The sequence below is a fragment of the Equus quagga genome, chromosome 2 (assembly GCF_021613505.1).
Source record: "Equus quagga isolate Etosha38 chromosome 2, UCLA_HA_Equagga_1.0, whole genome shotgun sequence".
Lineage (NCBI taxonomy): Eukaryota > Metazoa > Chordata > Mammalia > Perissodactyla > Equidae > Equus > Equus quagga.
The window spans coordinates 171,701,052-171,772,387 of record NC_060268.1 but is presented as its reverse complement, the minus strand read 5'-3'; the positions used below and the strand labels follow the sequence as shown (position 1 = coordinate 171,772,387).

Below are 71,336 nucleotides of genomic sequence, written 5' to 3'. Positions count from 1 at the left end.
GTTGACCAGGGACGCTCATTAGAGACCCAGTACTTGTTAGAGACTCAGGTTTTTATTGAGAGCCAGTCACCTGGCACCTTCTGCCTAGCATGTACCAAAATTCCAGACTCTCAGAAGGAAACAGGTGTTCAGCATGAACCCCATTGTTTGTACAAATAGTTTAGGCACAGTCAGCCACTCTGTCAATTCTGGGAATGGTGGGAGCACTCTTAAAATCCAAGTTCCCCATCAGCAGCCTGGGGCCTACCTCACCAGCAGGCCTTTCCAAGGATAGCAGGCTCAGGCCTGCTGTGTCTTGTTTGCACGGCCGGCTTGCTCCTTGCTTCCCAGGAGAAGAGTAAGAAGTTGTTGGCACTGATGCAGATTTGGAAAACGCCCATACTGTCTGAGTGGGTGGATGAGGGACCCCAACATCTTCCACAGATGTTCCAGTTCCAAGGTCCCTGTGAGCCAAATGTGGCTCTTCTTTTTATCTGTTTCAATAGTTGGATTTAATCAGAGATTAGGTATGTGTCAGCCAAGAGAGCCATTGGGGTGGCAGCTCTTTTAAGGGGATGCCAGGCCTGCTTGGGAACTGGGGAAGTCACCACTGCAAGGAGCTTCAGTCAACTGCCTGGACACTCTGTCCTGATGGTTAACTGGCTTCCAGCCTATGTGAGGCTTCCAGAACATTCCCAAGAGGAAGTCATCCTTCTTGCGTTCTCCAAAGTTTCAGGGTGCTGATACTGGAACCTGAGTAGATCCTAGGCTCCAAGAAGCCCAGCTTTGAAGCTGTGTTGCATTAAAAGAAACAGTTCAGCAAGAAAAATGCAATTAAAATGAATTCTGATCTTTATTTGCATTTTTCAAAGAACATTAAAGATGGAATTCATTGCCTACAGTGATATGTCTTAAAATCCCTTTCTCCTCATATTTTTTATTTATTTTTTTTTGGTGAGGAAGACTGGCCCTGAAGTAACATCTGTAGCTAATCTTCTTTCTGCTTGAGGAAGAGTGGGCCTGAGCTCACATCTGTGCTAATCCTCCTCTATTTTGTACGTGGGATGCCGCCATAGCATGGCTTGATGAGCAGTGTGTAGGTCTGTGCCAGGGATCTGGACCAGTGAACCCTGGGCTGCCGAAGTGGAATGTGTGAAATCAACCACTGTACCACCTAGCTGGCCCTCCCCTCATTGTTTTTAAATGTTTTCTTTTATTATGTTTTATTTAAAAAGTTTTTTTGGTACTGAAACCTTGGATAAACGTTTTATTTTAGAATAGTTTTAGATTTACAGAAAAGTTGCAAAGATAGTGCTGAGAGTTACCATATCCTCTTCACCCAGGTTCTTCTATTATCATTTTACATCAGCATGGTATATTTGTCACAACTAATGAACCAATATTGTTACATTAGTAACTAAAGTCCATATTTTATCCAGATTTCCTCAGTTTTCACCTAATGTCTTTTTCCTGTTCCAGGATCCTATTTAGGATAACATACTATATTTAGTCAGTATGTTTCCTTTGGATCCTCTTGACTGTGACAGTTTCTCAGACTTCCCTTGTTTTTGATGACCTTGACAGTTTTGAGGAGGACTGGCCAGAAGTTTTGTAGACTGCCCTTCAGTTAGGATTTGTCTGATGTTTTCCTTGTGATTGGTTTGGGTTATGTGCTTTGGGAGGAAGAACAAGGATGTAAAGAGCTGTTCTCATCACATCGTATCCAGGTCACCTCAAGGTGTTCACCTCAATCACCCAGCTGAGGTAGTGTTTGTCGAGTTTCTCTCCTGTAAAGTGGCTCTTTTTTCCCCCCTTTCTATACTGTCCTCTTTGGATAGAAGTCACTGTGCACGGCCCACGTTAAGGAGTGGAGGGCTATGTTCCACCTCCTTAAGCGCAAAGCATCCACATGAATTATTTGCAATTCTTCTTCACGGGAAATTTGTCCACACTCTCCCATTAATTCAATCATTTGTTTCTACTGATGTGGACTCCCTCCATATTTTTGTAAACTTTCTCTCATTCATCCATCACAGGTTCTGAAATCGCCCTCCGCTCTCCTTACAAATAACTCTTCCTGTTGCCATCTTCGTCTCTCCTCTCTCCTTTTCTTCCCCAGTAGCCTTTTTTCCACCCCTCTATATGTCCTCTTTCTCGCATCTCAGCCCTTTCCTAATTGAATATCCTACCCAACTTCTCCAGCTGTCCTCCCAACTGTGACCCCATGTTCCTAATAAAACATAAATAGAAAAAAGGCAGAGGGAAAGGGGAATGACCATTAGTCAATATTAGAATATTTTAGCTGAGTTAATATTTTAATTAACTAACTAGATATATTTAGTTGAGGAGGCAGAAAGAGGCTCTGAATATTTCATGCATTGATTATTTTGTCCCTCTTATATGCATATATGTGAAAATGACTTCTAGAGAGCTGTGTCAGGAACTGCCAAGAAGGCTACATGTAATATCTCATTTAAACCTCACAGTGACCTCATCATGCCTGTTTCCCAGATAATAAAACTGAGGCTCAGAGAGATTACTTGCCCAAGGTTATAGTGCTGGTAAATGGCAAAGCTGGGGTTTGAAGCCATGTCTGACTCCAAATCTGGCATGCTTATGGCACGAACTGAGATGTATTTATAATCCTAGTTCCCTAGGAAATGAAACAGACCCCCTAGTTCTAAAAACACCAGTGTGGAGTACTACAACATGTTCATAGTCTTAGAGTCCTTCGACAGGGCTTTTGCTAGAACAGTCTGAATTTGCATAGTTAAATCTTACAGTCTTGCCCTTTTCTTCCATTGAGCTGTACCTTCGTTTTCATTTCATGCAAGGCAAAGTCACTTTAGAATTCTAGACTCCATTAGTGTTTCATTCTTCTTTCTCTATGAGTTAATATGGAGAAAACTGTTAAGGTCTCTGTATTACTTTTCTATTACTGAATGACAAGTTACTGCAAACTCAGTGGTATAAAACACCCATTCATTATCTCACACTTCTGTAGATCAGAAGTCCAGGCACGGTAGAATGGAACGAGGTTCCCTACTCGGGGTCTTGCCAGGCTGAAGTCCAGGTGTTGGTTAGGCTGCATTCCTTTCTGGAGGCTCTGGGGAAGAATTTGCCTCTACAATCATCCAAGTTGTTGACGGCATTCAGTTCCTTGCATTTGTAGGATCAAGACCTCCATTCACTGGCTGACTGTTGGCTAGGGGCTGCTCTCAGATCCTAGAGGAGTTCCTTGCCATGTGGCTCCCTCCATATGCCCACTCAAGCTTTGAATCTCTTACTCTGCCTATGACCTCTAGACCCAGATTTAAAGGGCTCATGCGATTGGTTAGGCTCAGTGAGATGATCTCCCTTTCCTAAAGTCAGCTGTGACATACAACATAACCTAGTCACAGGAGTGGTACCCGCTCATATTTACAGCCCCAGGTATTATACAGGGCATGTACACCAGGGAGTGGGAGTCTGGGGGGATATCTTAGGTTTTTGCCTATCACAGTATCCATTCCTTTATTTATTCACACATCACATATTTACGGAGTGCCTGCCCTGTGGCAGGCATAGCTCCAGGAGTTGGAGATACAGTGATGAACAAGACAAACTTGGCCCCTTAAAGCTTATCATCTAGTGTGGTGAGACAGACAGTAACCAAGGAAACAAAGAAAACTCATGATGAGTGCTCTGCCGAGAATTAAAATAGAGTGGTCGTTAGATTCAGATTGGGTGGTCAGGAAAGGGCTCTCTGAGGAGGTGCCATTTCAGCTGCTCCATGAGAAGATGACACAATGAAAAGGTCCATGTGAAGATTGTCTAATATCTACAAACCTGAGATGAAAGCCCATACCCTGTGCTTCCAGGGTTCCTTCTAATCATATTTAACACATTTAACAGAGAAGCCTCTTTTCAAACCACACCCCAACCCACTCTGCACAGTGTCTTACATTCTGCTCCTGGGCCCTAGTTGGTCTGTGTAGCTTTGGGCATAACCCGCTAAACCCCCAAGTGGAAGCGGGGCTTTGTGGCATGCCAGCAATGGCATGTGTGTGTATGTGTGCCAATGCCCACAAACGTACTCCCTTTCTTCCCCTCAGCCTTTTCCTGGAGGCCGGCAGAATATTAATGGGCAAAGACTCCTGACTGTAAGATGCGCTTCTCCCAATAAATAACAAATACTCCAGAACATGTTTTTGCTAAAAATATACTCAATTGCATTTGCATTCCAATTTCCTGCTTTAAATCTGCAGAACCCAAAGGGTCATTGAGAACGGCCTGGCCCAGGCACAGTGCGCCCCACATCTGCCCTTGGTATGCCACTGTTGAAAAGATTTCCAGCCCCAGCTGGACACTCTCACAGTTAAGAATGCAAGCCTCTGAGGTTTCGGACCTTGTTTGTTACCACGTAGTTGGAATCATCAAGGTGCTCTGAAACACACTGAACACACGCTTGCTGGGTGTTGACCACATGCCAGGCACTGTCTATACACAAGGATGACCTGTCCCAGTCACTACCTTTAAGGGACTTCCAGCGTCACAGAGGAGACCAACATGCAGTGAGCAATTATAATATAGGAGGCTTGCTTTAATCAATTAAGTCATTTTTCAACAAATATTTATTGAGTGTGTAGTCTGTCCCAGGCACTGTTACTGGGGCTGGGGATACGCAGTTGAACAAAAAGGACACAGATTCTTGCTCTCATGAAGCTTATATTCTACATGGGTAGACAATAAAGAAAGAAACTCACAAAATATATCAGGGACCAGATGGTGATACATAAATAAATGCTATGAAGGAAAATAAGAGAAAGGTGCTAGAAAGTATAGGAGGAAGGGGGATTATTATTACTTCAAAGAGGTGAGAGAAGACATCACCAAAAAGGTAACACTGGCATGGCATGGGAGGGTCGAGGGGCGGGGAAGGGGTTGTGTGGGGCCTTGAAGGCCATTATGAGGACTTAGACTTTTACAGAGTGACCTGGGGAGCCACAAGAGGGTCTTTTGATCGGGGACTGACAGGATCGCCTCACTTTTGTTTATAAAGGATTCCCCTGGGGCCGGCTCCGTGGCCGAGTGGTTAAGTTTGCGTGCTCCGCTGCGGCAGCCCAGGGTTCGGATCCTGGGCGCAGACATGGCACCGCTTGTCAGGCCATGTTGAGGCGGCGTCCCACATCCCACAACTAGAAGGACATGCAACTAAGATATACAACTGTGTTCAGGGGGGGTTTGGGGAGATAAAGCAGAAAAAAAAAAGATTGGCAACGGTTGTTAGCCCAGGTGCCAATCTTTGAAAAAAAAAAAAAGGATTCCCCTGCTTGCTACATGGAGAGCAAAGAGAAGGGAGCCAGGGGGAGGTAGAAAGGCAAGTTTGCAGGTTATTATATACTCCAGATGAGAAATGACAGTGACTTGGACCAGAGTGATAGCTGTGTTTGTGGTAGATATGGGATTTGTTAATGGATTAATTGGATGTGGGGATGTGACAGAAAAAGTAGAGTTAAGGATGTCTCCAACACTGTTGGCTTGAGCAACTAGAAGAATGAGGTTGCCATTTTTTACACGGGGAGGATGACAGGATGAGCAGGTTGGAGGCAGAAGAGACCAGGAGTCTGATTTGAGGAAGGCTGGGTGTATGTTGTGTTTTAAACATTTAATGGATGTGTCAGGTAGGCATCTGGGTGTGAGACTGGCTTTCAGGAGAGAGGCCAAGTGCTGGTGATACAATTTTGTAACATAAGCATAGAGATGATGTCTAAAGCCATGAGCTACCGAGAGATGAATGTAGTTGGAGGAGGGAAGAGGTCCAGGGGCTGAGCTGTAAGACTTTTCAACCTTAGAGGTCAGAGAGATGACGAGACATCAGCAAAGGAGCTGGAGGAGTAGTGAGAGAGGTAGGAAGAAAATCAGGAAAGGGTGATCCCGGAAGTGAGGCGAAGGAAGTGTCTCAGGGAGGTGGAATGGTCCACACCGAGTGTGAGACGAGATGGAATCCAATGCACTAGGATATAGTGGTTGGCTTTAGATGGCAGCATGGACTGAAGAGCAACAGGAGGAAGGCAGAAGTACAAGCACAGATGCAGGTGGGTGGGTAGAGGGCAGAGTGCCCAAGTTCTCTTCTAATTGCTCCGCTGTTTGCAGTGCTATAGAAAATGAAGACATCGGCTGAGAGGAGAAGATTGGACAGAGAAAAAGTATGAAAGAGTCATCTGGGAGAATGAGGACATGGCGTAGGGAAGGCAGTAGAATAGCTGAACAGCATTGCGGTGCTTGTTGAGGCGTACGGTCATGAATTTAAAGTGAGGCTTGTCGACATGGTTGTGCATTTTTCTCCAGTCATATTAGGCTGCAGGCAAGGAGCAGGTGGAGGGTTGGATTGGCCAGGGTTGGGGTTTTGCCAGGGTTTTGGGTAGAATAAAGGAAAGCCAAGCAAGAAAATAACTAAATGATGGCATCTAAGTTGGGTACGGAGGAAACAGAGGACATGGGGGATGAGGAGCAGTGAAAAGGAAGTAGGATTGGTAAGTGGACTGCAGGTCCTGGCCAGGCAGCAGTGCTACCGGTTTGGGGCACAATAGAATTAACCATAGGAGGTGGGGGGCCAGAAAGTGAGATGCTTGCAATCAAGATGCGAAAACTGAGAAAGTTGGTATGACAAGGTCTAGGGTAGGAATCAGCAAACCATGGCCTGCGGGCCAAATTCAGCCTGCTGCCTGTGTTTATACGGCCTTGAGCTAAGAATGGTCCTGACATTTTTAAACGGAATGTGCAAAATAGGGAAAGACTACTACCCTTTAAGCAAGAACAGCTGCTCCAAGAATTGAAGCCATTGCCTCCTGGCCCACAAAGCCCAAAATATTACTATATGGCCCTTTTCAGAAAAATTTTGCTGACTCTTGGTCTAGACTTCCAGGGTGTCACCATGTGTGAGTGACCGAGGTTAAGGTAGAGGACACAAGCGTGAAGGCCAGGTGGCCAGGATATTGGCAGGATCATCTACACGGGTATAGAAACCACTGATATTTATGATGGTAGTGTTGGAGAGCGACAGGGAACCAGAACTAAGAGTCAAGGAATGAGGGGGTGTGACCTGGGACCTGTAGATGCCTATAGGGGACTGTAACATGGAGGAATTGCTGGTGGTCTAGTCTGATGGTGTGAGCTGCAAAGGTTGGAGTTTAGGGGTAGAGAGAGAGAAAGAGAATGCTCTGGAAGCAGCTACTAGTGGGAAGAGCTAGTTGGTCACTGATCCACCTCCAGATGCTAGTGGTTTGAGGAAGGACTACAGCCACCCCTTGCAGGGCAGCAGAGTGCTCAGGGGTGGCCTGAGCAAAGAGCACAAGCAAACGAGCAGTTAAGTCAGCCTTAGCTGGCAGGAAAGGCTGTGCAGAGGAAGCCTTTGTGCTGAGGCTTGGAGTCTTAGCAGGAGTAAGTCAGGAAACAGTGGGTGGGATGGAGAGGAGAGGGGGGATCTATAGGTGTAGGAATGCATGATATCTTTGAACACTGACCTCAGAAAATCACAAATGAACTTTGGTACACCAGGAGGTTCAGAGCCAATGCAATTAGGAGCTTTGGGTGAAGAACGTTATTGTTTCTTCTTTAACATTTGCATGCTGGGGCTTAAGTATATTGAGAACCACGTGTAGATGGGGAGATGCTCTATGAATCAAAGACGACACACACTGGACTTTCAAGCTTGTTACTTCCCCACAGGTACAGTAGGAAACTGTTGCATATAAATGTTATATGGGGATTCATTCATTTCTCTCTCCAGCACTTTTTGAGAGCATCCTTTCTGCCCAATGCTCTGCCAGGCACTGGGGAAACAACGGTGAATAACACAAATATGGTCCTTCCTTCCACTGAACTTACAGTCTGCAAGTAATTACACTGAAGGATGATCAGTACTAAGACAGGACATTATTGGTGCTCACTGCCTCAGCATCTAAACTAATCTTGGGGCCAGGGAAGAATCCTGGAGGAAGTGACATTTAGCCTGAAGGAGAAATAGGTTGCTGTTGTCAGAGCAAAGAGTGGATGGCAGTGAAGAATGTTCCAAGTGAAGCGATGGCACATATGGGGTTGAAGTGGGAGAGAGGGCTGTTTAAGGTATTGAAAGAAGCTGAGTATGGTGAGAGAAGGGGCTGTAGAGATGATAGGGGCCTGGACTGAAGTGGTGTCTCCGTCTTCACAGAGCTTCTGCTAAATGTTCAAAGTCTTTCCTCTTTCAAGACTGAGAAGTTGGAGAAGGCAGGAACCAAGTCTGTCCTGTTCACTGGCATTCACCCACCTATCTGGTGCTTACTTCCTGTGCCTGAAAATGGTTTGTTGAACGAATGTATGACTGTGAACCTTAGTTTACCTCTCTGAAATTTATGTTCCTCATCAGTACAAACACCTTCATTACAGGATTTTTGTAAACAAAATGATGAATGTGAAAGCATTTTGTAAACTGTATAATGTGATACTTGTTTTAAAGCTGTAAGATACTGTGTTGCGAATATGTATCATGTAGTACCTTGTTGTGCCCCTAATAACTGCTTTTTTGAGAATCTTATTTACTCCACTCAAGTTGGAAAAAAAACTCCAAAACATTGTATCAGAGAAATTATCCAGTCCTATGTAGTATAAAACTGGCTTGATTAGGGAAAAAGCCTTCATCAGCTTGATCGCATCCTTTTACCACTTTCTACAGTGGCTTCCAGCATATTCAGGTTGCTTGCTTTCTACTAAGTGAGGATTAATCAACAGCAAGTAATTATGCTTTTCTCCGGGCCCACAATAGATCCTATCTTCTCCCTCATTTCATACTCACCTATCTTCATCAGTGAATCATCAGGTCCTTGGAAGCAGGCATCTTGCATCTTTTCATACCCAGCAACTAACACTATGGCTCTTGGTTGAATTTATTTATTTGCTGGGAAAGATTTGCTCTGGGCTAACATCTGTTGCCAATCTTCCTCTTTTTTTTTTTTTTGTTCCCAAAGCCCCAGTATATAGTTGTGTATACTAGTTGTAAGTCCTTCTAGTTCTTCTATGTGAGCCACTGCCACAGCATGGCTACTGACAGACAAGTGGTGTGGTTCCATGCCTGGGAACCAAACCTGGACCACTGAAGTGGAGCACACTGAACTTTAATTGCCAGGCCATCAGGGATGGTTCTGTTGGTTGAATTTAATAGGTGAATTTATCCTGGAAATTGACATTATACAATTTCTTCATTCCCAAATACTAGACTCTAAATATACTTAATGCACTTAAATGATCATTGGCTATTATATTAGCAAATGCTTCATATACTTTGAATAACTTGAAAGAGAAAAGGATGAAAATGGAGAGCTATTGGACTTCATTTTACCTCCCAATTTTCTAGCGTTTATCTTGTTTTAGTTCTACCAAATAATGAGTAATAATCAATGAGGTCATTTTACTTTGTTTTTTGAGATATGATAATGGAAAGGTAAGAATGTTGGAAAGTTTTTCCTGATTTTTAGGCCAAGTTTCCTTTTATTTTGTTACATCTCTCTATGGCCTACTAAATAGTTTTCTATCTAAGCATTTAAAAGCCATAATTGCTCTGTTTAGCTGTTTAATTTTGACTTAATAATTATATACACAAATGAGTCTCTTGATCCTGCCCCATAAAACAGTTCTTACAGCTTCTTAGTACTCATTGCTCAACCCTGTCTGGCTCTCATTTTGCAGGGAGTAGGCTCAGACATTTAGATTGGGCTAAGCATTTTGGAGAATGAATTCTGAAATTAACTTTAAAATAACCTTTTTTTAGAACTTGTGATTTATTTTTTGCCTATGTCTGTATTTCCTCAATTTTTTTGCTTTACAGTGATAAATCTAGTTAAACAGAAAAACCTCTCTGCCGAGGCAGAAGGAACGAGGGAGAAATGTTTTTTGCATGTATGTCCTGTGGTTTCTTTGCTCATAAATGCAGTACTAGCATTAATTCACATATTGCATCCATTTTTACAAAATGTGTAATAAATTTGCAACAATTTATTCCACTGCTGCTTTCTGATTTTTCCTTCTGAACTCATCTTAATTTCATACCAAGGGCTTGAGTAATTAGATTCGGTTTAAATGGCTTTTAAGTTCTAGGTACAGTAGTTAATGTTTGAACATTAACATTGTTAATAACAAAAGACGGTAGCAAAGGGCCTGTCATAAACCGATTTTGCTGTCACTTACACTCATTTTTGTTTGTTGGTGAAGCTGAAGGTAAAGACGACCACACTCCTAAGTATTCTCAAACCTTATGCAGGTCTGCTCTGCCGCAGGGCTTTTGCCCTCTGCCAAAATGCTCTGTCCCGTCTGCCCCCATCCTTCAGGTCTCAGCTCAAAACTCGTCTTTTCTGAGGGGTCCCATTCCTCAGGCAATCTCTGTGTCACCAACTTTTTTATTTTACCTAGATATGGAATAAGCTTATTTAGTTACTTAAGTCCCTCGTCTCCATGCTAGTCCGTCATGTGACAAGTCACCACTACTTCCCAGAGGGGAGCAGCGCCGGCTTAGTGACACCTGCTCACTGCATTTCCGTGAAACTGATAAATTCGGCATTTTTCACTTAGCCAAGACAGCCCATTCCCCAGGCGGATGGGATCTGATGGTCACTTTGCATGACTCCGCGTAAATCCCGTGAAAACCCAATCTATACAGACGCCCGCCTTCTCCTCGGACAGACTCTCTGACCCAAATCTCACCCCGATCCTCGCTCCAGGAGCAAGGGGTCCGAGAAGCACCTCCCAAAGGGTCCCTTCTGAATCCCGAAAGGGAAGCGGACCGCGCAGAGGACGCCGGCCGTCGCCACGTCAGCCGGCTCGCGTGCCGCCAGCGCGCCTGCGCGCGGGGGAGGGGCGGTGCGCGCGCAGAGGCCCGCCCCCTACATCCGGGGCCCGGGCGGCGGCGGCGCCGCGGCGCGGGGGTCACGTGGTCTCTTCCTTTCCGTCTCTGGCCGGCTGGGCGCGGGCGACTGCAGGCGAGGCGCGTGGGACCTCGCGCTGGTTCCCCTTGGTCTCCTCTCCCGGCCCGGGCCACTGAGGAGTTCGCTGACGCCGGGTGAGCGGAGCCTGCCGCCAAGATGCCGGCGTATTTCCAGAGGCCGGAAAATGCCCTCAAACGCGCCAACGGTGAGTAGGAGATCGGGGCGGGCCGGCTGGGGCCGCCGAGGCCTCGGAGGTCGTGGGGCCCGGGCCTCCTTCCCGCTGCTCCGCCGCTCGGCTGTGGCCGGAGGGGAGGCGAGTGCGGCTCGCCCGCCCCCGGCCCTGCCGGTGGCGGCGCATGGTTCCCCTTCTCGCTCCAGCCGACCGGGGCGAGAGGCGCGGAGCCGGGAACCGTCGCCCTGGGGGCCGTTCCTTCCCCCCGCCGCTCCTGGTGCGTCTCCGGGGCCGCGCCGCGGAGACAGAGCTGCCGGGGCCTCGGCTCCTCCCCCGCTGTCCGCCTCCGCCGGGCCCTCCAGGCCACGGGGCTTTCGTGTGCTTAGGCCCCGCGCCCCCGGCCGCCATCTGGGAGTGCCGGGGAGGAGGAAACATGGCTCCCTCCCGGGGACAATGCACGCGAGAAGCTCGGCTCCACCTCCCGCCGGGACCGGAGCCGAGCAGTCCCACCTTCCGGCCCTCTTGCAGACTCCTCCGCCCCCCAAAATCCTGCGCCGGGCTTGCCTGGGTCAGGGTCCAGCTACCCTTCCCCCAGCCCCTGTGTCGCCGCTTCGGGGACTCTGACCTATTTAACCTCTTTCCTGTTTTTTCTGGCATTGATTATTGGCAGCCCAAAAGTCTATTCCGAATCAGAGGAAGTTGGAACGGAGTTAATAGTGTAAGAGAGAGACTTCAGGTTCTCTCTTAAAGATAGCGAAACTGAGGCTTAAAGAGAGAATGGTTTGCCCAAGGTCACTCCTGGAGTTAGTTGTTGAGCCAGGACACTAAAACCAAGGTCTCTTGGCTTCTAGATCAGTCGTTTTTTCGCCACAGCGCTGCTGCCTGCGGTTTTTATTTCCGTATGTGTACTTAAGTCACGGGCGCTTTCGGGAAAACTTCTGCGTGTCCCGCTCTGTTCAAGAGGCGTTTTTTACGTTGGCATTATGAGGGTGCAAATGTATTGTGCTGTGTCTGGTCTTTCAAAACTTTCTTGTTTGTTTTTTTTTTTTTCTTTTTTGTAGTCTAACAGTTTCTAAGTGTTAGGGCGTCCACAGCTCTTATTCTCACTCTTCCTCCACCCAAACAAGTTTTGGGTCTTATCCATGTTGTAGATGGATATTCCGTGTCTGTTAACAGTTTTCTGTTTGTGCAGCCTATTTTGTTAGCTTGTCTGAAAACTGCTGTTGTGAAAAGGTCAAGTTTAGTCATTACATAAAATTGATCCTGCTGGTAATCTGTCAGGGCCAAAGATGTGTTTGTCACATGGTTGTTACTTCAACTGAAAGTAACAGTTTTGGGCGGGGTAACAGTTTGAAGTAGGATAACTCCACATTCTGTGGAACAAATAAAAAACAGTTAAAACTACAATTCAGATCTGATCACTACTCATTCTAACCAGTGATCTAATGGTTAGAACAGGCCAGAAGTTTAAGGATGTTAATTAATTTATAGGAAAGAAAATAGAGTGAAATGGGAGTTTATTTCTGCAAAATAAACTGTAGCAAAGTTAGGGAAAATTTCTTTTTTTGATGTTTCAAATTTAGGGTTGTAGTGTATTTAATGGCTTGGGTGAAATTACTGCTCTAATCGCTATTGTAGATCTATTTTGCAGTCATTTGGATGCTTTACCAACAGGCATTTCCCCCCATGCTAACAGGCTGAAGCGCTGTAGTCTCCATGCCCTGAGCAGTACACAGGGGACCCTTCAGGCCTTGTTTCATCACTCCTCCCTTCTGAATCTGCATGTGGACTTCGTATTCAATAGCTTTAAACTTTAAACTTTTGTGTAGTTTTTAAAAAGGCTGTACTGATTCCTCATTGCATCCCTTTTGAGCTGTAGGATGGGTGTTTCTGTGGTAGAGATGAATGCCGTACCTTTCAAGTAGTAATTTCTGTACCTTTGATCTTGTGAATGAGAGATCCCTTCTCAAAGTGTCAGAGTGGAATGTGGATGACACATGGCACTGCTTACAAAACTTTAAATAGGATGGTAAAAACATTTCGTTCAATGGAAATAATATTTTATCTAAATGTTTTATCTATAACTTGTAACCTCAAATACAGGCATTAAAGTTCTCAAATACATTTAGACCTAATCCATTACATTATCTTAATAAAATGTGAATAAATTTAAGTGGAATAATCCTTCAAGTCGCCCTGAGTTTGTATCTGAGAACGGTATTTTTGGAAGCAGTAATTATTCAGGAAGGTGAGAATTTGGTCTAGCAGTTACAGGCGAGAAATTCATACCCCAGAAGCATTTGGAAGAAGCTCTTTTTCTAGATTATATTGTTAGTAGTGGCAAATTAGTTGTTCCTGACCCTATAACAGCCTAATATTTGCACTCTATTACCAGTGATTTAAAAATAGTTATTAAATCCACAAATTGTGTAACATTATAGCTTATCTACTTGGTCTGTTGCACAAATAAACTAGTAAAAGTGAAGAGCTGACCTAAACCTTTTCTTTATAGATACATAGTTTCAGTCACTGTGTCTGAAAGGTAAGCTCAGAATGCTCGCCGCCGTCTTAGTAATATAGTTTATAATTCCAGGTTTTAGTTTTTATTTCAAGAATGTCATTCTGGAACTGAACATTTCTTTAAACATTGCAATAGAACCTTTTGTGAAAGTTGTTTCTGTTTTTTCCTGGTTAGATAGTTCAGAGGAACTAAATCCTCCTTGTATGTAAGTGAGGGTAAAATCAGAAACTCACCATCATAGGTTATCGTGATAAATTTGTTCCCATTCCAGTTTTTTCTTTTACAAACATTCTTGCCTGGTAGCCACGTTTTCTTTTCCTCTTGGTGATGGCAGGGGTGTCTGCTATGAAAACTTATTTTTTAATGTATTTATTATTTTTAATACCTCTTAATGCTTTGGCTTGTTTGAACCTGTTTCAGAGGTTGAGACTATGGGATTTGGAATCATGAATTTTGATTGATTGGTCTGTTTTGAAAGTGAAAAACAGTTTTAGTTCTATCCCTAAACAAGATCTTTTGTTTTTGTAAGAAATCACAATCTCACATTTAAAAATAAGAGATTGGGAGGGTGAATTATTTTTAGACAGTTTAGGATTTTGTCATCACGCTGTGCTGAGGCCAGCTCTCAACTTTAACTTTCTTTCTGCATATTTCACGTTGCAAAGCATATTAGCAATGCTTGTGTACAGTAGTGTAACATTTAAATCCGTGTAAGATTGGGAATTGGATATAATAGGTCATCTTAGTACTGCTGCCTCGAAATTCTTAATGTAAAGGATAAATTTAACTAAAAACATTGACTCCCAAATTTTTGGTTGATAGAGATTTTGTTAAATAGTTGTGAAAAACACCTAAAGTACTGTTGGATTTTAGAAAATAAGCTTTGTGTGCATGCTCCAGGAAGAAGCTAAGGAGATCCTTCCCTTAAAACAGGAAAGGCTTACTATTCCAACAAAGTATCTAGTTGTGTTATATCTTTGTTTCATTTAGTAGGATTTTTTTTTTTTGGTAATAAAATTGACTCAACTGAAAATGGACTTTATCCCATAATGGCAGGATTAATATTGAGATTATTAACTTGAAGTAGTAAAGGGAAAGGGTTTGTATTCATTTGCATGTGAGGAAATATGATTTGATATAAATGGCATGATGTAGGATGTTGGGTACTTATTTCAGTATGTTTTGTGATTTGTCCAGTTGCAGACTTTTTAATGTACTAGAGAATTGGAATATCATTTATAGTTTTCCTGGAGGAAGGAATGTTCTCAAGCAACATTCCTTAACAGTGTGATAGTTGGAAGAAGAAATAATGGAACATTACTGAATCTGTAGATCTAGTAAAACCCCCAGATAAGGGACGTTTGTGCCTATTTTTTGCCTGGCACAGAGTTACATGGTAGATAATGCTACACGTTGTTACCTTAACTCTTAAGGAAAAAGAATTCCTTGTCAGAGATTTTTTCTTAGGAGGAAAATAAACAATGATTTTTAAAAACAGATGTAGTATTTTAAGACATTTTTAATAGTGTAAACTGATGTTTTAGTCTGCCCAAATTGTTTTTCATATGTTCATTGGGAAGATTTTTTGTGTGAAATTTGGCAATTACTGAATTTTAAGTTGAAAATAACCAGATGACTTAGGTTAAGTAAGTCCTTTTCCCCCCGTCTATTAAGTGTTTATGCCAAAGAAGAAGTAAAAGGTGAGAAAAAATAAGTTAAATTTTCATCTTTGTCAGAAGTAATGTGGTAGGGGTAGGTTTCTTTGCCCCACATTCTAAGATTTTTTTTCCCAGCTTTTAAAAATAAAGTTTTAATTTCAGAAGTTTGAGATTTACAGAATGATTGCAAAGATAGTACAGAGCGCTCACATATATACTACACAGTTTCCCCTATTAATGGATATCTTATATCAGTATGGTACATTTGTCACAACTAATGAAGCAATATTGATATACATTATTACGAACGAAAGTCGGTATGTTCAGATTTCTTCAGCTTTCTCTAATGTTCTAGGATCCCTTCTAGGATCTACACATTACCTTCTAGGAAACCACATTACCTTTCGTTGTTGTCTCCCCTTAGGTTCCTCTTGGTTGTGACAGTTTCTTAAATTTTCTTGTTGATGACCTTGGCAGTTTTGAGGCGTATTGGTGAGGTGTTTTGCAGAATGTCCCTCAATTTGAGATTTGTCTTAATGTTTTTCTCATGTTTAGACTAGGATAAATAAATGGAGAGATATTCTGTGGTCATGCATTGGAAGACTAAATATTGTTGTCAGTTCTTCCAAGCCTGATACATAGATTGAGTAAAATCCCAATGAAAATCCCAGTGAGCTGTTTTGTAGATACCTACAAACTAATTCTAAAGTTTATATGGAAAAGTAAAAGACTTAGTGTAGCTAACACGATATTGAGGAACAAAGTTGGAGCACTCACAGTACCTGATTTCAAGACTTTACTCTAAGGGTACAGTAATCAAGACAGCAAGGTACTGGCAAAAGACTAGGCACATCGATCGATAGAGAATGATCAAAATAAAGAGCCCAGAAATAGACCCATGTAAGTAGTCGATTGATCTTAAGGGAACAAAGGCAGGCAGTGTATTTATCTGCATCGAGTCTTAGCATGAACTAGCAAAAATTTCATCAGCCACATCACTGACTGAAATCATACTTGATCTTTCTGCGTTTGCAGAGGGAGATTTTTTTCCCTCATGACTTCAATTTCTGGAACTTTAAAATTGCTTTTAAAAGACACGATTGGTGGGGCTGGCCCCGTGGCCGAGTGGTTAAGTTCGCGCGCTCCGCTGCAGGCGGCCCACTGTTTCGTTAGTTCGAATCCTGGGCGCGGACACGGCACTGCTCATCAAACCACACTGAGGCAGCGTCCCACATGCCACAACTAGAAGAACCCACAACGAAGAATACACAACTATGTACCGGGGGGGCTTTGGGGAGAAAAAGGAAAAAATAAAATCTTTAAAAAAAAAAAAAAGACACGATTGGTACAGTAGAATTGAGTGAAATCCAGTTTTACCTGTAGACTGTATTTTGAGATAGTACCAGTTTTCATTGTTTTATCTTGGATGATTTTGGCTTAGCTTTAGAAGTCAAAAATAAATGTGACCTAAATGTGACATAAAAAGAGATGGTAATGAGTTCTGAAATTAAAACAGCCAATTTAAAAAACAAGATTTAAAGTTTTGTATAATATATATAACTGGTTTTAATTCTCCTGAATTACTTTTCCAGAATTTCTTGAGGTTGGCAAAAAGCAGCCCGCTTTGGACGTTCTTTATGATGTTATGAAAAGTAAGAAACATAGAACATGGCAAAAGATACACGAGCCAATTATGTTGAAATACTTGGAACTTTGCGTGGATCTTCGCAAGAGCCACTTGGCTAAAGAAGGATTATACCAGTATAAGAACATTTGTCAACAGGTATGAACAGAGCTGGGTTTTATATTTTTGATAAGTGCTTTTAGAAAGTTTCAGAGGAGTTTACTCTTACCTTTCAAAGTTAATGTATTTTATATGGTGTAAAAATTGCTTCTAGAATTTTCATGGTTGGGAAAAGTGTTTTTAACTTGTTTTTTTTTTTGGTTTAGGTGAACATCAAATCTCTAGAGGATGTTGTTAGGGCCTATCTGAAATTGGCGGAGGAAAAGACTGAAGCTGCTAAAGAAGAGTCCCAGCAGATGGTCTTAGACATAGAAGACCTGGATAATATTCAGACTCCTGAGAGGTATGTGGGTTAGAGTGTGAGCAAGTTTTTCTCAGTGTTTTTCTCTACATGTATCCCCGTCATCTCCATTTGAAGTAGGTATTAGAAAGAATGCTTATCTTTGAAATTTTGAATGTATAGTAACCAAAGAAGTCATGTACTTTTCAAAATTCATAAAAATGGAAAATTGCAACCTTCAGATAGGAGGGTGTGTGCTAATTTAAGTGGTTGTGGTACAGATTGGGAATTCAAATACTTGGACACTAAGTGACAGCTTTACAGTGTGTCCAAAGTTGTAGGAAGAATTTGCACTATTTTATAATGATCGTTAGTGGTTTGGGTTTTTTAATCATATGGCCAAGTAGGAAGCCGTGTCTAAAACTATTTTCAACTTTTAATGTTTTTGTAGTGTTCTCCTAAGTGCTGTAAGTGGTGAAGACACTCAGGATCGTACCGACAGATTACTTTTAACTCCTTGGGTTAAATTCCTGTGGGAATCATATAGACAGTGTTTGGACCTTCTTCGAAACAATTCTAGAGTAGAGCGTCTCTACCATGATATTGCCCAACAAGGTAAAACGAGAAGTGATTTGAAAAGTTGACTTAAGAATAGATTTTTGCAGAAGATTAACTAGTAAAGTTAACCTTCTTTTCTCCATAGTACTTATTTTACATAGTTTTTATCCTTGATGTAAGGTTGGTGTTCATTTGAATATTAAGTAAGTGATTATAAGAAATTTATTTTACTACTTAATTCTATATCAAATGTGTTTCATTGATGTCTGAAAGACCTTTTAAAGTCATTTTGGAATTTTCCAGATGACTGAAAAAATAAACTTTGTGATTGCTTTCTGGTAAATTTGAGTCCTACTTTTGACTCCACTACTGCATGTTCTTGGGTAAGCTACTTAATGGTGCACTGAGTTTCTAAGGTTTTTTTAATGTCTGGACTTAAATGATTCCATGAAAAATACGTATTTTTCCTTTCTTAAACAGTACTACTGAATATAGATCTAAGCCTTTTTGGTGATTCAGGATCATCATAAAAAGTATCCAATTGTTATACTGCATCCACTTTTAATCCAAAGAACTGTATTCATTCTTTTCCTGATCTTGTCTCTTTCCCTTACTGTCACTTACCTTGCTGTCAGTGCAGCCTTTTAACTGTATATGACTGGGATGTGTGTGACTACATGTGACTTGAGACTGGCTCTTGGCTTTATCTTACTTTGGCCTTAGCACGAGATTGTGTCACCATTCCTTTTGCTGTGGGATGGTTGTCGTTGTTTACTCAAGTTTTAAGTGATTTGTGACTAAGGATATTTTACTAGGAGTGTTAGAACCTATGTTCCATTTTGTTTATATGGCTAGCATATGTGAATTTTCACTTAAGGCAAGTAAACTTGGGCTTTTTAATAACTGTTGATACAAATATTAACTTGAGGTTAAACTGCATCCCTTTGTTTAAGCCTATTGAAATAGAAATACTCTTTTTTGTTTTAAAGAAGGGCAAAGGAATTCCAAAAAATTTATCCTAGTATTGCATATATGACAGTAGAAGATTACTATGTGTTTTAATGATGGTGTAAATGGTTCATGTACACATCTATATACACAGTTGAAATTAGGTTACTATAAGCCCCCAATTTGTATTATGCAGTTTTAAGTAGTACAGAAGTTTGTTGATTTCTATGTAAGTTAGATAACAAAATTCATTGTATTTCAGACTAGAATCTTTTTGCTCTTTTAGAATTTGAAGTGATAGGTGTTTGAAAGGAGAGTCCCTCTTAGACCTAAATTTGAATAGTTTCCCATTTGTAAACTCTCCCAAAATCATGTTTTAGTCCTGGGCCAGGAGTGATGACTATGCCCAAAAGGTGATCAGGGCATACAGAATGTGTTATGACTGATCACTTGTGAAGACTGATGATGAGTTTGGTAAATCTTTTTAAAATAACTGATGTTAATATGTGAAATAAAACCTGTTCAAATACTTAAGTTGATGATAGAAAGTACCTAATAATATTTTATAATTATGCTTATAGCTTTCAAATTCTGCCTCCAATATACCCGTAAGGCTGAATTTCGTAAGCTGTGTGACAATTTGAGAATGCACTTGTCGCAGATTCAACGCCACCATAATCAAAGTACAGCAATCAATCTTAATAATCCTGAGAGCCAGTCCATGCATTTGGAAACCAGGCTTGTTCAGTTGGACAGTGCTATCAGCATGGAATTGTGGCAGGTATGTTGTGAACTGTTAGCTTCCCTTTGTAGTAATAATAGCCAGTATTACTTTTTTCCCCCCTTTAATGAGTATCTTCATCTTGATATCTACTGGTTAATTTTAATAGACAGGTGAGGAATTTAAGGTTGTCTGATGGAGTAGGAAGAGTTCCGGACGGGAAATCTCGGAATGTTTTGGTTCTCATCGCCTGCTATGAAATCTGGGCCAAATCTATAATCTCTTTTGGACCCAGTTTCTTTCCATGTAAGACAGTTCATCCTCAGTGCTGCTCAGTGTGGTTAAAATGCCTGGTCCAGTCTGTGAACTGTTTCCTGGTCTATGATGAAATAAGTATAGAGGAGAATATGTATTCACAAAGTTTTTGTAATAGAATTTTATGGTAACTTTCTATTTACTCTGATTTGAAAAAACTGAGCTTGTCTTTCCATTTTATTTTTATAGTAATTTTACTGTATTTTATAAAAGTATTGGTGGTGACAGATTAGAAATTAAAAAAAAAACTTGACCTTTGCTGCACATAGTTGAGAAGTGCCACAGTAGATTGTCTCCTAGGTTTCTTAGTGTTGCTTTGGCTTAGTACTCATGCTTGGTGAATATCTTACACTGGAGATCTCAGTGGTGTTGAGAATCTTGTCCTCTGCTTGGCCTTTTTACTCTAAGAATTCCTTGAAGGCATTTTCACATGACTTTGTAGTCATAACTTGAAGCTTTTATATGTTTGATGAGAAAAAATCTAATTGAAATTACAGAGGAAGAAACTGAAAATTGATAGTTTTTCAGCCAAGTGAAAATAGGATTTGATTTCCCGCTTCTCCCCATATATTTTCCTTTTCTGTAGGGACACCCTTTAAGTACTACCTGATGAACTAAAGAGGAAAAAAAAAGTTCTATTGAAAAAAGTAAACATGCTCATTATAGAAAAAAATGGATAAGTCTAAAGAAGAAAGTGTTCATCGATTATCTTATCACTCAGAAAGAACCTCTATCTTGTATTGTATGTCCTTCCAGATTTTTTCTATATATTCCTTCAAGTGGTATGATAATATACACATTTTTTTTTTTTGGTCTGCTCTGTTTAAGAAGTTTAAGGATTTAGTGTTTTTATAATTATAGCAGTTTTCTGAAATATTTCAGATATTAGATGAATATAAAGAAGTGTACATGAAAGCATTTTATTTGCCACTTTTATTCTTAAGTGTTTTCTGTTTTAGGTTTTGTAAACAGATTTCAATTGGGTTTTTTTTTGGTTTAGAATGCAGTGACTAATTTATACTATTAATTTTAGGAAGCATTCAAAGCTGTGGAAGATATCCATGGGCTATTCTCCTTGTCTAAAAAACCACCTAAACCTCAGTTGATGGCAAATTACTATAACAAAGTCTCAACTGTGTTTTGGAAATCTGGAAATGCTCTTTTTCATGCATCTACACTCCATCGTCTTTATCATCTGTCTAGAGAAATGAGAAAGAATCTTACACAAGAAGAGATGCAAAGGTAAGAATGTCATAGTCAGATAATACTGAAATTCTGAAACAGATATCTTCCACCTAAATGGTACGGGCATATGTTCTAGGTTAGAGTTTCAACCTGTGCACTGTTGACGTTTGGGGTAGATAATTCTTTGTTGTGGGGGACTGTGCATTTAGGATATTTAGCAGCATCCCTAGTGTCTACTCACTGGATGCCAGTAGCAGTCCCTCCAGTTGTGACAACCAAAAATAACCTCCAGATGTTGTTCTTCTCAGGCAGTATTCTTGGCCTTAAGTAACTATCTTTTGTCCCATAAGCAACTCTATCGAAAGCCCAATTGAAAAAATTAAATATTAGGAAAAGACAGTGTTGTGGTGTGAGCTTTCTGTCCACATGTAGATATTTAGAATCTATTCTTAGAACAAAGTAGAAAAAAAAAATAAATACTTCCATCAAGTCACTTTTTTTTCCTGATTATAAAATATTAACTGTTTAGAATATTTGGGGTGTGTGTATAGATGAATATTTAAAAGGTCTATAACATAACAATCTAAGACTTTTTTCTTTTTTTAGCATTACACAAAGCCTATTTCTTCCAGTCGTGTTTGGTTTTGTACATTTCTTGGACTTAGGTGACTCGCATATGCCATTCTTTTTCTCTTACTAGTAGACCACATTATTCTGGCCCCTAGTAAAATTATATACATCTATTTGTTTGTGTGTTTTTAGCTTTGCAGCAATACATGGAACCAGCCAACCAACCAACTGAGTTTTTCTGGTATATTTTCTTTGAAACTCTTGAGGACAGTGTTCATTATGTCATTCACTCTTTAGCTAATCCATGTCTTTGAGATAAGAAAAAAACTTGGTTTCTTTTTTTTTTAACTTGGTTTCTTTTAAAGTACTCCTGTACCCTCTCTTTAGATAGTACACTAATAATAAGCATTAGACTATATTTAGCTCTGTGTACATTATTTTGCTTAATTTTCACAACAGCCTTGTGACTCAGAAAATTATCTTGTCTAAGGTTCCAGTCTTGGGAATGGTGAAGCTGAGATTCCAGTCCTTGACTCTTGGGCCACAGAGCCCATAATCCTTAGTGTCCAACAGTTCCCTGAATCAACCTGACTTTCCTCTTGTGTTTTAAGGAAGCTAAAATTTAGTTTTTACCACCGCCTCCCATAATTGTGTTATGGTCCTTGTAATTTTTTTCCTCTTCTTGTCCTTTTTTCCCCTTAGTTTTTAAAGCTGCCTTAGTTGTTTTTGTAAGGAAGTATGGGGTATGCAAATGTGTTTTTTTCTGCTTTTTAACCCATAATCTTTTTCTGTAGTGAGAAAACATTGACAGTAGTAAGTGGGTGGATGAAGTTCTGACTCTCCAAGGAGTCATTTTATTTATTTAATTTTTACTGAGGAAGATTTGCCCTGAGCTAACGTCTGTTGTCAGTCTTCCTCTTTTTGTATGTGAGCTGTTGCCGCCGCATGACCACTGAAGAGTGGTCTAGGTCCGTGCCCCGGAACTGAACCTGGGCTGCCGAAGTGGAACCCACAGAACTTAACCACTGGGTCACCAGGGCTGGCCCCCAAGTATTCATTTTAAATAGGTCCATTTCTATCTTAATTTCTCTCATACTTTGATGAATAATATTTATGAATACAGTTCACTGTGGTGGTGTACATGTTCTGTCACTGCCATATCTTACCAATCAAAGATAAATGTCTTTCTGCTTATCAAATAACATTTCCAAATTTAACAAATTTGTAACTTTGTTCTCCAGAATGTCTACTAGAGTCCTTTTGGCCACTCTTTCCATCCCTATCACTCCTGAGCGTACTGATATTGCTCGACTTCTGGATATGGACGGCATTATAGTTGAAAAACAGCGTCGCCTTGCAACACTGCTAGGTCTTCAAGCCCCGCCAACACGCATTGGCCTTATTAATGATATGGTTGGTATAAGTTTGAGCATTCTTACAGCTTTGAACAGAAAACTTGTCAGATTTTATAATTCATGATTAAATGCTGGGAATTCTGATACATTGCCAGGGGATTCTGATGCTTTGGCAAGTTTGAGAACCCCTGGTGTCAATCAGCACTTGTGTTCAGTTGAGGTGATTAATCTCTAGTGGGTGAGCTGGAGTTAAATTTGTTGTAGTAGATGAGACTTGGACTAGCTCTGAGGGGTAGTATGGATCACTCAGTAAGAGGAAAAGTAATGATGGGCATTTCAGGGGACTACAGGAAAACTAATCAAGCTGACAGATGTTGGAAATGTGATGATGAGGCTAGGAAAGAATGAAGTGATTCTGGACAACTAAAGTGTTTCCAACTCTTGTGTCTTTTAAACTTTTATGTTACTAAAGCAGTGGTTCTTAGTCTGGGCTATGTAATGAAATTGTGGGTGAAGTACTTTTTAAAATGTACATTTCTAGGTTTCAACTACTACATGTACTAAGTCAGTTTCAGAACAAGAAGTCTAAGCTTTGTGTGTGTGGGTATGTTTACAATGTTTTACCTTGATGGAATCCTTTGATTAGTGGAACTTTATCATGTGAGTGTCTGTCACATGTCAGAAGAGTGATACTGAAATGGAATTTGTACTCCAGAGAGGTTTAGATTTTAGGGATTCTGAGTCACAGTGGTCTGACTTAGTGGTTATTGTGGTAGACCTCCAATAAATTACCTTGGGACAAGAGAGAAAGGGACAGGGACTAGAGAAAAGGCCTCAGTTTTCTGGCAGAATTGGTCAAGTTAGGTAAGAACTAGTAGTTGTCTTTATAGCAGCGGTTTTCTCTTATGACATATTTCTCTGTTGTGGTACTAAGGCAGATTCCCTTTGTAGTCAACGTTTTAAAAAGAAACAGTATATCTCTGTCTTTGTACACCTCTGTGTTTTATTCTACTGCCACTGCCCACAAAAATCAGCTTTGTGTTTTGGCAAGTTTTTATGGGACTGCTTAGGATTAAGTGTAATAAAAACAGCATTGTCTTTAGGAAGAGGTCTTACTAGCAAATATGTTTAAAAAATTCTTTCTTTTTAAATACTGAAGGAGTGTGCCAAACTGGAAGTGTAATCCTTACCTCTTGAGCCTGGGTCTGTATATACCACACCGTGGTGTTAGAGTTGGTCTGTATGATTATGATCCAGGGATCAGTGTTGTAGAGCCTTGGGCCCGCAGCCAGGACATCCAGATTTAGGTCCTCATTGTTCCCACAGATAAGTGTCTATAAGTTTATAAGAAGGGTACTGGTTGGTGTCAGGTGAATAGATTAGCTGACTGCCAAGAAGCATTTATAAATTTTGGTGAGTTCACCATATATCCAAGGTTGAGACTTGAGCTTTGGGTGACATAACTGAATTTGCAAGTACCAAGGGAATGATTTCATTATTTTAGGACAGATTCAAGTTAATTAAGTTCATAAGAGACAGACTGTTCACAAGGCTGATGATCAATTTTAGTGAGAAATATACTTTAGTGGATTATGATAGCCTGTCTTAGCACCTTACCTATTGGGAGGGGATGCTAAATGGAGAATCTAGAATAATTTCTTGATCGGAATGGAAATAGGTCTGGGGGAATTTTATTTGAATGCTTACACCGCATCTTATTCCAGTAAAGGGATAAGGGCACTTAAGGGAAGTATTCAGGTGTGGTAGGACATCAGTCTTTACTCATTTTGCATTGGAGTTAGATTTAGACTAGAGCGCTCAAGTCTGTGGACACCCTTCTTTCCTGGGGATGGGATCTGCCACCATTTGCCTCAGTCTTGTGATGCCGTCTGTATGGGTACATACTCCTGTACTTTCGAGTCTTGGCTGTGTCGGGGGAGTTACTCTGTCTTAGGGTTACCAGTTCCCAGCATGTGTGAAGGATAAACGTTACATAGAGTACTTATTCTAGGTTAAAGCATAGATAAGATAAGATTTGGTTATGGGCAGGTTTTGGGTTTATAAAATTATGCTACTCCTTGTAAGAAAAGTTATGCAAGCAGCGTCTTTATTGTGAAAGTAAGTTGAGTTCTATTCAAGTGTAAACTTAAAATGTTATTGAACTATAACATTTTAAAAAAAGAGTACAAATCATAAAAGTTGTTTCCATCACCACTCTCCCATGTCTATCCCCAAGAATAGCCACTGTCCTGATTTATAACACCACAGATAAATTTTGCTTGATTGTGTATTTTATATGAAATTTAAATTTTATATAAATGGAATAATACGTGAAATGCTTTTTCTCACCATTATATTTGTGAGGTTTGTTCATGTGTTGAATATAGCTGTTCTTTCTTTGACCATTCCTATACATTATGTGAACCTATCCCCAATTGTCCTGAGTTTTTTCTAGTTTGGGGTTATTATGAATAGTGCTGCCATGATAATTTTTGTGTGATAGGTATTTGTAAACCCTGGTATTTTACTCGATAATAAATTAATGTTGGCCACATGAATTGTCTTCATAAATATTTTATTTTATTGATGTACAGTTATTTTCTAAGTTCTCATGGGGCTTTTCACTGTAGGTGGCTGCATAATTTGGGGCAAGAGACTCAATTTGTCCTGGATTACTCTTTGGTAAATTTGAGAGAGATTGAGGCTAGACAGTTTTTCAATCATTTTCCAGATTACTGATCCTAATTTTTTCTTTAATTTATACTCATTTCAAAATCCCAGTTGGAAAATTTCCTTCAGCGATTAAACCTTTTATTTTGCTTACTGTAGGTCAGATTCAATGTGCTACAATATGTTGTCCCAGAAGTGAAAGACCTTTACAACTGGCTGGAAGTAGAATTTAACCCACTGAAACTCTGTGAGAGAGTCACAAAGGTAAGCATTTGTATGTAAGTTTCGGTTATATTACCATGTAGCTGGCCCTGTTGCAGTTTAAGGTTGTGTTTATATTTGTTAAGAGAGAAGTATTATCCTATGCATTTGAATTCAGTGCACATTTCATTGTCTTTTTTTCTTTATGTCAAGAGAAAAGATATTTCTGATGTGCTAAACAAACCTTTGGAGGTAAATTAGCAGCATGACTAATTTAGCCATTGCTGTCAGTCACCTTCAGACAAGTATCAATAACTTCATTTTACATTTTGTGTACTTTGCATTGTGTGATAATTTCGTATGTTATGGAAATTGAGAAAGATTCACAGATGTTTTAGTATCTGTTATGTAGAAAGTATAATTTCAGTTTAATGGATTTTATAGGTTCTAAATTGGGTTAGAGAACAACCTGAAAAGGAACCAGAGTTGCAGCAGTATGTCCCACAGCTGCAAAACAACACCATACTCCGTCTTCTGCAGCAGGTAAAAATTTAAAAATGAATGTTTTATGTAAGAACTGGAATTTCTCCCCTTGATTGTTTGGATTGCAAAACTGTGAAATATGTAGGAATGTCCTAGGAAGTGAAACCTTCTCCAAATTCTACCCCCTGCTGAAATGAGTCTTATTGTTTATCTATTTGATTTGAAGAACAGAATTATTTCACATAATTTGTAACTGCTTTTTTCCCTCCTTTTTTGTTGAACACTATCTTCGTACATTTTCTGTTGTTAGCATTATAGGTCTCCCTTACTGCTTTTAATACCTATATGGTTTTTCATTGTCTAAAGGTACCATGATTTATTTATTTAGATTCTATTGATGGAAATCTGTATTTCTAGGTTTTTTGCCATTAGAGAATGTAGCAGTGAGCGTCTTCCAACATGTGACTTTGCCTACTTCTGTGACTTTCTGTGCATAAGAAATGGAGTTAGTCATAGAGTTTACACATTTAAAACTTGAATAGCTCCTCAGAAGATTTGATTAGTGGACCCTCGCACTGGTAGTGAATGAGAAAGCCTTTTTTCCTGCTAACACTGGATATTATCAGGATTTTAACATATTTTAGTCTGACTTCTTACTGGAGTTTGAATATAGGTTTATAATATGGCTTAAATGTTCCTGTTTTGTCTTCCGTTTGTTTCATGGGGGGAGGTTACTGTATGTTCACTTCGGTATTTGTGCACATTTCATTGACCTGCTTTCTCTCGTATATGTGAGCAGTGTTATTTCTTATGTGCTATATAAACAGTTGAAGGTTAATTAGCAGTATAACTAAATAGTCATGCTGCCAGTCTCCTTCAGACAGTTTTATAAAAAAGTGTTCAGTTGAACTAGGTAAGTAGCAGGCGTTTATCTACAAATATATGACCATTTAGGGTTTTTTTGTTTTATGAAACTAGGATTTGAAAAGATGATGCTTTTGAGGAATGTTATAATGTGACGGTTCAAAGCGTAGGGTTTAGGGTTGATAGCCTTGGATTGGAGTTCCAGCTCCCCCAGGGTGCTGTTAACATACATTCAGAGCTTCCAGTTTCTTTTCTCTGAAAAATGGGCGTAATTTCTACTTTCCGTGATTGTTAAGAGACTCCACAAAAAAACTGTTGGATAAGTGATAGCTATTATTACTAACCTTGTGTTTTTTATGCAGGTGGCACAAATTTATCAGAGCATTGAGTTTTCTCGTTTGACTTCTCTGGTTCCTTTTGTTGATGCTTTCCAACTGGAACGGGCCATAGTAGATGCAGCCAGGCACTGTGACCTGCAGGTATGTGCTGTAAGGGGACGCTGAGGTGGAGTCCTTTGAGGACACACATATCCTGTGTTTCTCAGCTTTGGTACAGTGACACCATTTTAAAGCTTTACTGAGTGAATCTTCTAGCTTTTGTATATAGCACTCTTTAGTTAATTTTTTTCCTTCAAATTCAGTGGAAATTTTTTAACAAAGTTATTGTAGAATGACTTCATATTTGTGTATAGATTTTACTATTGATAATATCATTTAATTTTCAAAGGTTCGTATTGACCACACTTCTCGGACCCTTAGTTTTGGATCCGATTTGAATTATGCTACTCGAGAAGATGCTCCAATTGGTCCTCATTTGCAAAGCATGCCTTCAGAACAGATAAGAAATCAGCTGACAGCCATGTCCTCAGTACTTGCAAAAGCACTTGAAGTCATTAAGCCAGCTCATATACTGGTATGCATCTTCGGGAGAAATGAAATATGGAGTTTTTCAGGGGTCCTGTGCTATGTCTTTCACAAAAAGATTTGAGATGATGTCTAAGAGAAGGGATTTACTGCATATTTCCTGTTCAATTGTATTTGATAGTTTTGGTATTTTATCAAGTGTCTTTATCAGGTAGATAGGTCATTGAGCTGCCTCCCATAGGGTAAAATAATAACAGTACACAGGTAATATGATAATATGAGTACTGTTATATGAAACAATGACCACAGATGTGGTGATTCCCCAAATAGAGAGTACTATGATGGGACTTTTCCTTCTTGCACAAGTTATTTTTTGTTTGTGAGCTCTGGTAGTATTCCTCCTTGGCTTGAACACTTTAAAGTAGATTTGGTGCAGAGAAAAGTTGACCTAGCAAATAAAGGTTCTTCAGCTATGTCATTGCTATTAAAAGACTCTGAAAAGTAGTAGCGCCATAGTATTTGGTTTGGGGAACCAGTAGATTAAAGTCATTTTCTGTTACTAAATGCAAACACATATAAGGGTAATGTATCAGGATTCTTTAGAATTTTTTTTTGATGCCTACTACCGTGGTATATCATTTAAAAAGATTTTTTTAATCCATTTGGTTTTGAAGCAAGAGAAAGAAGAACAGCATCAGTTGGCTGTTACTGCGTACCTTAAAAATTCACGAAAAGAGCATCAGCGCATCCTGGCTCGCCGTCAGACCATTGAGGAAAGGAAAGAGCGGCTTGAGAGTCTGAATATCCAGCGGGAGAAAGAAGAATTGGAGCAGAGGGAAGCTGAACTCCAGAAAGTACGGAAGGCTGAAGAAGAGAGGCTGCGACAGGAGGCAAAGGAGAGAGAGAAGGAGCGTATCTTACAGGAACATGAACAAATCAAAAAGAAAACTGTTCGTGAGCGTTTGGAGCAGATCAAGAAAACGGAACTGGGTGCCAAAGCATTCAAAGATATTGATATTGAAGTAGGTGGCATGTTAGTCATTAAAAACTCAGTTTTATCCACATCTCTTAGAAGCATAGTCCTTAATCGTTTATTGGTTTATTTTGGGTTATTTGGTTATTTTCACTCATTTTGGTACAGCTGGTCCACTAACTATAATCTGTGAAGGAAGCATTTGTTTTTAACGGTTCTGTGCAGTTTTAACCTCTGTTAAAATGGAGTTTGGGTGCATGTAGATTGGAGGAAGGAGAAACAGATGTTAAGATGCCATAGTTTTTCCCCCACCATCAAATGGAATTAAGGCTATTGTGAAACATTTTTACATCGCTTAAATTTACCTGTTCAAACATTTACGCATTGTAAAAAACAAGTAATTTAGGATTTGATTCTAGAAAGCAGTGCTCCGTATTGACTGTTACGTATTTCTTTCTTAGTCTTATTAATGATGGTGCATTTTTATTACTTTTCAGGACCTTGAAGAATTGGATCCAGATTTCATCATGGCTAAACAGGTTGAACAACTGGAGAAAGAAAAGAAGGAACTTCAGGAACGCCTAAAGAATCAAGAAAAGAAGGTAAATGAAAAGACTGGTAAACTTTTAACACGCCAAGTTAAAAGAGCTTTCTTTTAAATTACATTTGTTCTCATGTCATTCAGATTGACTATTTTGAAAGAGCTAAACGTTTGGAAGAAATCCCTTTAATAAAGAGTGCTTATGAAGAGCAGAGAATTAAAGACATGGATCTGTGGGAACAACAAGAAGAAGAGAGAGTAAGTGTTTAGTTCAGTTGTAATATTTTTAGACTGTAAGCTGTAATTAAATCCTCTACCAGTAATGGGACCAGGTTTTCAAAATTGATTGATTTTGTATTCTTTTGCCAGAAATGGTGCTTTAATGGCAGCATATCAGCCGTTGGTGGACAGATAGAAATTTTCACAATAGAGATTTAAAAATGAAACTTGTAAAATACAAAGAACAGCTGTGAAAAGTTCGTTTTTTTAAAACAGGCTTGTGGAAATAATAATTCACATGCCATATAATTTACCCATTTAAAGTGTATATTTGATGGTTTCAGTATATTTACAGAATTGTGCACCCATCTAATTTTAGAACATACCCCAAAAGAATCTCTGTACTGCTTAGCAGTCACTCCCCATTTCCCCTCCACCAACTCAGCCATAGGCAACCGCTCATCTTCCTATCTCTAGATTTGCCTGTTTTTGGTGTTTCATATAGATGGAGTCATACAGTATGTGGTCTTTTGTGACTTAACTGCTTATAGTGACCAAGTTTGTAGTAAAAATGAGTGACTGTATTCTGGTTTTAAAGAAAGTCACAGGCAAGGAGACAGCCTGCATTTGTGGGGACACAGTGTGGAGAATGCAGCCTCTTGGTTCCATCGGATTGTTGTCATTCTGGGCCTGGTGTTGCCAGTTCTTCCAGTGGTTTTAGAAGTTGGAATTTTTGTGTTGATTCTCTTAATGTATAAAATTAGGAAAAGAAACGTGCTGCAGACCAAATAAAATACTTAAGATGATTTGTTGCAGTCTCTGCCCTGAAGCCTTCAATTTTTTCACTTGTAGCACCAAAGGAAAAGCCGCCTTATATTAGCAGTTTATCTTGCTTTTACCTCCAGTTGTTTTTAAGGAAAATGCCTTTAAAAAGTAAACCATAGTGCTTATTAAGATGAGGTATTTATTATTTTGTTTTACCATTATATTATAGTTTTGTCTTTATAAAAATTTGTGGTATCATGAGGCTAAACAAAAACTTTCTTATAGAAGCCCCAAGACTCTTTCGTCCATCTTCTGTCCTTGATTGCCAAGGACGTGTTGGCATGGATGAGTTAGCCTTCGATTTTTATAGGAAAATGGAAAGGGCAAAGGAGCTTCTTACAGTTATTCAAGATGATCTCAGGAATTTGAGGTAAATTAGTAATCAGATAATGAGTGCTTTGAAATGTGACTTTGTATTACGTATTTGCAGATTACTACTATGCAGCTGGAACGCGAAAAGGCTCTTGAACATAAGAATCGAATGTCCCGAATGCTCGAAGACAGAGATTTATTTGTAATGCGACTCAAGGCGGCACGGCAGTCTGTTTATGAGGTGAGCTTGCTGGTTTCAAAACGGGAAACGTTTATTCATGAGCTTTTTTGTTTTGCCTTAAGAATTCTCCTTTAACATGGGTACATTTTGTCTTGAGCTAACATTTGTGATGGTCATTTAAATAACATATTAATAGGAAATTTCTTGAAAATATTTTGTAGGCTAAGTAGTCAAGCATCACTATAAACAAATTTTTCTGAAGGTCAAAGTGGACTGCATAAAATTTGCTTTTGAGGGGTCAGCCTGGTGGTGCAGCGGTTAAGTGCGCACGTTCCGCTTCAGTGGCCCGGGGTTCACCAGTTCAGATCCCGGGTGCGGACATGGCACTGTTTGTCAAGCCATGCTGTGGCAGGCGTCCCACATATAAAGTAGAGAAAAATGGGCACGGATGTTAGCTCAGGGCCAGTCTTCCTCAGAAAAAAGAGGAGGATTGGCAGCAGTTAGCTCAGGGCTAATCATCATCATCTTCAGAAAAATTGCTTTTGGTATGAGCCTTTATTTACTGTTTGATTCGGAAAGGAAAATCCTTGATCAGCATCCTACTCTTAGGTTTTAATTTAATGATTCAGTTTATTTTGTATAAAAATAGACCCACTAGGAATAGATAATGTTGTCTGCAATTCATAATTTAAAAACTGTGGAAAAAACTTTAGTCATTTGAAAACTCTGGTTCTTATACTTGTGAGTTGTTTTCTGTGCTTCCAAGAAACTTGTGATGCTTTTGTAAACTTAACTTACTGCTAGTTTGTAGCTCTTCAAAAAAATTGATTTTTTCCCCCCCTTTGGTAACCATTCAATTACAGGAAAAACTCAAACAGTTTGAAGAGCGATTAGCAGAAGAAAGGCATAATCGCTTGGAAGAACGTAAAAGGCAACGTAAAGAAGAACGCAGAATAACCTACTATAGAGAAAAGGAAGAGGAGGAGCAGAGAAGGGCAGAAGAACAAATGCTGAAAGGTAACCGACCCTACAGACCAAGATTGAGGTCTGATGACGCAAGGGTGCTGTCAGGTCCAATTCAGAGCAACCGTATTTAGAGTATATAGGAAGGGGGAGTGAGGATCATTGGCTTCTTAACTGCAACTAACCAGTTCTCAGGTTCTGAGAATGTAACTTTTAGTTGTCCGCAGTTTGTTATATGAGGATGTCACATCCTCTGCCAGTTGATTTCCACACTTTTGATGTTCTTTCAAAAATCAGTATTGCCTTTTAATTTTTATCACTGTAGTCTATGTAGTAGTAGCATTTATTGAGGAACACATTCTAGATGAAGCCTGTCAGTTTCCTTTGTCTGGAATCCCAGATGCTCAGGAGTTGGGAAGGGATTCTAGTATATTCTTAAGTCGTTACAAAACTGTTAATATGAGTGGCACAATGCTGTTTCCTTGAATGTCTTCTTCCCTTTAGCTGATTGTAAACTGTTTTAAAATTCTTAAAAAGAATTTCCTCCTACATTGTGTCACGTGTTTAATACCAGAAAAGTAGATCTAGCCCTAGGGGAAAGGTGCGTGTAGGAGGCATACTTTATAACCTCTAATGCATTGTGTAGAGCGCGAAGAGAGAGAGCGTGCTGAGCGGGCAAAGCGCGAGGAGGAGCTTCGAGAATATCAGGAGCGGGTCAAGAAATTAGAAGAGGTAGAAAGGAAAAAACGCCAGAGGGAGATGGAGATTGAAGAAAGGGAACGGCGTAGGGAGGAAGAGAGAAGACTTGGTGATGATCCGCTTTCTAGAAAGGTGAGTGTAGACGTTGTGTTTTATGTGATGTGTTTATCCGTCACCTCTCTTGCATGATACATCTGTGAGTGCATCTGTCAGTGTCTGGGGTTGGTGTTTTAAATCAGTTACGTTCACGTTTCTTTTAAAGTCTAGTACTGCTTTGTCTTCCCAAAGACAGAAGGGTCCCGAGGGGGCAAAATTAGTCATGTCTTAGCAAAGCTGGGATTTTTTCTAGGCTTCAGTTTAGAATCCTTATAAGAACAACCTTATGAGACTAAGTATTTCTCATAACACTCATTAGTGCTATAGAAGAGAGACTGTTCTGTTTCTTGAAAGGAGTTGCTGTGAATTAAGAGGTTGATGTGAGTTCTCCAACTCCTTGGTACTCAAAGATGAGTCTGGTGGATGAGCAGCATTCATCGTTCCCTGGGAGCTTGTTAGAAATGCAGAATCTCAGGTCCAATGCCAAACTTTTTGAATCAGAATCTGCGTTTTAACAGTATTCCTGGGTGGTTCAAATGCTGCTCTATAATGGTATTTATTTATTTATTTTGTGTAAGATTAGCACTGAGCTAACATCCACCACCAGTCCTCTTTTTGCTGAGGAATTTAGTCTTGAGCTAACATCCGTGCCCATTTTCCTCTATTTTAAGTGTGGGACACCTGCCACAGCATGGCTTGACAAGTGGTGTGCATAGGTCCGTGCCCCGGATCTGAACCAGAGAATTCTGGGCTGCTGAAGTGGAGTGCACAAACTTAACTGCTTTGCCAACAGGCTCTCCCCTCTAAATATTTATTTATAATATGCACTCATGTAAAACTGACTGGTGTTTCCTCCTGTCTTATGTCTCTTTAATTCCTTCTCCTGATTGGTGGCAATGTTACCCACTTAATCAATCTACCGCTCCCCTCTCCTTTCTATCCCTACGTTCCTGCCTGAATTCAGATTTTTCCTTTGGCTGTATCACTTACTGCCCTCCTTACTGTTCCCCCTGATCATAATCTCCCCTCTGCATCAGACTGTCCTCTATGTTGTGGCCTGCTTGGTTTTTCATAATGCATGTTTAATCATTACACTGGTTCTTGGGTTTCCAACCTTCCTTTGATTGACATTCACTCATTACTTAGAGCCACAGGTAGAATGTGCCTTAGCAGTGAAGGCCTTTCATGGTTACTGCTTTTTTTATTAGCTTCATTTGTTACCGTTTTCTTCTTAGTCACATGTACTCTAGCTATTCTGAGCTAGTTTTATGCCTTATCTTGTGTCCGTGACATCTACCTGCATGCTCTTTGTCTTCCCTGGGATGTGCCCATGCTGCCCCTTAAACACAATATTGCTTAGTTTTTAAGGTAAGAGGTAAGTAACTGGAGGATTTCTTGCCTGCCTTTTCTATGCTCGTTTATCTGTGCCATACCTGCATCAGATGCTTATCTTTATTGGAGGACCTGCTGTTTATCTCTGTAGTCTCCAGTTTGTTTTATGATGTATGTAGATAGGTTTTTAGTTTGGTTACTCTTGTTAATTTCTGTTAACTTCTGTTAACTCCTTTTAGTTTTGTTACTCTGGTTAATTTCTGTTTACTTTCTTGTTAACTGTGAATATGGCCTGTATGATTTCTGATTTTTTGGAATTTAATACATTTTTCCCTTGTGTCCCAAAACATCGTCAGATTTCTTAATGAATATTCCTTTCTGTTGGGTACAAAGTTCTGTGTGTATGTATGAAATAAGAACTGTTGTGATAATTTGCTACATCTTGTTAATTTACCTTATCTTCTGAAGGAAGTGAGGTAACTTACCTATGATTATGGGTTTCTGATTTTTTTCTTTTAGTTTCTGCAAATCTGCCTGTATTTATTCTTTTGTTGTTTTTCAACCTTCTGTTTTTGTTCTGTGCTCCCTCCTTCCCCACCTTCCCTTTCGATTGGAGAGTCTTTAATTTTATATATTTACATTTAACATGGTAACTATTATATTTGGTTTTATTCCTAATGTTTGGTTTGGAGCTTTTTATTTGCTTACATGTCCCTGCCAGCGCTTCCTTTTTTAAGCCAAATTTATGAACTTTTCTTGGTTCTTTTTTGTTTTCTCTACTCTTTTAGTGATTACCATCAGTTTTTTTCCAAAAATCTATCTAAACTTCCACAGTCTCTAAATTTTGAGAACTCTTCTGTCTCTTTAGAACAAACCTAAACTCTGAACATGCCTTTTCTACTTACCTTTTGTTTCAAAAAGGTGAATGTTTTTGCCTCAGGGGATTAAAAGATGTTCTCTCTTTAGGGCTCATTTACCAGTTTTACAGCCATATCGGCAAACATGTTTTAGTTTCAGATATGTTTACACTGTATCCCTTGTTCCCCCTTGCAGATAAATTTTTTTGTTTTGTATGTCTTCTAAGTTTTTTCCAGAATGTCTTTGTATATGTCTCACGAGGGGTTTTGTTTTTGTGTTACAGTTGAACAATGGTTCAGTGTTTTGGCCAGTTCAGCATCCTCCTCCCTCAGAAGTATAGAGACCTGTGCTCACTTAGTACACGGTGAACAGCGTCAGGGGGACCATGAGAATCTTGGTCTTGTTACTTCTGTAGATACTCTTATTCCTTGGAAGCTTTTAGAATTTTCTGTCTATGGGGTAAAGGGAGTTTACCACCAAGACTGTTTTTTGCACATGCGTCCTTTCAGTCAGAGGATTCAATTTACTTAGCTTAGAGAAGTTTGAGTTTTTTTTAGCTTAGGGAATTTTTTTTCTCCTTTATTCTGACCTTTCAAAGTCTTGTTCTTTGTATCTTTTAGTGTTTCACTTGTTCTTTTCATCTGTTCCTCCTTTTGTAACTGGTTCTGAGATTCCTGTGCAATTTATATGTTCATCAGCAGGGCCTAGTCTGCTGTTGATATATCATCTGACTTAAAAATTGGGGGCGAACACGTTAATTTTTTAGAATTCTCTTTGTTTAAAGGCTATCATAGCTGTTCCTATAATTTCTTTTGAGGTTCTAATATTTGTAGTAAAATCTAATAGCTTGAGTTATTTGTTGAGTTTAATTTGCAGGGTGGGAGAAACTTGATCTTCTGGGCACTGACCTTCCCTGCATTGTAGTGACCATAGGTTACACTGACAGTTGAGTTCCTATTTTCTCCCACAGTGTTCACTTGGGAAAGTCTCTTAAACAACCCCCATTATAAGAGACAACACAGAGTTGTCAGGAGCTGTGATGGCAGATGATTTATCATCTCACCATTCTTGTCCTTCACTGCTTGTTAGTGTTAGTTGTTGTTAGAGGGTTTTGTTGCCAAGATACTCTTTAAAATTTAAATAACGATCCTCTTGTATACCTACTTGGGATTGTAGTTCTTCTCAGCTTCATTAGGTTTTTATTTTAGTCCTCCCAACCCCACCCCTAGATCTAGTTTTAGATCTTTCTGAGCGATCTTCCTTATCTGATTTGTGCCCTTAGGTTGTTACCCTTTGTAGGAGCAGTCAAGCTGTGTCTGAGGTGTCAGTGATTAATGTTGTAGGCATTGCCTGTTACAAAGGTTGTACCAGATATACATTTTCACTTTCAGGGTATTGACTATCTTCACATTGTTTCCATAGTTTTTAATAACAGCATAATATTTTAAAGAGGGTAATACTGTTAATGTGACCATCCCCTATTAGACATTGCATTTGCTCTATCTCTGTTTGTTTAGTAGGTACTATGATGTACATTTTGGGGCACTGGGCTTTTTTCACATACTCTCAAAAGGGAATTTCTAGGTCAAAGGAAATATGTAGACACTTCCAGGGGCATGCTGCCAGATTGCTTTCAAGTGGTGTTTTATCAATTTATAAAGCCACCCACAATACATGAGAATACCTGTTTCACTGTACTGTCAGTCTGATTTCAGGTTAAAAAAGAAACAGAATTTTAAAACTTATATTTAAGGACCTAAGATTATTTTAATATTAATGTAAGTACAAAAACGTTTGAATGGTAATACCAGTAGTTGTAATAAGTGTTGCCAATGTAGCGCCTCTTATTAACTTTGGTCAATGTAGGACTCTCGTTGGGGAGATAGAGATTCAGAAGGCACATGGAGAAAAGGACCTGAAGTAGATTCTGAGTGGAGAAGAGGCCCACCAGAGAAGTAAGTAGAGTTAAGGAAAATAGTACTACCTAGTTATAGGGTCCTGTTAATCTCTTGTTAGTGTTTTCTAATTTGGTTCATTCTGTAGGAGTGGGGAAAGGAAAGCCATGAAGAATTATGTGCATGTCTCTTACCCAAATGTTTTTCATTGTTTACTTCAACACTGTTGTAATTACTGACTTCTAAGCATTTTGAGAAATACATGCTTTAGATTTTTTTATTCGATAATTGAATAGTATTTAGGTTAGAGTATGAACAGTTCCATAATGTATTTTTCTTTTCCTTTAAATTTCTTAAGTAGATCAAACCATCCTTTAAAATGACTACTAATGATAGGTGAGAATGCTGGTCATATCCTACATAGAAATTAAGTTTTGAAAGCTCATAGTAACAGATTTATAAACTGCCAAGGTAATTCTGGTAAAGTGCAGATACCTTTTTAAGGCAGTTGTCTGCTTATTGGTTTATTTGTTCATGTAACATTTGGATTTCATGTTATTTTTTATTAGGAGAACATATTCTTTTAGGACCAGGATTAATTAATTTAGGCTAAAGTGATTTTTAAAAGCAAGTTAAGTAATTCCCAAAAGGATTTTTCTTTTTAGAAATTTTACTCTTAAAGATGTTTGGCTTGTTGCTCTATAGGGAGTGGAGACGTGGAGAAGGGCGGGATGAGGAGAGGCCTCATAGAAGAGATGAGGATCGACCAAGGCGTTTGGGGGATGATGAAGAGAGAGAGTCTTCCCTTAGACCAGATGATGATCGGGTTCCTCGCCGTGGCATGGATGATGACAGAGGCCCTAGACGTGCTCCTGATGAAGATCGGTTCTCTCGCCGGGGGGCAGACGATGACCGGCCTTCCTGGCGTAATGCAGATGACGACAGGCCTCCCAGACGAATTGGTGAGGAAGACAGGGGAAGCTGGCGTCATGTGGAGGATGACAGACCACCTAGACGAGGACTGGATGAGGACAGAGGAAGCTGGCGAACAGCCGATGAGGACAGAGGACCAAGACGTGGGATGGATGAGGACCGGGGGCCGAGGCGAGGAGGTGCTGATGATGAGCGGTCATCCTGGCGTAATGCTGACGAGGATAGGGGTCCTAGGCGTGGGTTGGATGATGACCGGGGTCCCAGGCGTGGGTTGGATGACGATCGAGGACCTTGGAGGAGTACTGATGATGATAGAATTTCCAGGCGTGGTGCAGATGATGACAGGGGCCCTTGGAGAAACATGGATGACGATCGGATCTCAAGACGGGTTGATGATGATCGGATGCCCAGAAGGGGTGACGACTCAAGACCTGGTCCCTGGAGACCATTTGTCAAACCAGGTAAAATTCTGGTATTCAGAAAACTGGATTGGATGCTTTGTAGACTCTGTTTGGTGTGTTTACAAATAGTGAAATTTTACACCAGCTAATCTCCACTATTCTATAGATGATAGGTAGTAGGTTATTTCAAACAAGGAACAGCTCAAACGACTACTTATATTTTGGTTGTTAAATTAAAAATTTTTTTTTGCCGGGAAGGATTCGCTCTGAGCTGACATCTGTTGCCAATCTTCCTTTCTTTCTTTTCCTCCCCGTAGCGCCAGTACATAGTTGTATATTTAGTTGTAAGTTCTTTGTGAGCTGCTGCCACAGCATGGCTACTGACAGACGAGTGGTGTGGTTCTGCGCCAGGGAACTGTATCGGGCCACCAAAGTGAGGCCTACTGAACTTAAACGGCTAGACCATCAGGGCTGGCTCACAAAATACTATTTTTCAACTGAAAAAAAGTGAAATTTTAATGGCTATATGACAGAGACTGGGCTGTATTATTTGTTTCTACATAAACTGGTCTTTTTCTCTTGAATATCTGTAGTGACCAAAAGCTTACCTGAAATAATCCCACACACCAAAACAAATAACTGCACCCCTTTTTCTACTTCAGTGATGCCACGTGCTTTGTTTTCTTTCTGCTTTGTTGGCTGCTTCTCTTCTTCCTGTGCCCACTCTTAATTATCGGTGTTCTTTAGGTTCTGTTCTGGACCAGCCTCCTCCTCTAGATAAATAATGACAAACAAAATATACTTAGTAAACATTTGTGCTCTTGCCAGCCATGGGATTATGTTCATGGGAGGAGCTCATTTCCTTACTTTCTCAGTCTTGGGCCTGCTTATCTTTTCATGTTTTATTATTCTTGAGCAATTGTGTACAAGTTTGTGACTTCTGTTACTATCTTCTCCAGATGGCTTTTTTCCTTACCTTCAGACCTACATTTCCACCTGCATACTGCACAGAGCACGTCTCTACCTGGAAGTGTCACTGACACGTCAAACTCAACCTGTCTGAATTCACACGCATACACACATAGCTGCTTCTCCAGAGGCACCACTGTCCATCCAGTTGTATAAGCTGGAAATTTGAGAGTTCTCCTTTGCTCTCTTTTTCATTCTTTATGTTAAATCATTTAGTTCAGTTCTACCTTTTCAATGTTCGTTAAATCCACCCACTTCTCTGTTCCCCCTACATGTGTACTCGGGTCTGGACCACCATCATTCTTAATTTGAACTCTTGTTGCTACTGGTCTCTGCTGGCTCTCCCACCTCTAATTCTTGTCTTTGTACAATAACCAGAGCAGTCTGTTCTAAATGCAAATTTCAGTGAGCAGCTTCCTTGCCTTTACCCTTAGTCATTCTGTGGTATGCTCTGTCTCTTCTAGTCTCACTTCATTCTACTGTCAAGCTGTGTGACTTTGGGCAAGCCACTTAACTTTTCTGTGCCACGTGCAAAATGGGGATGACAGTATAGTAGATTCTCATTAATTCATGATGGTTATGTTTTATAAAGTTGCTGTAAATACTGAACCATTGCTCCTAGGGGAAATGCAAGGTTAGGTTCCTCTGAGCTCTCTAGTCACAACATTTTTGTCAACCAATCAATATATAACCTTGTTTTACGTGTTTTTGTTTAAAGGTACCTTATTTATTATATAATATTGATTCATTAACATTGGACTCACGGCCAACAGCACTGTAACTTACTCCTGCATGAAGTTTATTTAACACGTGTTTTCTCCCTAAGGCACGTCCATTGCCGCCTTGTGCTTGGGAACACTAGACAACACGTCAGCACTATGCTTGCGGGCCATTTTAAGCAGTGAAATCACCAAAAAGAGGCACAAAAATGTGAAAATGTGGCACTAAAATAGACCACCCAAAGGACACTTGTTTAAAACGTGAGAGCTGCAGCAAGAAGTCACAGTGTTGCCTTGTTGGACCTCAGCTGAGAACCTGCTTGTCAGGCGACTCAAGTAGTTTGCTACTCTGCATGTGTCTGCACGTGACTGTAAAAGTCCTCAAATGTTAATTCTGGGTTACAAATTTTAGCAAGTCTGGAATAATCTACTTAGAGCTGTGGCTAGGACTGAATTTACAGGCAGAGGGTTTAGACTAGTGCTGTGACACATGGTAACATAAATATTGGTGAGAGTACTAATTATAGCCTTGCAGATATAATATGTTTTAATTTGAAATCTCTGCTCCTTTAGCCCTTGTGTGTGTGTGTGTGTGTGTGTGTATGTGTGTGTGTTCGTTCATTTGTTTGTTTCTAGATTGGGACATCCTGTGGCTAAGTGAGATACTGGGAAAGGTCAGAGGATTTATCATTGACTGAATGGGTGGTAAATGGGGGAGGGCAGGAATATGAAAAGATGGTCTTTTTGGTTATAAAGGTTATGAAAATGTTGCAAGATACAAATGAACTCATAATGGGGCTCTATAATCTAGATTCTACCCCTCATCCTTTATTTTTTGCTTAAATGCGTTGTCTGTTTACCATCAGATCAGATTTTTATACTTGAAATCTCTGCATACAGAACACTTAATGCAGGTTGTGTAAGTTCCTTATATGTTATATGTTCCTGTAAGTTAGAAAAACAATGATAGGTGGTCATAAATAGGAGCTGGTGATTCTGTGAAATGCGATAAATGGTTTTAGTTTTTTGTTTTAAATGAGGTTGGTGTGTCTTAAATCCACATTTAGAATGGTGATGCATTGATGTCAACATTAAGATCTTTCAGTCTGTTTCTTGAGCGGAAAAATTCTTTTGCTTCTTTAAAAAATAGGTGGATGGAGAGAGAAAGAAAAAGCCAGGGAAGAGAGTTGGGGTCCACCTCGAGAATCGAGACCATCAGAAGAACGTGAATGGGATAGAGAAAAAGAGAGAGAGAGAGAGAATCCAGATCGTGATGAGAATGACAAGGACCTGGAAAGAGATAGAGACAGAGACAGAGAGAGAGAAAGGGACAGAGAGAGAGATGGGGATCGAGAGGATCGCTTCAGACGACCCAGGTTTGATACTCATTAAAACTATTTGTGGAGTTAGTTAAGATTCTCTTAAATACTGTTCTGTGTATTCCCAACTATTTTTGGGAAATGGTGCTTCTTAGCCACCCCTCTGAAATTTATCTATTAGAATCATAGTGTAGATTTTAAAAAAATTTTAGCGGTCATCTAATTGAACCAGTTCCCTCTTAAAGTGAGAAAGTAGAGGCTTGAGCTGTGTGGCTGTCTACAGGTTGTATAACTCTTGGGTAATGGAACCAGTCAAGGTAGCTTTACCAGTCCATTGTTTTTTCCCTGTGGCTTAGGTCAGTTTTATTGCCCTTAAATTATTAAAAGCCCCTTTACTTTTAATAGTAGTAACAGTTCTAGCCTGCTTCCTCTGGTCAAAGTGGCTCTGTGCTAATAAGTCTAGACTAGCACCGTTCAATACGGTTTTCTGCAAGGATGAAAATGCCCCATATCTGTAGTGGCCAGTATGGTAGCCAGCAGTCAGGTTTGGCTGTTGAGCATTTGGAGTATAGTTATGGCTACTGAAGGCATGTCTTGGTTTTATTTTAGTTAATTTAAATTCAAGTAGCCATATGTGGGTAATGGCTACTGTGTTGGACAGCACAGATCCAGATGTCCTCATTTGACCTCCACACCTGCAGCATCAGATTGAGATCAAGTTAAGAGTTTAAACTTCATCCTTGTTACATTTGTAAACTTTTTTGAGCACCAACTTGGATATGATATATTCATGTTATATATGTTCATATTATAATTACCCGTGTAGTCTAACAACAGAACTTAACATAGCATTTTGAATGCCTGCAGGGATGAAGGTGGCTGGAGAAGAGGACCAGCTGAAGAATCTTCTAGCTGGAGAGATTCGAGTCGCCGTGACGATAGGGATCGGGATGACCGTCGTCGTGAGCGAGATGATCGCCGTGATCTGAGAGAAAGACGAGATGACAGAGACCGAAGAGGACCTCCTTTGAGATCAGAACGTGAAGAAGGTAAGGATATTCTACACAACTGTGAACTATTGGACAAGCATAATTTCTGGGGGAATTTTGGGTTTTGTTTAATAACCTCATAAATTTGTATGAACACCAAAAATAATAGATATTTATTCAATTTAGAATTCACAGTTCTCATAAACTTACTCCATGGTTGCTCTGTGAAGTTAGCTTATCTCTAAATTCAAAGTATAGTGGTAGACTTGATTAAATTGGATAGTAAGCAATATATATTGATTAAAATGTTTATGTAAACGAGGAAGCATTCTATCATTTAAAAGTAAGGTTCTGGTAGATGGGCACAAAGTGTAAAACATTCTTTCTCTTAAATTGTACCAATTGAAACTTTAGTAAAAAATACTTCTAATGTTTAAAATGACCATTGCACTTAAGTAAGGAGTTGTCTTACAAGCTTTTAATGTTTTCTTTGTACAACTGGATTAAAAGGGTATTTCTTCTGTTATATAGCCGTTATGAAAAATATTCTAATGGCTAATTTGATGTGAAAATTTTTTCAATAAGAGCCAAAAATCCTTTTAATTTTAAAATTTTCAGCCAGCCAGATTTCTGTCACCTTGTAAATTTTTTTTAACCAATCAAGACACTTCCCAGGCCAGTGATTTCTTCTCATTTGTAAATTTGAATTACCTCTCTTAAAGTCCATATGTTGTTTTGAAGTTGTATCAAAATGATTGAAATATATTTAGCTTTTATTGTTTTTTAATGGAGATTGTATATCATTATCTGCAGTACAGGATTTCTCAGTAATTGGAGGCATTCCATTTTGTTTAAGTTTTGTTTAGTCTTAGCCAGTAGAATACAGTACAGGCTTATTCTCTCTCTCTTTCTTTTCATTAAACTTTTTAGCAAGTTCTTGGAGACGTGCTGATGACAGGAAAGATGAGCGGGCGGAAGAGCGGGACGCCCCTCGTCGTGTTCCTCCCCCAGCTCTTTCAAGAGACCGAGAAAGAGACCGAGACCGAGAAAGAGATGGCGAGAAAGAGAAGGCCTCATGGAGAGCTGAGAAAGATAGGGAATCTCTTCGTCGTACTAAAAATGAGACTGATGAAGATGGATGGACCACGGTACGACGTTAAGTCTCAAGATAATGGGTTCGAACTCATGTGTCACGTAGGTTTGATCACATTCGTGGATTATTAGACTTGTGCTTCAACCAGTCTAAATTGGATTCTTTAATGTTGTCTCACCATAACACAAAAAGCATGAACTTGTATTAATCCTATATAATAGATTGATCATGCACCGTATCCACAGAAAGCTGGAAAACCATGCCATTTTCTGGAATTTAAGGTGTTGCATTATTTCATCAATCGTTTGTTTACAAAAAAGAAAAATTAAAAAATAAATTTGAAATGTGAATCCTTCAGGTATCGAGTAACACCTGTATCTTGGGTATAGAACTGATATTTTTTCTTTTGATTTTGAAATATCTGATATTAATTTGGAATGAGGTAAGATTCTGTTACAGAAAATATGTTTGAAGACTTTTAAAGCAGGGAGCTGGAACAGTTGTCACACCATTAGCAGTTGAGACATTACCTCTAGGTACTTTGAGGTATTTACTATTAACTACATTTAGGAAGTTTTTATGTTCACTATACATGCAGTAAACATTACAAATGTTGGATACAGTGGGGTTTTCTTTAGATTTTACTTGAGAGAAGGTGAGTATAAAGCAATTTGCAGTCATTATTAATGACAAGAACTGTTCAAGTGTGAATCCAAAAACAGTTAGAGCTTTTAAATTTCAAAGCTTTTGGTAAACTATTGCTGAGTTTTTTTCTGTTGCCAATAGCAAACTGCTTTTCCATTAATGGAGAATTCATGCCTTTCAAGCATTTTAAATATGACAATATTTATAAATGTGTGGTTTGGAGGAATTGTTTAAATTCTTTTTCCTAATTTCCTTTCTCTTCAGGATAGATTCTTTCAACAAGTAATTTGTAGTAATGACTGTTGACTTCAATTTTGGAGTGTAGTAGCTATGTTAAAGATTAACTATATGGTCTTATTGAAGCCAACACAGAACTTGCTGCTGTGTTTTTTCTTCAATGATAAATAAAATACTTACCGAATTTCTCTCAGTGTTGATTTGTGGTTATAATCAGTGTTTTGTTTCTAATGGTGAGTTTGCATATTCAGTTGAGTTTACTTCTATTTTGCCAGTGTTATTGTCTCAGTGTTTTGTATCAAAGATAATCTAAATATAACAGAAAGCAAATGTGGCTAGGATATTTCCCCTCAGATGTCCTCCTTTATTAATCGAGGAACTCCGTAGTCTTCTCTGTGAGCTCTTATGCGTGATGTGTGTGTGGGTGTACCATTTTAGATTTTCCGCTGAAATTAGAAAAATCATAACATCAGGGAATGTGAGTTGCAGATTTATAGTGGCTGTAGGCACTTAACATTATTCCTCATAGTGGTGAGAATTCCTGTTGGTACAGCTGTAAGGCCAGAAGAGGGAGTGCTGATGCTTTTTTATTTTCACTAATCAGATGCAGCTTTTTGTGTTTGACGTTACCAGTGATGGAAACCACTTTTTTAAAACATTTAACCTTCTTAATATCTGGTATTTCAACAAGTGGTCTTAACGGTCTTTTGTGAGGAGAGGGCCTTTTCTTTTGTAATGAGTAAAAGAACTTGGGGCAGTACTTGCTCTTAGTCTTTTTTTTTTTTTTTAATGAAGATTAGCCCTGAGCTAACATCTGCTGCCAATCCTCCTCTTTTTTTGCTGAGGAAGTTGGCCCTGAGCTAACATCCGTGCCCATCTTCCTCTACTTTCTATGTGGGACGCTTGCTGCAGCATGGCTTGACAAGCCGTGCGTAGGTCCGCACCCAGGATCTGAACCGGCGAATCCTCGGCTGCCCCAAGCAGAACATGCAAACTTAACCTGCTGCGCCACAGGCTGGCCCCGCTATGAGTCTTAAGTTAGTAGGGGACTGTACCTGTGACATCACAGGCCCCAACAGGACAGCTCATTTAAGCTGATTGCTTAGATGAGTTATGGATGCACGTCTGATGGTTAGGTTTCCAGGCTGTTGTGCACACCCACCCTTCCTGCCCAGATACTTTCCCAGACATACTGTCCTCCCAAATAAAGTCTTTGTCCTGCGAGTCGGAATCCAGAGCACAGGCTGAGACTCAGCACAGGCAGCTCTGCTTCTGTGTGATCCTGCTCTTGGGTTTCTACTCTTCAGGCCTCACAACCCTGCCCTCATCCTCTAGTATTTATGCACAGGTGTCAGAGGAAAGCTAACAACCAGCCTACTCACTGCTGTGCTAAAATGTCTTCCATGTTCCCCGTGGCTTCTGCATTTTTAAATGAGAATATCACTGCTGTTAATATGGAGAGATCTGAGGGTAGAGACAGCAGCCCAACAAAGACTCTGTCCCATTAGTTTTTCCGTAGTGGCTATCAGGAGGCGGGTGGCATGCATCTCCGTGGGATTTTTTGTTAGCGACTACTTGCGTTTTGTTTTTTTACCAAAGAATTTGTATATTGATTTGTAATTTTACAGGTCTAGTTGAAATATATGGGACATTATGGAAGGAATGTTCTTCAAGTTGTGGCTAAGAACAGACTAGAAAGTTAGGACTAACTCTGAAACTTTGCTTTCCTTTGAAGTACACATATATTTGTGATATAATTTTGGCTTACTTATAAATCTGTGCCAAAAGTTGTAATCAAAGTAAATAATTCTGCAGCTTCCAAAAAGGACTTCATAGGATGATTAAAATTCAAATTAAAAGCCACTGGAAATGTCTCTACAGGACAGGCAGGTTGATCTGTCGCTCTAGATTTGGTAAAGCTCTTTTGAGGATTCCATACATCGTTTTGTTTTTAGCCAAATATGCAGCATGTTCTTAGGAAAGCAAGGTAATTTTGTCGCTTTTAAACTTTGAAAAATTGGGTTTCTTTACCTTGAATTTAATTTTGCAAGTTTGTTTCAGATTGAGAATGCTAAGGTTCCTTTTAAATGTGTTAATGTGGTTGATAGACTTTTAATAAGAGGTCTGTAGAAAATTAACTGTAGTAGTATTCTGTTCATCTTTTAACTCCCAGAATTTTATGTTAGCTGGAAAACTGAGGCAAATTTGAGGGGGGCTGATCCCGAGTGCTTTTTAATATAATGGTTGTCTGACTAGTTGAGGGTCTTCTGGATACCTGCCCAGTAATCCCCTGGCTTCAAGATCTCAACTCCACGTTCACCGTGTTCCCAGTTCAGCTGAAACAGTAGTGGTGTCAGAATGTCCAGTTCATATTAAGCACATCCCCTCACCGAGGGATTCTCATGTTGAAGATGTTAAAACCTCATCCCTGAGACCTGGGAACTGTCTGTAATTTGGCTCTTTTTAAAAATGCCAAGTAGCTGCCTGCGTCTTCCTGTCCTGGAGAACGCACCGATGTGTTTCTAGTGACTTGAAAAGTCAGAACACAGCAGTGCTCCCACTGGTCACAGGAATTCGTATTGTCCTGAAAACCACCCAAAAAGCAAAATAATTTAATCTGGCATATTTCCTAGCAAAACGAGAAGTAATGACATGGTTTTTTTGAGCTACTTAACTTTAGGTCTGGTCATATCTGAAGTTCTCTGGTCTGGGGCTAGACTAGCGAGAGTTGATTATTTTTTCCTGGCAGAGAAACAGTTTGCCTGCCCCACCCCCTTGTTCTGAGGTTCCTTCCTTTGGACCAGAAGACTCACAGCTGTCCAGTGCTATATGCCCCAGCCTCTCTTACACCTTCAAAGAAGTGTTCAAACCCAGCTAGCTTGCTGTGGAGGGAGTTTGCTGTTTAACATGGACGTTCAACCTCTAATAGCTGTAAACTCTCCTACTGAGATCTTTATATACTCAGAGCCAATCTCTTGCAGGAATTTTCAGTGATGCATTTTGTGTATTTCAGATGCTTTCATCTTAATTCACTTCTGTTTTGTGGCATTCGGCATGGTGGATTTAAAAGTAGGGTGGGAGGTAAAGTAGGAGTTAAGAACTTTTGCCCAAGGATCAGGTTTAATCTCACTTATGGATAACTCGTGGGATTCCAGAAACAGATCTTCCAGTGAGAATGGGAATATGAGAGGGGCTGCGTTCCTTGTCTCCAAGCCCCACTCCACAATTAGTTCCTTTAATTAGTAGCTTATTCTGGTTTGAGGACTGCGTGTGCCTAAAGCCGATACAGCCCAGTGTGGAACCCTCTTGAATAGAGGTTATTACATTAACCTTCCAGAGCTCAAAGGATTCCATCTTCCAATCTTCCATTTAGTCTGAGAGGCAACAGCTGGAATGAGCTAAGAACCCTGAAACTGAGCAATTCAGGGTGAATTAATGCTGTTCCTGTTTGATCTTAATATTACAAGTCTCTTTATAGGACTGCACATGGGGGGTGGGTGCATAGACAAAAGGCCAAGTAACAAAAGTTATAGGCAAGATTAATGAATTCATATACTGTTACTGTATAAATACACAAGTTTTTTTTTTTAAACAGCACCATTTCCAAGTGTATACACAATATGATTATAACTTGGCACAGTTTTTAAAGGTGGAAAATGCTAGTTCAGTAATAAAGATCTGGTACATAAAAGGATGAGGAGCTGTATTCTACCTGCTACAGATTGTGCATTTTTACACTTCCAGCCAGGACAGAAACAAGCCACAAGGAAGGATACCCATCCAAGTTAATACTGGAAAATACTGAACCTTCAAACTTCTCAAAACGGTGATGCCACTAGGGGCCTGCTTCACCTGAAATTAGAATAGATGATTAAGGACAACTAAGAAATATTACTTGTTTCAAACAATAAAAGTCATTTTGCCGACATTCCTTAAAATCCCGTTTTAAGTTCAGTCAAGAGGCTTTTAAAAAAATATTCTAGACCTAGTAAAGTGCCTCCATTCGTAAAATTAAACATCCAAGATTAGAATGAGACAATTTCATACTGATGCGCATCTAAAATAGGTCGATGTATAGTAAATAAACAGCGCCTCTAAATTGCCGTATTTCAGTACGTGGAATACCCAGCCTTCACCGTCTGGACGTGCACAAACCAGAAACGAGAGAGAAATCAAGATTTCAGCGTCTAGTCTCAACCGCTCTTGGACAGAAAAGTACTCCTTACGGCCGGCCGGCTTGCTTTGAAAAAAACAGACGACTTTCCAAATTGAGCCAACTCCCAAGCTCCAAGCCTCCCCAACAGCGAGGGAGAGACGGTGCGCAGACCAAAACAGAGGGTGGGCAGGCGGCGACCCTGCCGGCGTCAGCGAGCAGCAGAGCGGAGCCCAGGCCCTCAGCGCAGCTTCTTGCCCGGCAGGCCGTCCCTGGCGCTGCGCGGCGGCGGGCGGGCGGCGGGCGGCGGCGGCGCTTTGGAGAGCGGGCAGTACTTGATGGTGTGCGCGTTGTCTCCGCTGGCGCCGCACAGGGGACACGTGTAGCGGCGCAGGACCGGGCACAGCACTCGCCCGTCGGGTCCCTTCAGGATGTGGGTGGTGTAGAGCGCCACCGCCTCCTTGTTGTTCCGGCAGAACACGCACACCTGCAGCTCAGGCTTGAGCAGCCGGGCGGCGGCCGCCCCCGAGGCGGCGTGCAGCCGGGGCTCGGGCGCCCACGCCGGGGCCCGCTCGTCGCGCGGCGCCGTCTCGGCGGCGGCGGGTACGCAGCCCAGCAGCACGGCGGCGGCGCGACCGGCGAACGGGCTCAGCTCCGCGAAGCGCTCCTCCAGCAGCCCGGCCTCGGCGGGGCCCGCGCACAGCTCCAGCGCGCGCAGCTCCAGCGCGCCCCCCAGATAGCGGCCCCGGGACCCCGGCTCGTCGCTGTCGTCGTCCTCGTCTTCGTCGTAGTCGGCCGGCCCCAGCGCTGGCCCCAGCGCCCCGGGCCCGGCCCCCGCGTGGGGAGAACAGCAGGACGAGGAGGAAGAGGAGGGCGGGGAGCCGCCGCCGCCGCCGTCGTCGCCGCCGCGGGCGCAGCCGAAGCGCGGCTCGCCGTCCACCGCCTTGGTGATGAGCGTGGCGAGCCCCAGGTAGTCGTTCCACGAGCTGAAGGGCTGCGGGTGCGCCGGGCCCGGGGCGCTCACGTAGCGGGCGCTGGGCACGAGCGCCATGGGCGGGGGGGCGCGGCCGCGGCGGGGCGAGCGGGGCGCCCAGGGGAAAGCCTCCATGGGCGGGCTGCGGGCCGCGCGCGCCGCCTCCCCGCCGCCGGCGCGGGCCGGACGGAAGGGACGCGCGGAGCCTGCCCGCCGGCCTGCCGCGGGGTGGGGCCGCTTCGCCGCCTTTTATCGGGCCCCGTTCCTCCCCGCCCCCCGGCCTCGCCGCCGCGGCCCTGCCCCCTGCGCTCCCCCGCCCGGGCCACCTCGCCTGCGCCCAGGACGGAGGCGGAGCGGAAGCGGGCGCGCCGGGGGCGGGCGGGCGGCCAGTGCGCGCGCTCCGCTCCGGCCCGCGCGGCTCCCGCGCCCCGCGCTGCGCCAGCCTCGGCAGCTGCGGGCGGCTTTCATTCTGGGAGGGGGCGGGCAAGGCGCCGCCTCGGGCCCCGGCGCTAATTGGCTGCCGACCAGGGCCCCCTGCGCCACGGGCGCCGCTCCGGACGCTGATTGGTGAATCTGGGGAGGGGGCGTGCCCTGCCCGCGCAGCTGGGACGCGAGGGGAGGGGAAAGTAGAAGCTGAAGGACCCAGGGGGACGGCTGCTGGGCCCGGTCTTCGCCTGAGTGCTGTGCTCTGGGTTTGGAACAGGTGACCGGGCCTCGGTCTCCCTCAGCCTGGTGGTGAGACTCGCCAGGGCCGGAGTAGGCATGGCTGTGGGGGAATGCCCCAAGGTTCACGCACCCACCTCCCAGCCTCAGTGCCCCAGGACCAGCTTTCAAGTGAGAAGCCCATTCTCCCCTCCTCCCTCTTTCTCACCAGCATCAGCAAGAAAAGCTGTGGGGAGGCAGGACTTGGCGCGATCGAAGGATGCAGTGTTCAAGTCACAGCGGCCCAACAACCCAGTAACTTCCGTTTGCACAGTGCTTTGGGGAGCTTTCAACTGGGTGAAATCCTTGCACAGACCTCTGAGGTGCGGAGAGGTTATGGTTCTTGCCCTCGTAAGTAGTGGAGGGACGCAGCGCTTTCCCACGGCGGGCGCGCAGCCGCTTCCCAACAGGTGTTCGGAGACTGGGTGGCCACTAGCTGGTGACTTAGGTAGGGGTGGGGACTGGGCCAGAAAATCTTCCAGCCCTAGGACAGTGATTGGTGTGTGTGTGTGTGTGTGTGAAGCTCCTCATCCCCGGGGGGCTGTATTAACATGTGGGGTGTATGTGCAATTTGAAAAACAAAACATACTCAGTATCCCAATTTAATACTTTGAAATGAATAAGATGTTTTTGTAAAGATAGAAAAAAAATCAAAAGAGTTTTGATTAGGAGGATGCGAGGTGGTCATGCCCTTCCTAGCAGAAGGAACAACACTTTTTCTTAAAAAATGAAAATTAGGAAAGGTTTTAGGTACTGGGAAGTTCCTTGCAGGGTTCTGTGGGCCCGGGAAAGTGCCCCCTGTGGTGGCCAGGCTGGCAGGCAGAGGGATTCCATGGGGCAGGGCTTTCCTGCCCCTCTCTGGACGTGCTATGGCTATTGAAACAAGGAGACGGGTGGCTGGTGCCGGCAGCCCTCATTAGGCGTGAAGCCATGCTCCCGCATCTGCCTGTGCCCAGTGGGTTTAGAATGGCCTGGCAGGGATGCCCAGAACCTAGTGCTGGCACCAGTTAACATTAGAATGAATGCGTGAATCAGAATTCAGCAGTGGGAGGGACCTTTGGGATCACTCAATCCAATCTTACTTTACAGATGAAGAAAACGAGACCCAGACAAGAGAAGGACTTCTTTAAGGTCACACGGTGAATATGTGACAGCCAGAATTAGGACTCAGGCCCCATCACACCTGGCTTGGTGGCCTTCCTGCTACACCATGGTCCCTGAAGATATTTCAGACTATGAGTGTGCCTGCATCAGCAGAAATCAAGTGTAGAACCAGGGCAAACTGAAAGAAGAGAAGTGAGTTGGGGCCATGTGCCTTTGGCTTGGGCCCCTGCCCTCCGGGAGCAATCTAGGGGCCAGGTGGCAGCACCGGGAAGGACTTGAGGCGGTAACGCGATGCCTGTGCTGGCCACCTGTCCTCGTGAGGGCTTGAAGGTATGTTTTTCTGTCTCTTCCTCACCTCCTACTCCCTAATGGTTGATTTAGGTCCTGAAACCAGACAGTAATATTCTGCACTTGCCAACCCAGTTCCTTTTTCAAGTTTGTGTTGGCACTCAAGTTAAAAAGCCATTCCTTTATTTCCTCCCCCTCTCCCACCAAAAATAAATAAAAGAGCCCGAATGGCGTGGGGCCCCTGCAGACGCGTGCAGGTTTGCTGACACTGAACTCTGAGCTCTTACCATGAAAACGCCGGCCCCTAGAGTGGTATGAAGATTATTATTCTATAAATGGAAAATTCCACTCTGTTCGCGCAGCCTTGCAGCCCGCATGCTTTCAAGGTATGCAGGCTTTTCAAGCTCTGAGGAGTAAGTGCCACCGTTCTGAGAAAAACTTCTGCAAGGAAAGTTTAAAACCGCTGGCTCCCGTGTCTGATCCCCCTTGGTCAGGCCAAAGAGAGGAAGGAAATAAGTGAGGTCTTCTTCCCTCTCCCCACGTGATTTTTAGCCTTTGTGGGTTTACGAGGGGAATAAAACTTCTAAGTGAACCGGAATAAGAACAGATGCCTTGATGTGGAGCTGCAGCGTGGGTGGGTGGTGATCATGGCATGGAGGTGCCCTGGAAAGAGGTGGAAGGGAGCTCCTGTGTCCTGGGGGTCTAGCTACAGGCTGCCTCCCCAGGCCGCCCACCTGATCTGCCATCGGCCTTGCCTGCGGTCGGTGTTGGCCCGGTAAACAATGTCTGGAAGTGGAGGCAGAGTGTGTGAAGGCTGGTGCGTCCCAGCCCATTCTGGCCAGTACGCTGAGAGTCTTTGCTGTTAGTGACCACTGAAAGTTCCGAGTGGGTGCCTGCTCCAGCTTTGGGTTAAATAAGCAGTTCCTTTTGTCACTAAGCACGGGCCTCAGCCTGGCCATGAGCTCTCCAGCTCTCTTTGAGGTGGTGGAACTGACTTCAGAGATGTTCTTAGCACCTCGATGAAGCCTGCCTGCCTTTTTTCCCTTTCCAGAAGTCTGAAAGGAAACAGAAATAGCCAGAGCGTGAAAGTTTCTTCAAGGGACACCCTCAGATTGGTGGGGGCAGGAAGACAGGTCAGGACGGGCCTCAGCGCAGAGGTTAGAGGGTCTTGCTCAGTCTCTTCTGGAAGAGGGCCTGTGTGGCACAGGCAGAAGGCTCTGGCAGGGTGGGGGTGGCTGTTGGGAGGACTGCCTGGGCTCTGCATTTCCACCTCTCCGTTGCCCCCAGCCTCCAGGCGGGCCATTTCCTCTGCTGGCAGCAGAACTGAACCACGAGAGGCAGCACACAGGCCTCGGGCGTCTTGAGGCTCTTCAGAAACATGAGGTCAGCCCTGGGGAATGAGGCAGGTTGGCGGGTGTCCAGGCAGCTACAGAGATGCTGTTTGTCAGGCTCCGGGCTCCTGCTGCCTTGCTTGCTGGGCTCTGTGGAGGGACAGGAAGTGCTTTCGCTCCCCAGCCCTGGGGCTGGGAGGTGGTGAGGGGCATCTGGGCACCGTGGGGGCTCTCTTCTGTGATGGCATTGACTTTTTCCATATCATGCCTCTGGCCAAGCTTAGAGAGTCCTGGAGATGGGACTCCTGCCCCTTGGGGACTTAGAGTTGACCACAGTAAGTTGAGAAGCCACGTGCTCAAGGGATGGGCTGCTGGTTTTCATCCTGGCTCTTCTGCAAAGTCGCATGTGGCCTTGGACGAGGGACTTAAGCACTCTGCTCTCCAGCTCCTTCCTCTGATCTTAAGGGGGCTCATCCTGTAAAGTGGCAGCCACTTTCCCCTTCTTGCTGACTTACTCTAGTTGTGGGCAAGTCCCTCCTTGCCTTAGAGGATGAGCTGTGACGGGGGAAGCCCACAGAAACATCCCGTTTCCCTTGGGCATGGTTGAGTTAGGGGAGGGCTGGTAGCCCTGTTCTGGTGCCTGAGATATAAGGGGAGGTCTGTCAGGACTCTGCGGGGAGTTTGTTCCATTGTTTAAAAAGAAAAAAAAGGACCAACAGGGGCCGGCCCAGTGGCGCAGCGGTTTAGTTCGCATGTTCTGCTTCGGTGGCCCGGGCTTCACCGGTTTGGATCCCCACTGCAGACATAACACTGCTTGGCAAGCCAAGCTGTGGCAGGTGTCCCACATATAAAATAGAAGATGGGCACGGATGTTAGCTCAGGGCCAGTCTTCCTCAGCAAAAAGAGGAGGGTTGACAGCAGATGTTAGCTCAGGGCTAACCTTCCTCAAAAAAAAAAAAAAAAAAAAAGGACCAGGAGCCTCACCATCTTCTGGTCACCAGCAGGTTGTGGAACTGAGGCAGCCCTGAGGTGACAAGTCTTAAGGACAAAAAGCTGGCAAACTGGTGGTGGCCGACCACAAAAGTTACATATTAAAAAAAAAAACCTCGGGACATTTTTGTTGATGACTTGGTGATTTGTTACACAAGATAATTAAATGTCTTTATTGTTCCAGCCACTACAAGCCAAGTGTTTTTACTTGCAGCTGAATTCATTCTGATTGGAATGTGTAGTACTATGAAAAAAATGCATTTGGCACTTCTGTCAAAAAAGTAGGATACAGTATTCTGGCCTGAGGGAGGTGACCCCCATGTCTGAATGGTGTGTGCGTGTGGACAAAGGCTGGAAGGACACACAGAACTGAGAACAGGGACTTTACGGTGTCTCGTCCCTCATCCACGCTGCCTCGTGCTGAGTACTGACTCCCAGCTGAGAGTCATCGTAATGATGCCACCATCAGACCAGGTGCTTGAGACAGCACTCCCATATCCTCCAGCCCCTCACAGCTGCCCCGGGAGGCGGCGGCTGCCTCAGCCTCATGTTAGAGGTAAAGGGAAGACTGAAGAGCTCGTGAGCCGCAGGCCTCAGGCTTAACCCTGTGTCCCCCTCGCTCCAAAGCTGGGCCTGCACCCTCTCAGATGCAGTGGTTATCCTCTGGCCACGGGGCTTCTGGGGCCCAGATGGGGGAGCCTGGCCAGGAGGAGGGGTCAGAGGGGGCAGGAAGAGGCCATGCAAGGATCTGGTGGGGGCACAACTGGGCACATTCCCCACTGTGTCAGAGGTGGCCCCCCAACTCCGTTTAGAAGTCTGTTTATCCAGTGGTGGGTCCTTTAGTGCAGGAGTAATGCTTTCTTTGTGACACACCCTCTCTCCTCCCAGCCCTGTGATTTCTGTTAGAAATCTGGATTGTCCCAATTTTGTTTAAAGTAGGATAGGCCTGGAGGCTGACAGCCTGAAAGGCAGATGTCCTGGGGCTGGTGATGCTGATGATAATAGTAATGAATCATTGTAGCTTGCAGGTGGGAGCCCTTGCAAGGCGCTGAACAGGAACTCCTGTCATTTCTTCAGTCCTCCCAGCAGCCCTATGATACCCATTTCACAAGAAGGAAAGTGAGGTTTGGGGAGGCTAAAAGTGTGCCCAGCTCGTTAGTGGGTGGCATTTCTCCAAGGCCTGTACTGGGAGCCGCCGCGCTTCCTTGACCACAGACAGTCATTCTGTTAGAATTCACTATGTCCTGCCCCCTCACTTCCTCATGTGCTTCCCTGAATGGCCATCAGCCTTCTCTTGTCTTCAACCCCTGCTGTCTGCAAGGGAGTGAAAGGTGGGGCCCCTAGTGGAGGAGTTCTACATAAAATGGTGAACTCTAAGGTCAAGGTTTTTCTCCAGTGGGTCTGAGGGCTGAGGTGGGGGTGGGGGAAAGATGAGGTCAGTGAAGGGGATGAGACCAGATTGCCAATAGGGCCGCTGTGTATGGTTCTGCAGGTTGTGCCCTGCACAAGAGCTTCCCATCTAAGGGGGAGGCTTTCATTTCATAAACATGGTAAAATGTATATGAGTGAATCTACAATAGTTTTCTGGCAGATCTGGAGTGAAGTATCTTTTTATTTATTTATTTTTGGTGAAGAAGATTGGCCCTGGGCTAACATCTGTGGCCAACCTTCCTCTTTTTGGTTGAGGAAGATTGTCGTGAGCTAACATCTGAGGTAGTCTTCCTCTCTTTTGTATGTGGGATGCTGCCAGAGCATGCCTTGATGAGTGGTGCAGAGGTCTGCGCCTGGGTTCTGAATTGGCGAACCCTGGGCCCCGGAAACAGAGCATGCAAACTTAACAACTATGCTACTGGGCCAGCCCTAAAGTATCTTTTTCTAGTGGAATCAGTATATTATGACAATTTTCTGATGGATGGAAAAAGATGTCTGTGGAAGAAGTGCTTTTTCCTGATTCGCCCAAAAGTTCAAAGCTTTGGCTCTGGGTGGAGGTGTGAAACGCTAAGCTTCCTGAAAGCAGGCCTCACATTGGCTCTTAGCCAGGTGCCTGCGGGCCTTTCTGAGGCCTCAGGTGCAAACGCCTCCTCATTGAGCTGACCAGGCGGGTGCCGGGCGCAGTTCCGCCCTGGTGGTTACAGGTGGATTGGTGGCTCCGTTGGGATTAACGTTTCTAAGACTGCTCATTTTAGACATCTCCCAGTCTTCCCTGACTTGCCCTTACATTATCCCAGCTGTCTCGAGTTCCCTAGGGGTTTCTGGTGCCCTGAGGTGCCTGTCCATGAGCTGGCAGATGTGTCTGTCCTGGAGCTTCTATGGCTTAGTGACCAGAAAGCAGGGTGGTGGCCTAGGTTGGTGTAAATTGAGTTGCCCCGAGCAAGTCATTTCTCTTTTCTGGATGTCAGTTTTCTCTCATTTCAGAGAATTGAGTGGCCTAAGAGATGTCTTCGTCCTTTCCAGTTCTAAAGGTCATTTATTCACCATTGACACCTGGGACTGAGTGGTGACTGAGACCGACATCCCTCTGAGCATGGGGCTTTCTCCATAACTGGGCCACAGGCAAGCAAGCAGGTGATGGGGCTTTGGTGGGAGCTGTGTTAGTTTCCCGCTGCTGCTGTAACAAATTACCACCAACATAGTGGCTTAAAACAACACACACTTATTTCCGTAGTGTCTCGCTAATTGAGCTGAAGCTCCCTAATTGATGGTTCTGGGGTCAGAAGTCTGAAACGGGTCTCACTGGGCTAAAATCAGGGCTGTGTTCCTTTCTGGGGGAGAAGCTGTTTCTTTACCTTTTCCAGTTGCTGGAGGCCACCTGCCTGCATTCCTTTGGCGCCCGGCCCCCTTGCTTCTTCAAAGCTGGCAACAGCACGTTAAGTCCTTCTCACGCTGCCGTCTCTGTTTTTCCTTCTGCCTCCCTCTTCCACTTTTAAGTATCCTCGTAATTACAGTGGACCCACCTGGATAATCCAGGCTAATCTCCCTATTTTAACGCCATCTAATTAGCAGCCTTAATTCCACCTGGAACCTTAATTCCCCTTTGGCATGTAAGGTGATGTATTCTCAGGTACTGGGAATTAGGATCTGGACATCTTTTGGGGCCATTATTTGGCCTCCCACAGGAAGGGTACAGAGGATTGTGGGATCCCTTGGCAAGGGGCCTCCAACCAACATGCTCAGGTGTGTCTTGGGTCCCAAGACCTTAGCAAATCCCGAGGTCAGCTGGGCTGGTGAATTTAGATTTCCTCTGACACAGTGCAGGGAGGCTGCGGGGTGAGGGAGCCCTCCGAGAAGGGTGTGAGTGTGTGTGTGTCCGTCTCTCAGGCAGGTGGAAAGCGATTGCAGGGGAAGGGTCAGAGTTGCAAGAGGAAATGGTAAGCAAAGGAAGCAGTGTGTGGGGTACTTTAAACAAACTTAGAAGAATAATGATGATGTTATTTAGTTTGTGGTTAAAACAAACAGCCAAGTCCAGCAAAAATACCTGGCAACAGTGGCGTGCCTGTCAGGAGGGAGTGACTGGAGCGAGGTGCTCTCAAATCCTTGTATTATTCAAGAGGAGGGTGAAGATTCGAACTTTAATATCTTTTAACTTGTGCCAATTTCAAGCACGACAAAAGTAAAGGTCATAGTATAATGAAGCCTAACCCAATTTCCCCTGAATACATGACTCATCTTATTTTATCTGTCCCCACACCTGTTCTTCACTCCATCTCCCATGCTGTGGATCATTTTGAAGAAAATCCTGAACATCAATATTAGTTAAAATTAGATTTTGATAGGTTAAGTATGTATGTTAAACTATGTAGGGAACCACTTTTTTAAAAAAGGAAAACTTCCAAAACAGTAGATATAAAGAAATGGAACGAGGGAAAAATAATCATTACAAAAGAAAGCACCACAGAAGGAAAAATCATCATGGCAGTGCAGAATAAATTGGAAGTACACGATGAGATGGTTGAAATAAATCCAAACAGAAAATTACTTATAATAAAAGTAAATGGACTAAATGGTTCTATTAAAATACACAGTTTCAGACTGGACTTAAAAAACAGCTATATATCCGCTATAAGAAACACATATAAAACATAAGGATGCAGAAAGGTTAAAGATAAAAGGATGAAAGATGACGGGCCAGTGGACACTAACCAAGGAGAGCTGACACAGCTGTGCCAGCAACAGACAAGATAGGCCTTATGGCAGAAAGCTTTACTAGAGATAAAAGGGTGGCTACGTAATGTAAAAAGCTCAGTTTACCAGGAAGATAGACAATTCTAAACTAGTATATACCTAATAATTTAGCTTCAAAGTATATGAATGAAAACTCTGATAGAGCTACAAGGAGAAATAGGCAAATCTGCCATCTTAGTGGGAGAGGTAATGACTCTCTCTTAGGTAATGCAGACAAAATATCAATAAGAATAGAGAAGACCTGAATAACAATGAACAAGCTTGACTTTAGCTAGATATACACGTATAGACATACATATATGTATAATTGTATAAAATTATGTATAAACACTGCTTTAAATAATTGCACAATTTACATTCCTTTCAAGCACTCATACAGCATTTATAAAAGTTACCTGGATTCTGGGCCATCAACCAAGTAATAACAAATTTGATAAGATTGGTGTCACACAGGACTCTTCAGCCACAATTCTATTTCGTTAGAAATCAACAACAGAAGATAACTAAAAAGGATATTATAGAGATAAGTGAAAGAATTAATGAAATGGAGAGCAAAGATATGATAGATCATTGACAAAGCCAAAAGATGATTTTTATAAAAGACTAATAAAATTAACTTATTTGGCAGGACTTATCAAGAATAAAAGACATGACACAAATGAACAATTTTGTGAGTCTAGATGCTTCATGCATTTGAAAATATGTATGAAACGGACAAATTGCTGGAAAATGAAAACTCAAGAATTTTAAAACCTCAATAGTCCTGTAATATTACATAAATTGAATCAGAGTTAAAAATTCCTCATGAAGAAAACACCAGATCCAGACAACTTTAAAGATAAGTTCTGTTATTCAAGGAACAAATAATTTCAATCCTACACAAACTATTCTAGAGTTTAGAAAAAGAACCATTTTCTAATTAATTTTACAAGGCTAGTAAAACCTGATACAAAACATAAGAAAGGAAAATTACAAGCTAAGTTGAGTTGTGAACATACATCCAAAAATCTGAAAGAAGATTTCAGCAAATCAAACCCAGTAATGAAGAAAAGAAAAAAAGATATCAGGTCCAAGATGGACTTACCTGGGGAATGGAATGTTAGTTTAACAGTTGAAGTCAATTAATGTAATTTGCCACATTAACATAGTAAAAGAAAGAAAAAGATATGACCACTTCAATAGATGCAGAAAAAGCATGATAAATTCAACATACAGTTATAATCAAAACTCTTGTAAAACTAGAAAAAGTTTTGTCTGATGAAGCAAGTCTACAAAACCCTATAGCAAATATTATAATTAATGCTTCTTATTCAATATTGTGCTGGAGGTCTCAGAGGTCCTAGCCAGTGCAGTGTAGCAAGAAAGATAGAATTAACATTATAAGGATCAGGAAGGAAGAAACAAAACTGCCATTATTTACAGATCACGTGATTTTCCTATGTAGATAATATAAGAGAAACTACAATAAAACTGTTAGAACAAATAAGAGAATTTAGTAAGGTTGCTGGATACAAAATCGATATACAAAAATTAATTGCATTTTGGGGTCAGCCCAGTGGCACAGCAGTCAGGTTTGCATGTTCCTCTTTGGTGGCCCAGGGTTTGCTGGTTCAGATCTCCGGTGCGGACATGGCACTGCTTGGCAAGCCATGCTGTGGTAGGCGTCCCATGTATAAAGTAGAGGGAGATGGGCATGGATGTTAGCTCAGGGCCAATCTTCCTCAGCAAAAAGAGGAGGATTGGCAGCAGATGTTAGCTCAGGGCTAATCTTCCTTAAAAAAAAATGTAATTGCATTACAATATACCAACAGAAACAAAAAATGTTTGTTGTTGGTATATTGCCAATAACATAAATGATACTATATCATTTATACTAGCACTAAGAAATCTCCCCACAAAGAAAAAACCGGATCCAGATGACTTTACAGATAAATTCTTTATTTGAGGAAAAAATAGTTCTAATAATCTAATAAAGTATGTACAGGACCTTTATGGAGAAAACTATAAATTTTATTGAAGAAAACCTAAATAGGAGAGAGAGACTATGTTGTATATTAGAAAGCTCATTATTAGAAAGTTGTCAGTTCTTCCAAATTCATCTATAGATTTAATGCAGTTCCAATCAAAATCCTAACTTTGTGTGTGTGCATGTGTGTGTCACACTTGCAAGTCAATTCTAAAACTTACGTGGAAAAACAAAGGCCAAGAAAGCCAACACCCTCTTGAAGAAAAAGCACTAAATGGGTAGGGGTAGGAGCTCGCCTTGCTGAAGATAAAACTTCCTATAAGGCTGCAGTAATTCAGACCACATGCTACTGAGAGCCGTAGATTGAGTGGCCTAGAACCAGAACCACACGTACAAAGAAACTTTATCTGTGTTGGAAACTTGATCTCTGATCGACTTACAATAAACAGTGTTTGGATAATTGAGAATCCATATGGAAAAAGAAAAAAGAAATAGACTCCTATGTCACATTTTAGATAAAAATCAATTTCAGGTAGATTAACAACACGAATGTGAAAAGCAAAACTCGAGCTTTTAGAAGACAACATAGGGAAATATTCTATGACTTCAGTGCAAGAAAGGATTTCTTAAATAAGACACACACATATAAAAAACTGCACTAACTATAACATTAATAAATGTTACTTAATAAAAATTGAGAACCTTTATTTCTCAAAAGACACCATATAGTAAGTAAAAAGACAAGTCACAAACTGAGAGGAGCTATTTGCAATACTACATGTGATTGACGAGAGTCTTGGCACCCAGAATATACATAAAAGAACTCCTAAAAATTTGATATGAGATATACAACCCAGCAGAAAAGTTGGTGGAAAGTGTGAAAAGTCACTGAGAGCAGAGGGAAATTTGAAGGGTCAATATACAAGATTACAGTCAGGGAAGTGCAAATAAAAACCAAATGAGATACCATTTTATACCACCAGACTGGCAAAGTCAAATATTCTGTCACTATCAAATGTTAACAAGAATGTGGTGGAACTGGAACTCTTATCCACTGCTAGAGGGAGTGAAATTGGTACAATCTATTTAGAAAATAGCTTGGCACTGTCTAGTAATTGAAGCCGCACGTAGCCTATGACTGAGCAGTCAACCAGATATACACGCTTGAGAAACTCTTGCACAGGTGCACCAGGAAACATGATTAAGAATGTTCACATGCTACCTACCAAACTAAAGTGGGTGTAACAGAGGAGATTGGCAAAACCAAGTGACTTTGCCACTTGGATGTGGAGAAACTGGAAATCTCATACACTCTGGTGGGAAGACACAATGGCATAGCCATTTTGGAAAACAGTTTCGTTGTTTTTTAAAAAGTTAAATGTAAATTTACCGTATGACCCAGTCATTCCACTCTTAGATATGTACCCGAGAAAAATGAAAACAAAGGTCCGCACAAAGACTTGCTCACAAGTGCTCTTAGCAGCATTATTCATATTAGCCAAAACCTGGAAATAACCCAAATGTCATCAACAGGTGAATCAGTAAACAAAGTATGGTTTATCCATAGAATGAAATACTACTCAGCAATGAAAAGGAGCTGATGCAAGCAAGATGGATGAAGCTCAGAAACATTATGCTGAATGAAAGAAGAGAGACGCAAAAGACTACATGTTGTATGATTGCATTTGTATGAAACGTCTAGAAAAGGCAACACTATAGAGACTGAAAGCAGACCAGTGGTTGCCTAGGGTTGTGGATGGGTGGGTGGGATTGATTACAAAATAGGCCCCAGGGAACTTCTAGGGTCATGGTAATGGTCTAAGACTGGATTGTGGTGATGGTTGCACTACTATGTACATTTATATTATACTTACAAGGGGTAAATTTTATATAAATTATACGTCAATAAAGTTGTTGAAAAAATGTTCCCTGAAGCATTATTCCTAATTGCCCCAAACTGGAAATACACCCAATGTTCGTCAGCAGTAGAAAGAATAAATAAATGTGGCATGTTCATTTAATAGAAGCCAGTGAGCAGCATTGATGAGTTCATTATAGCTACATAAGAAAACATGGTATCAGGAACATAATGTTGAAAGAAAAAAAGGCAAGAGAATACATATTCTGTTTCAATTTAGATAAGGCTAAAAAGCACACAAAACTAAACAATATTGTATAGGGGAACAAACATATGTGGTCCAACCATAGAGAAGAGCTAAGGAACTGACCTCAAGTTTGGGGCCGTCTTTCTATGAGGGGTCTGGGGATGGCGTAGCACTGGGGAGGGAAATTTAAAGGTGATGGCAAAGTATGCAGTTTACACGTAGTTGCCGCTTATGGTTATTCTTTATACCTTACCCTTATTTTTGAGATAGTCTTTTGAATCTACTCAATGCTTAATGAAAACAAAAAAAGTTTTGACAAAAGGTAAATCATTGTCAGTCTTTAGTCTTTAACTATTATTGGTAGATATTGCTGATGACGCACTTCAGAGCTGAGCGGACTGCCGTTGGGACGTTCTGCTCCAGGCTCTAATCCATTGCCTCTTTGATGATCAAGCTTCTCCACCGAGACAGGCACCAAAGACCGCTGAAGGTGGGCCTGAGGAGTTTCCATCCTTCCTTCTGGTGGTCACAGGGCATGGATAGGGAAGCGGAGCACAGGGAACCCAGGGCTAGGACTCTTGCTTCTTCGTGAGGTTGGACGTGGTGTGGTGGGATGAGGAAGTCCAGGAAAACCATCAGCATCTACTCTGATGATAAACACTGGGGAGTCTCAGAGTGGGAGGGGAAAATTGAACATGGGTCTGCTTGTGGAGAGGGGATGCCGCTCAGGGCCCTGCTGGATTACAGCAACGTTGCTTATAATTTAGTGTCATATTTGGGCTCGCTCTTGTCTAAACTTGAATATCTCCTGAGGTCATTTGGCTTTTTTCATCTATTTACAACTTTAAAAAGTCACAGGGAACTTTGCCCTCTTGGTGAGCATCTCATGGTCATAACGAAGTTATCAATTAAAGAATTAAGTTTAAGAAGGTAAACTACATGCACACACAATGTAGAAGAAAAGAAAATGCATGTAAACATTTATCCCATCTCTTAACTGGGAGGATCTTTTGAAGCATTTGGAAGATGGATGAAATCCCAAAGGAAAAAGCGATAGATCTGACATGAAAAAAATATATGAAACATTAACAACAACAAATACTAAAAGGCAACAACAAACAACTATTTCTGGCAAATACTTCCCCAAAACAAATAGGGATGTCAAATATTTTCCAATATAGATGTGTGATAAATATGAGAACACTGGGTCACTATTTTTAATGTTCCTATTGATATATATAAAACACAAACTGATTAGAAAATTAACACATAAATGGAAATATGAGAACATGAACAAATGATTCATAAATGACATTTCTAAATATATATGAGAAAAAGGTTCAACTCCGATAATAACCAAAGAAAGGCAAATTAAAACAAGAGACTATTTTCACTTATCAAGTGATTTAAAAATATCTTTCAGATTTTCAAGAATTTGAAATGGATTCTTTCCTGTACTTATCTTTTTGGAGAGCCATTTGGCAATATCAGTTAAGAACCTCAGGGGCCGGCCCCATGGCTGAGTGGTTAAGTTCGCACGCTCTGCTGTGGCACCCCAGGGTTTCGCTGGTTTGGTTCCTGGGCATGGACATGGTACCGCTTGTCAGTCCACGTTGAGGTGGTGTCCCACACGCCAGAACTAGAAGGACCTGCAACTAAGATAGACAACTATGTGCCAGGGGGGATTTGGGGAGATAAAGCAGAAAAAAAACCCATCAAAATATTCACACCTGTTGGATCAATGATTCGACTGCTAAGAATCTATTCTAAGGAAATGACCCAAGATGCAGTCAGAAATTCAAGCAAAATTGTTTATTGTAGGGCTGTTTGTAATAGTACAGAATGAAAAACAACTAAATGGCCAAATAAAAAGAAGCAGTTAAATAATGATGCATACATATGAGGAACTATTATATAGTTAATGAAAGTTATATTTCTATTAATTTTTAATGACATAGGAGAATACTCATGATATAAATCTGTAACTATGGTTACAATAATTCCAAGGCATTAACAATGGTCCTCCCTGGGCTGTGGGATTATGAGAGATTCCCCCCCTTCTAGCACAGTGTCAAGGGCTAGGCTTTGCAGTTAAACAGACCTTCCATATTCGGAGCCAGCAATGGCAGGTTGGCTCTTTCTTACATCACGTCTCTCTGATGCTGACCCTCCTGCCTCCCCCTTCCACTTAGAAGGACCCTTGTGATTACAGTGGATAATCCAGGATAAGCTCCCTATTTTAAGATCAGCTGATCAGCCACCTTAATTCCATCTCCAGCTTTAATTCCCCTTTGCCATGTGAGGTAAGATATTCACAGGCTTGGGTGGCCACTATTCTGCCTGCCACGCTAGCTGTGTGACTTGGGCAAGTTATTCTCTTGAACTTCAGTTTCTTCATCTACAACACGGTTTCTTAACCTCAGCACTATTCACATTTTTTGGCATAAAGAAAGATAATTATTTGTTCTGGGGGTGGTCCTGTACATTGTAGGATGTTTAGCAGCATCCCTGGCCTCTATCCATTAGATGACAGTAGTGACCACCCACTTCCCCACAATGTGACAAGCTAAAGTGTCTCCAGATTTTGCCACATGTCCCTTGGGGGCAAAATTGCCCCTGGTTGAAAACTGATCTATAAAATGGGCATAGTTCTTACCTCATAGTGTAGTTGTGAGGGTCAGACAAGATGGTGTGTGTCAAAGGTTTAGCATAGTGGCTGGTGCATGGGAAAGTCCCCCAGTGGTATCTATCTGTATATATTTTTCCTGAATGCACATTACTGTTATAGTAATTAAAACGAAAGTTATTAGAAGTAAACTTTAGGAGTTGAGCAGTAGGCTTGAAGATTAAATATCCCCAAAGACAAAGGTAGTATTTCAATGAAAATATTACAAATAAATTTTAGTTACTCAACTAGTGGGTTAATTCCTATTATGAAAAATTCAATCAATATAGACAAGGCTAATATTTTCCCTCATCTTCCCAATCCCCACCCTCCATCGTTTCCTTCCTAGAAGCGACCCCTGTGTACATGTGCCATGAGAATAGCATCTTCATCTGTATTTGCCATGATTTTATCTCCAGAGGTGGAAGTAGTGCCAGGCACACAACACACATTCAAGTCATGTTTGTTGAATGAATGAATGAATGAATGAGTTGAGTATGTACTATACCAGTTCTTTTTAAAAATTTGCTTCTAAATCTTAGTCATGGTTATTATAGCCCGGTTCCACAGTTTACTAGCCATGTGGTCAAGTTATGTAACCTCACAGAACCTTAATAACTTCATCTGCAGAATAGGGTTAATAATACTACTGTGTGGCATTGTAGTGAGGTATTCCTGTCCTTTGGCCATGCGTTTACATGGACACGCACACACACATGTCCACATTCTTTTAAATTTAGTGTATTTGCAGTCATATGAGTTGTTCTGTGATTCGCTTTTTTCATTTAATATGTCTGAGGAGCTTTCCAGACCGGTGTACGTACAGCTGCCTCCTCTCTGCAGGACCTATACACATGCCCTGTGGTGGATTTAAGGGCTGGTGTCAGGCTCTCTGCTCTCCTGCTGCTGGTGCTCGGTGGGCAAACCTTTCTCGCTGAATCCCTGACGGGGCAGAGCGCTCTGAAAACTGGAGGAGCCTGTGGATGTTTTCGTTGTCATCACCTGTGCAAATCTCTGAATCCTTTCGGTCTGAATGCGTCAGAGTCTGGTCTGGAAATCTACCCGAGCTTATTTTTAGCGTGTTCAGCCAGGGGATCCACTGCCCTCTGGAAGGGTGCACTCAGGGCAGGGGCCTGTCTGCACGTGCTGCCTCTAGCAGGCTGTCAGAGGCTCCTGAAAAGGTGTGTTTGGGCCTAGAGCGGACCTGGCTGCGAAGCCCAGGCCGAACCTTGAGTTCCTGAATCTCCAAGCAGGCCCGGGGGTGCTTCTGGGGTCAGCTCCAGCCAATAGGTAGGGACCTGAGGGGATTCTCAGGTCCTTTTCTGGTCCTGCTCCGGCGGTCTCTGTGATGGTTGGATGCTAATGGTCTTGATTTATACTCTGGCCTCAGCCTCTGCCCCAGCCCTCCCACAGCTCCGCACTAGATGTGAATGGTCACACGTCTGTGCCTTTGCACAAGCTGCTTCCTCTGCCGGGAACACCCTGCCTTCCTCTTTGGCTTTCAAGGCTCTGCTCAGCTCTCCCCTTTGGTAGGGCTTCTCCCTCTCCCACCGGGGAAGAGTTGGTCAGTTTCTTCTCCGAGTGCCTGGGGACTTTGTACCTGCTACATCCTGGTCACAAGGTAGGATTGACCTCTGCTCTCTGTTTGCTCCCCTCACCAGATGGGGGCTTCTGGAGTCAAGGACCCTTGGTGCCCATCCTAGTGCCTGGCACTTCACGGGACCTTGCACACGTCTGCTGGGTGAGGGAAGCTCAGCGCCTGCAGATCAAAGGTGCTTAGGAACAAGCAGGCAAACTGAATGGGGGCTGCACGGAGGAGGAGGAGCTGAGAAATCACATGATCAGGAAACATGGGCTGTCTTAAAGGCCACTCATTGGCTCTCTGGAGGACTTCCTCATCGTCTTCAGAGGGGTCGCTACACGGTGGAATGAGAAATCCAGAATGTCAGACTTTAATTCAACTCAGATGAAATCTCTGATTTCTAGAAAAATTCTAAAGGAAGACGACAATTGTTTCAGTGATGATAATTTTACACGTATCTAAGAATCGAAGCGTCTTGAAGCGCTGTCCATGTTGGAAGTCATGTCAGGGGAGCACAGTCATGGTCTCTGTTCTGCGGGGGTCTAGGGATTATGAGGAATCCCATTTTATAGATGTGCAGAGTGAGGCTCAGAGAGGGAATGCAACACATCAAGGTCACACAGCAGGCAAGAGCTGAAAGGGACTTTGAGCCCAGGTTAATAGACTCCAAAGCCAGTGCTCTTCACCCGCCAGCCCTGACTCTGCTGAGGTTTTCCTCTCCACCTCAGCTGACTGCAGCCCTGCTGGGTGTGTCTCCTACTGTGATTTAATCTCTCCACCTCCCCCGCTCCCTGGGGAGGTTCAGGGTGATGGAATTCCCTCCCAGGAGGCTGGATGCATCCTCAGGGCCCCCAATGTCCACTGCTGTGACATTTATGGATGCATAGCTCCCTTCCTGGAGCCAAAGAGCACTCATTGTCTGGTCACAGGAAAAATACACCACGTGTCCCCCGACACTCAAAGATGAGTCCTTGACTGCCTGGACGTGCTCCAGGTGTACCCATGGACTTTGGTTGAACCGACCACACCTTGTCTCTTGGCCAGAGGTAAATTCTAGGGCCATCTCTCTGCATAGTGACCGGGTCCAGCTGCAGGGCGGGAGTGGCAGCTCCTGGGAGGTGGGGTCCAGGGTCCTGACCAGGAAGCCGTGGTCGCTGCCCCGGAGGCTGCCGTAGGTTGAGGGCGTGTGAGCCCTGGGATGGTTGGGGGAGTCTGAGGCGTGGTCGCACCACCTCCGCTAGCTGCTGCATGCAGCCAGAGCCGCAGGCCCCCATGCGGAACATGAGTGTCTCCTTCAGAAGGAAGCTCACAACGCAGCAGCGTCACCAGCTGGAAAGGGCCCCGGGTGAGCCCGAGCTGGGGAGGCTTTCTGACCCACCAGCAACTTGCTGTGTGATGACAGCGGGCAAGTTATTAGCCTCCTCTGGACCTCAGATTCCTCACTGTTAGATAACCATGCCCGCAATGGGTAGGAAAAATGTTAATGTACGTCACTGTTAAACAAGGTCACGAAACAGTTTGACCTTCCCCCTTTTATTTTATTAAATGAAAGATTTGCTAAGTATGTTTGCCTCTATATATTTTGTGTAAAAAATAGAGAAATGTGTAAGAGAATATATGTAAAAGTATAGAAGGATATGTATAAAATTGCTAACAGTGGTCATCTTCAGGGGGTAGAATTATGGGTGGCTTTTTGGCATAGTTATATACTTACTTATTTTTTAAGAATACAAAAAATTCAAACCCAAGATATTGGACTCCAAATCCTATGCTCCGGGCTCATCGGTGCTGCCGCCTCTGCAATTGAAACCCAGCCATGACTGTTCTCTCTTGTCCCTGGAGACTGCAGCCAGCTCGCTGCAGGGACCAGGTCCACCTGCCAGAAGGGTCTCAGTGGCCACACCTGCCCTCTCTGCCTCTTTCGTCCTGCTGGGTTCCTCATCTAGCACACCTGACTCTCAGCTGGGATTTTTGTGGTGCCCAACTCCACTTTCTTTTCTTTCCTTTTTTTTTTTAAGAACCAAACTCCATTTTCAAAACAGCCCAAGTAGAAGTCTGTTTTTCCACCTCGCACCACTGCCCCCCCCATTGCCCCCACCCCGGATTCAAACATCATGATGGCCCTGGAGAGGTGAGAGTTGGAATGGAGTGAGGCGGGTGAGTGGGGCTCTGGGTGGGGGGGGGTCTCCTCTGTTTTCCTCTCTGTCTCAGCTTGGCTGCTATAACAGGACACCAGAGATGGGGTGGCTTACAAACAACTGACCTTTATTTCACAGTTCTGGAGGCTGGAAGTCCAAGAGCACGACGCCAGCAGACTTGGTGTCTGGGGGGGCCTGTTTCCTGGTTTAAAGGCAGTCGTCTTCTCCCTGTGTTCCTACATGGCCTCTTTTATGAGGGCACTAACTCTATTCCTGAGGGCTCCACCCTCATGACCTAGTCACCTCCCAAAGGCCCACCTCCTATTACCATCACATTAGGTTTTGGGGATTAGGTTTCAACATATGAATTTGGGGGCGACAAGCATTCAGTCTACAGCTCTCTCCTTCTCAGCCACTCTGGGGTCACTCTTGTCCCACACCTGTTCCCTTTGTCTTCCTCACTCCTCCCTAGTGAATCCTGTCCAGCCCTCAAGGCCAGCTCATGTGCTGCCTCCTCAGTGAAGCTTTCGGCCGTTGATGGGGAAGTGAGTTCATCTGCCCAGTGTGCTTTCCCACACTCCTTTGGGCTCCTCTGGAGAAATCTCTCGTCGCTTGTGGTCCTAGTAGTGCTGTCAGTCACAGCTCTGCCCCTGCCACATGGTGGGCGTATGACTCAGGCTGACCAATCGCAGGGTCCAACGCCCCCAGCCACAGAGATTGCTTCAGGGATGGGCATGTGACCCAAATAGGACAAATCAGACTCTTCCCTGGGATTGATGTGAGAATATTGCAAGAGAGAAGCACTCCTTTCACTGTCACTGCTCACCTATTGTGAGTCTGCAGCTGCCAGTGGCCATCTTGCCTGCATACGAAGAGCACCTCTATGCCAAAGAAAACCATATACAGACAGAGCCCGAATGACATAATTTCTTCAGTCACTGGATCCAGCTATACCTGAAGCAGATACTGCTGGACTTCCCAGCTAGGTGATCCAGTAAATCTCCTTTTTGTTTGAACTGGTTTGATGTGGGATTCTGTTCCTTGCATCTGAAGGAGACCTCATCAGTACAATTTCGCTGACCCAGCCAGTGCACCTCCTTGGAGTTACTAACTCATATTTATACTTCTGTGCTACATTGTTGCCACTTGCCACGGTCCTCCTCCTCCTCAGGACCGTCCTGCGTCTTTTGGCTCACAGCTCTGAGACCACAGGTCCCAATTAGTGAAGGGTAACTGAGTGAACCAGGGGAGGGATGAGTGGGGAGGGCCATCTCGAGACCCTTTCTGCAGCTGCTAACACTTCTACTCAAGGACGAGCTGGGTCTGAATTTACCTTGCAGGGAGACTTTTTAAGAAAACAAACAGATCTAACCCCACTGGCCAACATTCCTACTTCAGGAATGAGGCTGGGCTTCGGCATTGCCTCGATGATCTGGTTCTGACCTGCCACCGCCCGAGAGATCAGACCGAGCTGTTCCCAGAGGAATGAGAGGGCCCACAGCCATTGCACTGGCACCTGCTGGAGACAGAGCTGACATCAGAGTGCGTCTTGGCCCCTTGGAGGGCAGCCAGGAACTGGCCAGGAGGCCAGAGGTGGGTCCCCTTGTGGTAATGGGGCAACCGCCCGGACAGGGGTCCATTTGGAAGGGGTGGAAAGCTGACTTCCTGCCAGGACTCTTGACTGTGCACAGCTTCAGCTCGGAGGAAAAGTCCAGATTTATTTAGTGTGATGCAACCCTGGGCCATAGGCACTGTTTTCAGTGTGGCTGCAAGAATAAAAGTTATGATGGGTTTTTAAAAAATGAAATCAAATGGTCAACATGTTTCCAGGTCTGCAACTTGTAGAAAGCTTGGCAGACAGTTGAAGAAATGTTTTCCTATAATAAATAAGAGAGTGTTTTATTTTTCCTTCAGCTAATCTTTCATAATAAATTGGATTGTGGTGTGATGGGGCAGGATTCTTTTGAATAATTCTTCCCTGAAACATAACATCTGCTGGTTTCAAATTGCCAAAAAGGACCCTTGATCAGTCTAAGATCGTTGAAGATAAAATATTAATTCTACGACCTGCCCGTATTTTAATTTGATTTGTGTGACTACCCTTGATCTTCCTTACGCTGGCTCCCATGTAGAGACCGTGATGGTGACTGATGTATTTGGTAAGTCCATGGTATTTGGTAACCCATGGGAGTTTTAGCAGGAGCATGGACAGAGGGAAGGCAAATCCATATTTAGAGATTCTGTTCCAATGGGAAAAAAAGTGCTGCCCCTCCCATGATGGAAGTGATCCAGTGTGATCAACTTGCCACCAGATCACTGGCTGGTCCCCTTGGGGAACGGTGACATGTCTGTAGCCAGATGAGCCTCGAGGACGGGAAGTAGGTGTGGCTGAGCCTGTGCATATCTTCTGTTCATCAAAGGGCCATGGCCACTTGGTTTGTGTAGGTTCAGAGCCAGTGTCCAGTAATCTGGTAGAAGTCTGGTTATTTCTCCTTCTCTGGTGCACAGGCCGCTGGTAACCTGGTGGAAGGCTATGTTAGGGTAGCAGAGTTCTTTCTCCAGGGGACAAGGCAGATTGTATTTTCCAATCACAGCTGTATTGAATGTAGTCCATCTCACATGTTCTTACGATGTGTCCCTGAGACTCCTCCACCCAGTGGCAGAGTCTATGATCTCTTCTGTTGAGTATGGGCTGGAGTTAGTTCTAAAACACAGAACTTGGCTGTGATGGTTAATTTTATGTATCACTTTGGCTGGGCTAAGTGATGCCCATATAGCTGGTAAAGCATTATTTCTAGGTGTCTCCAGAGGAGATTAGTATTTGAATTGGTGAACTGAGTATGGCAGACGGCCCTCCCCAGTACAACGGGGCATCATCCAATCCTTTGAGGCCCTGAATAGAACAAAAAGGCAGAGGAAGGGTGAATTCACTATCCT

The 71,336-nt window shown here is 42.4% G+C and overlaps 2 protein-coding genes and 2 non-coding genes across 4 annotated transcripts; 3 read left to right on the top strand and 1 right to left on the bottom strand.

The window, feature by feature from the left end:
* Positions 1–10,926: 10,926 nt before the first annotated feature.
* EIF3A (eukaryotic translation initiation factor 3 subunit A) lies at positions 10,927–44,408 on the top strand. The gene is made up of 22 exons (XM_046652336.1): positions 10,927–11,118; positions 16,857–17,047; positions 17,215–17,351; positions 17,740–17,903; positions 19,376–19,575; positions 20,864–21,072; positions 22,827–22,998; positions 25,770–25,874; positions 26,256–26,354; positions 27,521–27,637; positions 27,885–28,070; positions 28,696–29,043; positions 29,492–29,596; positions 29,680–29,793; positions 31,010–31,132; positions 31,936–32,089; positions 32,682–32,866; positions 36,887–36,975; positions 37,621–38,309; positions 41,088–41,313; positions 42,124–42,305; positions 43,176–44,408. Exons 1-22 carry the CDS (start codon positions 11,070–11,072, stop codon positions 43,403–43,405), a joined length of 4,074 nt encoding a protein of 1,357 aa, XP_046508292.1. The 5' UTR covers positions 10,927–11,069; the 3' UTR covers positions 43,406–44,408.
* Positions 25,989–26,118, top strand: LOC124236525 (small nucleolar RNA SNORA19). The gene has a single exon (XR_006887762.1). It is a non-coding gene; the product is annotated as a small nucleolar RNA SNORA19 (small nucleolar RNA).
* LOC124236524 (small nucleolar RNA SNORA19) lies at positions 27,051–27,180 on the top strand. The gene has a single exon (XR_006887761.1). It is a non-coding gene; the product is annotated as a small nucleolar RNA SNORA19 (small nucleolar RNA).
* Positions 44,409–48,471: 4,063 nt separating the features above from the next.
* Positions 48,472–49,614, bottom strand: NANOS1 (nanos C2HC-type zinc finger 1). Its single transcript, XM_046654356.1, has one exon. The coding sequence runs from the start codon at positions 49,479–49,481 to the stop codon at positions 48,615–48,617; it is 867 nt and encodes a 288-aa protein (XP_046510312.1). The 5' UTR covers positions 49,482–49,614; the 3' UTR covers positions 48,472–48,614.
* Positions 49,615–71,336: the final 21,722 nt, after the last annotated feature.

Excerpts from the sequence above, each read along its gene's own strand:
- EIF3A (XM_046652336.1), top strand. The coding sequence starts at position 11,070 with ATGCCGGCGTATTTCCAGAGGCCGGAAAATGCCCTCAAACGCGCCAAC. Across the intron at positions 29,044-29,491 it reads TCAAAGATATTGATATTGAA|GACCTTGAAGAATTGGATCC; the intron begins GTAGGTGGCATG and ends ATTACTTTTCAG. Across the intron at positions 38,310-41,087 it reads GAGACCATTTGTCAAACCAG|GTGGATGGAGAGAGAAAGAA; the intron begins GTAAAATTCTGG and ends TTTAAAAAATAG.
- NANOS1 (XM_046654356.1), bottom strand. The coding sequence starts at position 49,481 with ATGGAGGCTTTCCCCTGGGCGCCCCGCTCGCCCCGCCGCGGCCGCGCC.